The 72,089-nt window shown below is 43.8% G+C and overlaps 2 protein-coding genes and 1 non-coding gene across 3 annotated transcripts in view; all 3 read right to left on the bottom strand.

Annotated features, from left to right (window-relative positions):
• The window catches only part of PLXDC1 (plexin domain containing 1), a 73,138-nt gene extending 47,715 nt beyond the window's left edge, over positions 1-25,423 (bottom strand). The window contains exons 1-2 of the mRNA XM_063138688.1: positions 25,097-25,423; positions 4,114-4,277 (exon numbers count right to left, since the gene is read on the bottom strand). Of these exons, the coding sequence (XP_062994758.1) occupies positions 4,114-4,277; positions 25,097-25,202 (270 nt within the window). The 5' untranslated portion in view covers positions 25,203-25,423. The remainder of the gene's footprint in view (positions 1-4,113; positions 4,278-25,096) is intronic.
• Positions 25,424-32,831: 7,408 nt separating this feature from the next.
• On the bottom strand, positions 32,832-50,004 carry ARL5C (ADP ribosylation factor like GTPase 5C). Its single transcript, XM_063137801.1, has 6 exons — positions 49,933-50,004; positions 43,202-43,262; positions 42,150-42,297; positions 36,377-36,460; positions 34,827-34,978; positions 32,832-33,513 (listed from the first exon to the last, which is right to left on the bottom strand). The coding sequence occupies exons 1-6, from the start codon at positions 49,976-49,978 to the stop codon at positions 33,465-33,467; spliced, it is 540 nt and encodes a 179-aa protein (XP_062993871.1). The 5' UTR covers positions 49,979-50,004; the 3' UTR covers positions 32,832-33,464.
• Positions 50,005-56,141: 6,137 nt separating this feature from the next.
• TRNAC-GCA (transfer RNA cysteine (anticodon GCA)) lies at positions 56,142-56,213 on the bottom strand. The gene has a single exon. It is a non-coding gene; the product is annotated as a tRNA-Cys (tRNA).
• Between the last annotated feature and the right edge of the window lie 15,876 nt (positions 56,214-72,089).

Raw genomic sequence — 72,089 nt, 5'->3', positions numbered from 1 at the left:
GACTCGTACAATAAAATCTGTGTAAATTCCATATGACGATCACAGACAGCCCAGATCCATCCAAACAACGAGGATGTACAAAGCAGAGATCAGAGAGGATACAAAAAGGGAGAGGAGGACAGGGCTGGGCAGCGGGGCCAGTTGGCATGGGCCTACGATTCCGAGGGGGCCTACTCCGAGTCCCCCTGGGAAAAGTTGCTTGATTTTTCTGTTGTTGATGATGAATTTGCCCAAAGAAAAGCACGTAAAGCATTTCTGAATGTGAAGAAGTGATGTCTTATATACATCTTGAATAAAAATGCTTGCCATTACCTTTTTTTTATAAATCGTTCTAGTTCATATGTATTTAGAACTGATTAAAAATACTTAATGAGCAGTTTGAAATGGGACCTACATTTCCCATCTGGCCTGGGCCTACTACCAGCTTTGCCCGGCCCTGGAGGGAGAAGCAGACGTACAAGAGCAGTGCATGAACCAAATTTAGTAATAATAGGCCCCAGTTTTCCACAAAGAAGCTATAATCAGGGCTTTACCAACGCTACACCCATGAGCTTGCAAATGACCCCCATCTTTTGCAGCACATACATCTCCTCCCTTCCTTCCTCGCACTGGGGAGACACCCACTGTTTCTTCAGTCAAAACCACCCATCACTGAATTTTGGAAGGCAGCCGCGTTCCAGTTGGCTGTACCCATTTGGAAGATGCTGGCATGTGGCCTCCCCTGGTGTCTCACACCGCTGTGTCAGCCAAGGCCTCCTGAGCTGCTGCCACTGCCACCTCTTCCAGCATAAATTCTCTCCTTCTACCCTTCTTTTCGCTTCCGATCTGATGAAGTCATAGGATGGTTGATTTTGGTTAAATATTAGGGGAAACACCTTAATTCAGAGAAGAGTACAGCTATGGGGACGAACTGCCCAGGAACACTACAGAATCTTTCCTGGCAGTTTTTAAGGGGAGGGGGGAGAAAGCCAGCAGGCATTCTGTTGTCTTAAAGTATAGCGCACGCGCAAAACACTATCAGGTGTTCTGCTTTGGGGCAGTGTCTCAGGTTAGACTGGAGATCTCGTCTGGGGTTGCCAACTTTTCAAATGTCTTCGGTGGCGGAGTCTTTATCAGCAAATTGAGCTGCAGGACTTAGAAGTTCAATTTGAGGAACACTTTGATCTCCCTGCTATGAATATTCCATGTGCAAATTCCTGTTGATCAAACCACTGTACGCAAAAAAAGAGGCCGAGCTGCAGAGGCTGGCAGAAAAGTTGGCAATCCCTTTCCCTCTCTACAGATGCATGCTGTGTATAGATTTCTACAAAAGGCCCCAAATTTCACTCCCCTCCTCTTTTCAACAAGCAGTACTGTCTTGAAATGAAGTGAGCATCCACAAGTAGACTTCTAAATTCTGCACCACTTGTCCACAGCTGGAGTGCACAAAACTTTGCAGCTATAGCTGCTGGCACCACACCGATAAAGTGTGCAATGCATTTTTCCTCTCTATTGATTTTAATTCATTAAAATTCACTCCCCCTTTCATCTAGACGCAGCTCACGCTCAGATTCCAACGCGCATAGACAATGTGCCATTGATCTGCACCAGTGACAGAATTCTCCCCTACAAACACCTTCTTAGGCTGTCCACTTCCCACACGCTTCATGACACATTATATCACCCTTCCAGCAACTGGTTCGGTCAGAGATCTTCCCCATTCCTAGACATGACCTCGTCTTCTTTCATGACGGAATTTCTGACCCTCTTCAGATGACACGCTAAGCCATAATTAGGCTGCTAACCCTTTTGCAGCAAATAGTTAATGAGTATAGCCACCATGGTTAGGAATAGCTCACACAACACGCTACGTCATGGTTCACAAAACATGCTAAGCCATAATGTTTATGTCAAAATGCTTAGTGTGTTGTCTAAAGCAGATCTCTCTCTTTTTTTAAAGCTTACTTTGTGCCATTACTCCTGTGCCCCATTCACCATAGGCACCTGATTTATGGGAATTTCTATATAGTCCGTTTTATTTTCAGGGAGGGGGAGAATTTAAATCCCAAATTGCAAGTCATAGAGAGGAAGCGAATTTTTATTAGAACACAAGCAAAGACTCAGGCCAAATTACATGAGACACTGGAGAAATCTGATTTGATCTTCTCTCTCTCTCATTCACTATTTCTTATTAAATACATTTTAAATTGATTTTTAAAATTATTTTTTTCAGAGGGGGAAAAAGGAACAAGAACAGCAATATACTAAACCCTCAATTTATAGCAACATTTCCTCTTCATTATATCAACAAAAAGAGGTTACCAATCATTATAATTTGTTGACTGTTCCAAAATTATTTAAACTACTTCCATTGTTGCTCAGTCTTAGCCCAAGACCTCTCTCCCTGATTAGCTCTGATAATCCTGGTTAATGTATTTAAAACTGCATAATCCCATAATTTAATGTACCACTCTCTAATTCGTGGCATTTGATTAGATTCCCAGTGCTTTACATATATTACCCTAGCTACAACATGTGATAAAGTAGTATTTCCTTATCCTTGCTCATCAACCCTTAAAAAGATTTTTTGTTAATAAAAAAAATCTTAGGGTCAAGAGGTAACTTTCCCCCCAGAATTTCTCTCAGTTTTTAATTCTTTCCATCCATCAGTTTTCAGTAAGAGGGCAAATGGCACCTTCAGGAGGGGGTTATTGGCATGAAGAAAATGGCATTGGAGGAAAGGGTTAAAATCCATTTATTTCAGCAACGCTCACCCTGCTCTTCAGCATCCTCTGGGCAGCTAACGACATCCAAAACTTCTCACAACAACCCTGCAAGGTAGGTTTGGCAGAGTGATGGTGACTAGCCTAAAGTGAGCTTTTTGGCTATGCAAGGACTTGAATTCAGATTTGCCTGATCCTAGTCTACTGCTTTACATCCTGCTGGCTTCCTCCTCTAGCACCACAGTCCCAATTAAATCACCTTCCCCTGAGTGGCGGTTTATTTTTAACTTTTAAAAATAAAACCCTCCAATATTTAGTCTACTTTGTCCCTTAGGTGTGCAAGAACAGAGGTCACTGCAAAATGATACGAAATGAAATGTGACAGAAATCCTGATCTGGACGCAACCTTATTCTGGAAAAGAGGGTGTTTGGCATAATTTACTTAGAAAGTGAAAAACGTGGCCTTGTAGAGCTACCAGTTAGGGGGAAATATAGGGAAAATTCAGGGCCAATCAGTGGTGCAGTGAAATAATTTTAGACTCTAGATTGAATGGCCTTATGGGGCCTCTGTTTTTAGCTGGAAATATGTATTACTTTGCTTACTTCCAAACAAGGTAAGCTAGTCCTGCTGCATTTGGGGGCCCGCTTGCTCATTTTATTTATTGCATTTATATCTCACCGTTTTTCCTCCATAAGGCAGCGTAAATAATCCTCTAAGGTGGGGTACATAATCCTCCTCCTCTCCATGTTATCCTCACAACAACAACCCTGTGAGGTGTGAGATTCTGTACTGGCCCAAAGTCACCCAGGGAGCTTCATGGTCAAATGGGGACTAGAACCTGGATCTCCCAACTCCCAGACCAACACTCTAACCACTACACCACACAGGTTCTTTGCTGAACGGGGCCCTAGACCTCTGCCCCAAAGTCTTACCCTGACAGCACAGCACCAATACAGACTGGCCTGCACGTACTTATCTCAGCAGCTGCCTCTCTCAGCTTTTTCTACAAACACTCCCTCATGCATTGTTTAGCACTGCGGCGCCAAACGTAAGGCCACGGGACATTCTTGTACATGTGGGGGTTAAGAAGCATGCCCTTTGCTAGTGAAAAAGAGCAGTCCTCTTTTTCCTGCTGTTGTGCTGCTGCCTCCATCTCCTTGCCGCTGAGCAATGAGTAAAGAAAAGACGGAGAGGCAGAGTACTGCTAGCTGGGGGGGTGCAGAAAGAGGGGAAGTGATACCACTCTGTGGGTCAGAACTGTCGGGGGGGGGGGGGGGCTGCCAGTTGCCGCCCCGTCCTACATAATCGGCATGTAGCTTTAGAAAGAAAGAAATGCTTACTTGAGTCAGATAGCTTTCTGTCCAATCACAACATTCTGAGGTTGTGAAATGTTTATTCTGTGAAACTCACCACAATCTGTGTTTCATTGTCTGTCAAAGTGTCAATAGTCAAGCTCCTTCCACCAAGATCCTGGCTGATTCGGGTCTTTTTGTCTTCTGGTGAAGTTTCCCGTGTCTTTCGCTCCCAGGACTGAGCTTCTACGCCTACCAGCGATGCATGGCCCTGGGCCCAACCTGTCGGGAAAAAATTAAAACTAGGAAATGTTTTCCTACTATAGGAAAGCCCTCTTAGGCGATTGATCTTGTGTTATGCTGTTTCTTCATTTCTTTTTCTTTGCTTTTTAAATAAAAAGCATTATTTATTTTATTTATGTGTTTAATTAATTTCTATTCCACCTTTCTGACAAAAAAGTGGCTCTAAAGGTGGCCAACGATAAAATCCAGATTAACACAATCTTAATTAAGACATATCATCGAAAGAAATACATTAAAAATACAATGAAAGACACAAGAATAAAGAAAAAAACATCATCAAGAAATTAAAAACCTCTTTAGCAACAGACAGGTCTGCCAGCCACAGGGGGCCAACCTAGACTCCCTTGGCAGGGAGTTCCAGAGCCTAGGAGCGGCCACCGAGAAGGCCCTCTCTGATATTCATAATAAGTGTGTCTCTGATGGTGGTGATACTGAGAGAAGGGCCTCTCATGAAGGTCTTAAAATCTGGGCAGGGTTGTAGAGCAGAAGATTTCAGGCAGTCTGGCCTCAAACTGTATAGGGCTTCAGAGGTCACAACCATAGGGTGACCAACTGTCAGGATTTCCCCGGATTTGTCCTGGTTTTTGTTCTTTCCATGGTGTCAGGGGGGATTTTCTATAATTTTCAATAATGTCCTGGAATGACACACCTTCCCCTTTAAGGCTCCCATTAGCATGGCAGGAGGGAATGACATGCTTTCTTGAGGCACATCATTCCCCCACCCCGAGCTCCAATTGAGGTCTTAAAGGGGAAAGTGGGTCATTCGTGGACATTATAGAAAAGGCCCCAACTGGAGTGGATGGTGGTGGTGCAGAATGAAATCCTTTCCCCTCCTCCACTCCAGTCGGGTTCTTTAAGGTGGCGGGGGAATAACGTACTTTCTGCAGGACTCAGAAAGCTGCTTCCACACACACACACTAGGTGTCCTCTTTTTTGGTTTCCCAAATATGGTCACCCTACACAACCAGCACTTTGAATTGTACCCGGAAACAGACCAAAATAAGGAATATGAGTGAGTCTAATCCTGTGGACCGTTCAGGGCTGCTTAACTCTGGCTACCTCTTGCTTTGGCTCCAGGGAGCGGGGTGGGGGGGGGTGGGAGTGTTAACAAAGATAATTCCCAATATTTTCACATTTCAGAGGCGAGTGCCAATTCTTATCTAGCTATAAGAGCACCATCCACACACAAGAGAGGAGTTATCTGGCTTGGAGGAGCCCAAGGTTTGCAGAACCATAAACAAATCTTTAGAGAAAAAATCCCAAAGTCTCCCAAACAGCCCAATGTGGTTGCGGACTGCAGACAGAGGTTGGGGAGGGGGAGGAATGAAAGTCACATGGGAGAGGGAATGGGATGGATGAAATGGAGTGTTGTGGAGGAGGACTTGGCTGACTGGCTGGCTGGATCAGTGCGGCAGTTGTCACTTGTCCTCTTCTAGCCCTCCTGTAATGCCAGGGTTGGAATTATTTACTTGAATGCAGCATCAAGCGATACACAAAAGATTTCAGCACATTCTCCTGTGGAGCAGGGGTTGGGTTTGAGGGCTGGGTACAAAATACAGGTAAGTTTAGAAAAGGGAGAACAAGTTCATAACCTTTACGGGGTGGGACAGACATCGTCAACCCTGGCTCCCTGGCAAACATAGGCAACAAAGATGTATATTTGCCATTTATACACATTAACCTCAAATGGCCATTTGTAAAATGCTTTCTAAAGTTGTTAATTAATGGGAAGCACAGCTTTCCCCTCTCCTCTGCTTCACTGTGGTGCTTCGCTTAGGCAATTCCATCTCAGGTTCAGTGGCTCATCTGTAAAATGAGAGTAGTAGCGGCCTACCTAAGTAGGTTACTGGGGAGGCAAACCCAATCAAGACTATGAAGTGATTTGCAAGTGTAACAAAATAATAATAAGTCATTGTAAAGCACATTGTTTACTAAATGTGCTGCATAGATAATTCATGACAAAAGCAATAATTTCCAAGATGAGGTTTTCTTGGTACAGAATTTCGACTAGTCCAATTGGCACGATACACACACACACAGATTCACAGAGTGATAAATTTGAGCCTGAAAGTAGTTTGTAGTGCCAAGACTGATTCCTAGAATATGCAAAACAATAAATAAGGCAGGCAATAAACGACTCTGAGCAAGTTCAACGACCTTTTCTCACCCCAACAGCTGCCCCCCCCACATCTGTGACAAAGCAGCTAGTCAGAAAGTCTGATGCACAAGCAAGTTTGAGTCCTGGCCCCTCCCTCCTTTTAGAAGTGCTGTACCACAAACCCCATCATCCCCAATGCTGTGTTGGCTGGGAATGATGGGGTTTGGAGTATAATACATCTGGAAAGCATCAGGTTGGGGAAGGCTGTATTTCAAGAGTGGGCAACTTTGGCGGGTCCAGGAGAGATTTCCCAACCCCCACCCCAGTTCCCATGGGTGCCACACTGCTTCAACCACACCACCACCATTTGGCACTGCAGCAGTAAACAAAAAACGGGGGGAAAAAACCAAAAATGGTGCTTGGCTGCTGACAGCAACAGAAGCTGAAAAGTGGCAAATTTAGCTTCAAAACAATGGCCCCATTCAGACAACACGCTAAACCATGCTGCTTAAAACCACAAAATGGTTAATGGAATGCATGCATTCTGTTAACCATTTTGTGGTTAAGCAGCATGGTTTAGCGTGTTGTCTGAACGGGGCCAATCCCCTTCTAAGCCTCGGTTGCAGTTTGCTGCCAAAATTCAGCAGCAAAGTACGGTTTATTTTGGTGGGGGGCACACTAGATGTTGTATTTGATCTATTAATAGGGACAGAACTGTCTACATTGAATTGGAGTTCAGTCTTTTCTTCTCTTCTCTCTCCACCTTCTGGAAAAGGCAGGATCCAAACAAGGAAAGAATAGGCATAGGGAAAGTGTCAAACAAGATAGCCACTTGGGCATCACCAAAGAAGAAGGCACTGGTCTGCATGAAATGTGCTCCTGTTAATTTGTAGGCATAGGTGCAAATTTAGAAATAATGACTATCATATAAATGGAAATAAGAACATACAAAGTGTGATGCTAGATCAGAACAAGGGTCTATCTAGCCCAGCACTCTGTTCACACAGTGGCCAACCAGCTATCAACTGGGACCCCACAAGCAGGACACAAGTGCAACAGCACCCTGCTGCTCTGGTGTACATAGCTGTACTGCCTCTAATACTGGAGGAAGCACGGAGCCATCAGGACTAATTGCCATTGATAGCCTTCTCCTCCAGGAATTTGTCTAACCTTTTCAAACCATCCAAATTGGGGGCCATCACTACATCTTGCGGTAATGAATTCCATAGTTTGACTATGCGCTGGGCAAAGGAGTACTTCCTTTTATCTGTCCTATATTTCCTACCAATCAACTTCAGGGGATGACCCCACTGGGTTCTAGTATTATTAGAGAGGGAGAAAAATGTCTCCCTATCCAATATATCTCACCATCGTGGGGTGACCTGTGTGCCTTACTCAGTCTGCTGTCCATGTGTTGTTGAAGGCAACTTCAAAGCTCTGCTCTCCATTCTGATGGGTCTTTAGCTTTAAAATGGATTTGGACTGGAGAGCCCTTCAAATGGAAGACTGTCCTCTGTAAATTAGGCAATAGCCACCCTAGCAACAGCGGGCTAAATTCCATACAGGATGTCGCACTGCCGTCCTTGTTTGCTCACTCTCTACCCTGTCCATGTATTGGGGAGAGTTGAAACTCATGAATGACAATGAGATAATAATCCCTAAGAGAGCCAGGTTAGTGCTTAGCACGTCAGGCTATAAGCATGGGGCTTTTATTGCGCGCTCACGATTGGCCCCTCATAGAAGTTTGCGGGTCCTTTACATGACATTGTCAACCTCCAGAGCTTCTCCCGCACTTTTTGAGCTTTATCCCACTTTTTAAAATATCAGTGATAAGCTGAAATAAAAGTTAATGGAGCATATCGGCAGTGTGTAATGCCAGCATTGCGCTATAATACAACCACTAGACAGCACTGTTTCATTGAACATATAGAGAATTGCCGCGAAAAGAAGTTTTCAGTTCAAATCCCATATCTGCCTTCTAAAGAAGCCCATCATAAACCCACAAAGAAATGGGAAGAAGAAAGCCCTGGTGAGGATGCAAAATTTCAGTCTCATGTGACGAACATCTAGGACCAGAGAGACCTGGGGTCAAATCTTCATTCAGCCATGAAACACACTGGTGACCTTAGGCCAGTCATACTCTCTTAGCCTAGTCTACTTCACAGGATTGTTGTGATAAAAAGAGGGGGAGAGTTCTATTGTCAGCCATACTGCACTCTTTGGAGAAAAGGTTTTTCTTTTTAAGTTATAAATAAATTCTTGTGCGCTCACTTAAAATGTCATGCGCGCACCACCTGTTTCATCTTTGTGCCGAACGGATTCCTGTGGTGCTCTGATTTGAATCAGGAAGTTCAACTGCCTTGCTCCAAATTCAACCTTATCTTGCCACTGGAAATAAGGAACAAACCACAGTCACACAACCACAACATATTATTCAGGGCTTCTTTTCTGGAAACGCTTCTTCCGATATAAGGAAGGCCGTGGCATACATCTCTATAATTCCTAGCCCTGCTTCCCCCACAAAAAAACTACATTTAGCCTGTGGCTTGCAGGAGTGTCCTGGGAATCCAGATGTTTTCCACTGATGTAGTATGGCAAAGTCTGATACAGTAGCGGTGATGGGAGAGGGCCCTGGAAAAGAGGGCTCTTTCTTTCTTTCTTTCTTTCTTTCTTTCTTTCTTTCTTTCTTTCTTTCATGGAGGAAAAATAGACAGCCATGATGGAAGGTAACCAACATTTGTAGACCAGGATTGGAGTGGGTTTACTGGTCTTAAAAAGCACAGGATGCCTGAATCGATGCTGGATTTTACCAGGCCAATAAATCTAAAAAAGAACCTAAAGTGCCTAAATGTTCGAGTTTCACAGTGCTCTAATTCACGTGCAGATTTCCAAAACAACATACAGTGAATACGTTTTCATGTACAAATGATGTTCGATTGCACAATTTGACGTAAACTCCGTGAGTTTGAGAGCAAAGAAGTAGGAAAGTTTAAACAGGGATTATGGTAATTGGATTACATATTGTTGGTCTCACTTGAGCATCATGTGACACATATAACTCCAATTCTCCCCACACACACACACACAACTGCAAAAGTAAATCAGAAGAAGAGAGTCCTGTAAATAAATAAAAAATGCTTCCAGTATTTAGAACATTAGTATCATAACATTTTCTATTTATTTTTTTACTTTTATGGCCTGCCCTGGATCCAGGGAGCTTAGAGCAATTTATATGATTCTGCACATATGCACACACCAGTGGAGGCTGGTGGCTCCGACGTCAGTTGGGGCAGTGAATCCACTCAAGGTTTCAGTCAGAACTCTAAAGAAGCTATCCATGGTGCTTCAGTGCCCCACTGACATTGTAGCCACACACACACCTTTATCCCCCTCTGCCCCCCACAACCCTAAGAGACAGTTAACTGGCCCATGGACACCTAGTAAGTTCCACCTTACTGGAAATTTGAACACGAGTGTCTCTAACCTTTGACTAAGATGCTCTAACCACTACACCACATGCGTTAGGCTTTTTGACATTTGATATTCTCAAAGAAGTAGATGAAGATGGTGATTGAGTTTGGAACAGGGCTGGGTTAATCATGATGTGAAGAACACTACAGAATCAGTGTCAAAATTCAGGCCTGCCTGGGCTCCCAATGTGGTCCTCCAGGGCTCCCTAGTGAGTCATATCCCCTTCTCCTGGCCCCACCCCCTTTGCCCTGATTGCTGATTTCCCAGCTTTCCTGCCCCCCCAACCTGGAGCAGCTGCCGGGACTTCCCTTCCCTTGCGTCTCCTTCCCTGAGAGCTGAGCTGCGATTTAAAGGTTCGTAAATTAAGGGAAATGGCTATTTACAGCCACCATAGTATGCAAACATAGAGCTATTAAAAAAGAGAGAGCCCCTGTGATCTTACCTTTAAATTGCGGCTCAGCTCCCCCGTGGCGGCGACAGGTGACTGGGGAGGGTGGTGAATCTGACCTCACAGCCAGCCTTGTTCCGGATTTCCCTATTGGGCGGTGTGGGGGTGAGGGGAGTGGCCCAGCATCACCCCAAATTGGCCTGAGCTGCCCCAAGGCTTCAGTACTAATCTGCTTCATTCTCAGGGTGACTTGGGCCGACTCGGTACTACCTCAGATTCGGGCCAAGGCGGTGCACAGCCCTATAAAATATGATGGTATTTTTGCTCCTTTTCCTTTAACCACTTTGTCTTTGTGTATTTAAGTAATTTGGTTTTCTGTTTTAAACAAAGGAAATGATGGCTGAAAATAGAAGGAAGAAAAAAAAACATGGAGAAGCTTCGGAAATGTTTTCTAGAACCATGAGAACTAGAAACTTGCTTTTAAAAAAACACACACGCTAAAAAAAATAAAAAATGCCAAGGCCTGAAATTCTCTGGGTGACAAAATTCTGTGCCACAAAGCTGGTTCAACTTTTGTATTGTGGACAAATCTGACTTGCACTCTTTTTTAAAAACTCACACTCAAAACCAAAACTTGTTATCAGCTCCCCTACTCCCCAAAATACAAAACACAGCCCAATAATCCTTAGCGCCTGCACTGTAGTATACACTTATCTGGAAGTAAGTCCCATTGAATTCAGTGGGACTTATGATTGAGTAGACGTGCATAGGTTTGCACTGTTAATTGCCAACTTGGTCAGCAACAGCAAGACTGGGCATTTACTGGGGCTCATAGACTGTTGAGGACCCCATTGTCAATCCCTACCTCCATCTTCCCTACTGGTGCACATACTGTGGGCTAATATGATTTCCCATGCACAATAGAAGTACTGTATGGTACACAGTAAATAGTTAAACTATGGGATTTCCTACCACAAGATGGCGTGATGGCTATCAATGGCTACTAATCTTGATAGCTATATACTACCTCCACTATCGGAGGCAGTTGCTGGGGAACATGGGAGGGAGGGTGCTGTTGAACTCATGTCCCACTTTTGAGGCCCCTTGAGCAGCTGGTTGGCCAATGAGTGAACAGAATGCTGGACCAGATGGTCTGATCCAGCACGGCTCTTCTTCCGTTCTTACAAATATATAAAATGAAAAGTTTTACCTGGAAGTAATTTTGCCTAGGCACCTGCTTCCTCAAAATTTGAGATGCTTTGAGATGGAATGTCATAAGGCAGTGATGAGGAAAAACACTTTGTACGTGATTTATTACTAATTTCAGGAAAATTATACTCTGCCCTACCAATTTATAAACCACCCTGGAGGGGTGGCACAGAAATTTCATTCATATATATATGAATGAATAATATATTCTTGTCTTACTTTTTTCACATCTCAGCAGCAAGCTAACTGCCCAAGATTCTTGCAAAAGCCTGGTCTTATACTATTTTGGAGATTTCATGTAATACGAATGAGTGGAACAAAGGGGAAAATGTCAGGAGGAAAACTCTTCAAAGTAGGAGGGAGAGAGAGGAGTCTTAACATCGGGAGAGTTGGCAGTTCAGCCTGGTCAGAGGAAAGCTAGACACTATTGTAGGGTGTCCGTGAGTCCTATTTTAGAAAGGACCGCCCTCAGTTTGAATTCTCTACTTGAAGCTCTTTCCACTCCGGGTCTGGGTTACAGATAAAGATCCATGAGAAAGAAGAGCAGCCAAAGACCTTGAAGTTGCTAGTGAACATCTGGACAGCAGGTTGAAGAGGAAGGGACATGCATCACCCGGCCAAAGTCTTCTCCGCTATGGTGAGATGTATTGTATTTCTAGTGAAATTATATTAATTCTTTCTCAATGTGCATCTATACCTATGAATTAGGACATGAAAATTTATTGCAAATCTGTGCCTTCTTTTATCCTTTTTTTGCATGTGTGTGTGTGCCGATGCATTTCTTCCTTTCTTGGAGATGCATAAATGGCCACCCTAGCATTATACAACCATGCTCCCAAGCAAGGCACCATAAACCCCTGGGTATCTGTTGCTTAACCTGCTGGGGCAATTAGATCCTGCCTTCCTCTCTTTCTCTTCCCATGCTACATCTAGCGAAAGTCAGCAAAACCATTGGGTAACAACAACAGTAACAAGAGAAAGAACAACAGCAAGGCACAGAAGGGACATTCCTGAGGGAGGATGTTTTGCCTCACACGTTAGATTTCTAAAAGAAAAAGACTAGAATCAGTGGAAGCTGGTGGCTCCATTTCATTGGGGATGTGAATCCATTCTGGGTTTTAGTCAGAACCAGCCAGAACTCTAAAGGAGCTATCTAAGGCCTTTGGCCCATTTTAGAGATAGGGGTCAGCACTTTGGATATCTTCTTTAGAGTTCTGACTGGAACCCAGAATGGATTCACAGCCCATTGAAATCAGAGCCACCAGCCTCCAGTGACTGGTCTATTTCACTTTAATATTCTCATCCTAAACATATCTTCTCTGAAGTAAGTCCTATGGACTTTGATAGGCTAGAGTTAGCAAGTGCAATGGTGCGGCCAGGTAATTTTAAATCCTGGACTTAATGACTTTGGCCCCGTTCAGAAGACACCTTAAACCACGGCTTTAGCCACAGTGATATGCCTTGGTCACTGTGGTTACAGCTGTGGTTTAAGGTGTCTTCTGAACACAGCCCGGCTTTCTGGCTTAACCACCATAGTTAAAGCCATGGTTTAAGGTGTCTTCTGAACAGGGCCTTTATGGCTGGAGGGACAGAGCTTTAGTTGGGCTTGGGCATTACTTCAGTTGTGAAGCACCCAACAGACACTTCTCAGCTCCCCACCCTGCCATCCCATCCTTCATAACTGGTCCTACACTCCTGACATGTTAGAGAAAAAACAAATAAATACCTGTTTGCCAACACTGTTCAGAACACACACATATACACAAACACGCCCACAAACTTTGAGCATGTGCAGTTTTGCATTTTAAACTCACTTAAATCCTAGCACTACCATAACTACAGGAATAAAATGGAATCTGCTTCTGCTGCTCTGATCCTGCTTAATCTCCTTGAGAATAAGCATCCTGGCGCTGCATAGAATTGCACTTCTGCTGCGATTCATTGCTTGCTGCTTGCAGGGATTGGGGAAACATTGGGCATGACAATCCTGTATGTATTACATGTTTCTTTTATTCAAAGTGAGAGGAGAGATGTGGGTCAGAGGCAGGCACACTTCTCCCATAACGCCTACTTAAGCCCTCAGCTGCCCTCCCTCCGTCTGTCCCTTGTGCGTGGACTATCCAAGGAGAGACGGCCATTTGGTTTAGTCATTCGCTACGGTCTGGCTACTTTCCCTGCCATTTCCTGGCGTGAAAAGATTAAGCTGAGACACTTCCTGAAACAGGCAACAACTACCGAAAGGGCTGTGAGACTCCTTCCTGCTGACCATGCATTGCTGACTTTTCCTGTTTACACAATTTTCCAGCTGAGACTGGGTTGGAGGTGAAGGATCTGGGCTAGTTTGGAATGTTTTCAAATGGCTTTGGGCATGCACATTATATTTGCCCTAGATAAGATGTTCAGGCCTCACTAAGGAGTAGACAGATGGGAATATTAAAACTGTCGGAATACTAGACCTGGAGCCACATATAATCTGAGAAACCCAGATTATTAGAAACGAGAAAACGAGAGTCCAGCACACTTCTCCCTCGAACTGAAGAAACTCAAGGTGTGCCCCAAAATGGCCAAACTGTTCCCACAGTGGCTAGAAAGCTGTAGTTTGGTACCATAACCATTTAAACAAAATCTAAAGCGCTCTCTCTCAAAACGTGTGTATCCCTAAATGGTTCAAGTGTATCCCCAAATGGTTAATCAAGTTTCCCATGTAAGCACTGAAATCTACCCTATGTGTAGTCCAAAACAACCAGAACATAAGAAAAGTCTGAAGGGGAATTTTTTCATATATTTTACATCTTCCCTCAAAATGGCGGGCACTAATTGTACTTCTAAAATCGTTACGTTGCTCCCACACTAAGGTGAAATCTGATACAAACATAGCCCGATGTACTCTGATTACTAAAACAGTCAAAAAGGGTGGACGTGTATATTTCTCCCTCAAAACAGCGGGCTCAAAGAGTGTCCCCCCCTCAAATGGCCAAGGTATTTCTAGAAAGCTGAAGTTTGAAAGATACATAACTCAAGACACCCTGATTACTAGAAAAATCTAAGAGGGAGGCATTTGTGTGTCTCTGCTTCAATATGGAGAGCATGAAGGGTATACTATAAAATAGATAAGCACTTATATGTCACCTAACAGATCTACATTTGGTACAAGTACAGCCAGGACAGTTTGAGTACTATAAAAGGCTTTAAAATGGGACATTTTAACATCTAATGTTCAAAAGTGAAGTAAAGTGAAATTTACTCAGACAGGACAGAATAAACAAAACCTCCCAAGGAGTGGAATGTTGGGTTGCCAACATTAGATCTGTTTCTCTTTCACACTCTTAAATGAGTCTTGCGAAAAAATTCCAATAGCAGCTAGTAGGAACGTGTGTTTAGGCTTGCAAAATCGCACACTATTAGACATGGCTTGTGAGACCTTCCAAGCCTTTAGTGGTGAGCATCTTGAATGTTCACAAACTATCCAACTTCTGAAAGGAATGGTCAAGCAATGGGATGTTGAGAGATCAGTGCAGCTGCTGTGAAGGACATGAAAGCTTAGACTAGTTGTGAGAAATCTTCTCAGGTTTATTTTTGAGGGCATACCACTGGAAACCTCGCTGTAATGATTTACCAAGAAGAAGATTCAGCTTGGTGCAGGCCAAAATAACTGGAAGTCAGAATGGGTTAAGGTTTCCCAAGGCTCTGTAGATCCAGAGGCAGGGTGGCCGCGTGGCCTGTTTTAAAGAGCACAGTCCTTTATCTGAAAAGCTGCCAGAGGCCAATCCTCTATTTGAAGGAGTCCTCTAGCGTATTCCTCTATTTAAACCAATTCTGGTTTAAAGCTAAAGATCAATAAGAATTGCTCCAGATCAGCAGTTAGCACCTGAGCAGCAGACTCAATAGGCAAGCACACAGGTCACTGTCACAGGTTTCCACACTACAGTGAGATTACTGTATTTTTTCTTAAAATTATAATTATTTCTCAATTTGCATATATACATATAAATTAGTGTATGTACATTTTATGCAATTTTTTGTCCTCTTTTGTGGGTGATACATTTCCTCCTAAACATCTGGTTGGCCACTGTGAGAATGCTAGACTAAAGGAGCCTTTGTTCTGATCTAGCAAGGCTCTTCTGATTTTCTTACTCATGTAAACGGACGTGTAAATCAACCACGACACATCCAAAAATAAATGTAAAAGCAATAACCTTCATTAATACATCCAGATTAGTCTTGAACCCAGCAAAGCGTGTTTCTCTGACAACCATCCCATGGGGCAGACATTTACACTTCTAATAGTTAAAAACCTTAAAATGTGTGAAATGATTCATCCTGCTTGCGTGTTTCGGAGATAATGTGGGACCAGTAGAGGTTGGTGGCTGTGAATCTATTCAGAGTTTCAGCCAGAACCAGCCAAACTCTAAAGGAGCAATCCAAGGTGGTGGATTGGGTAGCTGCTTTAGAGTTCTGGCTGGTTCTGACTGGAAAATGGAATGGATTCATAGCCCCACCAAGATCAGAGCCACCAGCCTGCACTGGTTGAGACCGTCCATAAACTGATCCAAAACTTCTGTATGTCACCTTTCCCCATCCTGATGCCCTCCAAATGTGTCAGACTACACTCCATCATCCCCAGCCTGCATGGCCTATGACTCTGGTGCCTGGAAATGATGGGTGTTGTAGTCTAACCTATCAGGAGAGTACTAGGTTGGGGAAGACTGTCCATAAGCTAGTTCCCTAAAACTTTCCTGGGGTACATCAATGACATCATCATAGTCAGAACCTACAGGAAGGAGCTCTTGGGCAAATTCCATCAGGGGTTCAAACACTTCCAGCCCACCACGCACGTAAAGCCTGGAGCAGTCCATGCAAGTGGCTTCTATCATAGTAGGGTGACCATATGAAAAGGAGGACAGAGCTCCTGTATCTTTAACAGTTGTATTGAAAAGGGAATTTCTGCAGGTGTCATTTGTATATATGGAGAACCTGGTGAAATTTCCTCTTCATCACACCCGTTAAAGCTGCAGGTGCCCTGCCTTCTTTTAAATCTGGTCACTCTAGTATAGCTCTTGCAGCTTTAACTGTGGTGATGAAGAGAGAATTTCACAGGTTCTCCATATATACAAATGACACTTGCAGAAATTCCCTTTTCAATACAACTGTTAAAGATACAAGAGCCCTGTCCTCCTTTTCATATGGTCACCCTACTTCTATCTGAAGTTAGTCTAGCTGAAGTCCTATGGGCCTACTCTAAGTACGACTAACATTGCCTACAATTCAGGGCACTACAGTGAAATAGTGGGATGGACATACCAACGTCACCTTCTGTTGAAACCCCTCTGACTGTTACACATATCTGCTCACTTCCATCCCATTTAGATGGTAGCTTTCCATTTTTAAGAATAATTTAAGAATAATGGAAAAAGTTATCTCACGTTGATTGGTATTAGCATTGGGTTTTATTAAACAGAATGCTCTTAACAAAGATACTTTGCATTTGTAGAGCACATTCAAGTGTTCAAAGCACTTTACATATATTTTCTATTTGCAATCTGTACAACAACCGTGTAAGCCAAGCCAATAGCAGCCCCGTTCAGAAAATACGCTAAACCATGCTGCTTAACCACAAAATGGTTCCGTTAACCATTTTGTGATTAAGCAGCATGGTTTAGCATGTTGTCTGAACGGGGCCAATGTGACTGAGACTGGTATGCCTATGGCCTCCAACAGGGTTCATGGCAAAGGTGAGAATTATGGAAGTCATATACTGTATCCTATTTTACAGGGGACAATCCTCTATCTGAAAGGCTGTCAGAGGACTGCCCTTTATCCCAAGGCCTTCTCTATTTGGACTCAAAAGAGTTGTCCAATCCAAGTCTGGTTTAAAGATAAAGAACCCTAAGAAGGGAGAGCTTCAGGGGCCTTGAATTTGCCCACCAATAGTTCGCTTCTTGGCAGCAGGCTGAGCAGGTACACAGGTCACCTGTCACCGTCTTCCCCACTATGAGATGTTACAATATTTCTTCTAAATTTGCATGTGTGCCTATATATTAGCGCCTGCAATTATAATGCAAATCTGTATCTTTTGCCCTTTTTTGGTGATTTCCCGCTTTTTGAGCGATGAGTAAGTGGCCACCTTAGGTGAGTTTCGAACCAGAGTTTTCCTGATTCATAGCTCAGTCTCTTAGCAACTACACTAAACCAACTCTCTGTTGGCTGTGTAACAGAGGCCTGATTGTATATAAAGTTACCTATTGTCTTGATTTTGATTTTACATTTTTCTCGGTCTTTTGTAATAGCTAATGCTTAAAACAATAAAAACTGAGCCAAATTACTTCCAGCTACCTCTAGGAGTACATAACATTGTCTACAGCCAAGTGCTACAATTGGATTGCATTTGTACTAGTTGCTTTGAGTTCGACTCAACTCCAGCGTCCAGCGTCTTAAAACTCCAGCGTCCATTCATTAAATGGAGAAAAGAAACAGATTGATGAAGGAGTTCTCTACTTACAACAGGAGAGGCCCAAAAGACAAAGTGACAGAACGCTGCCTGCGACCCAGGGCCGACCCAAGACAAATTGCCACTTGAGACAAATGTTATTTCAACACTGGCAATAGGAAAATGTCTTCTGTCACACTGAAGGCAGCAGGCTACTTTAAGGTGTGCAGGACAGGCTGTCCTCCAAGAGAGAGGAATGACCAGGGGGCTTGGGAGAATGGCTGGAGGCTTGCCAGCACTGCTCCCCAGCACATGCTGCCTGAGACACTCATTTCACTTTGCCTAATGGTAGGGCCAGTCCTGCTGCGGTCACCGACTGCTCCCAGACCAAAGTGCTCCAACATTATCATTCAGGGCCAGCCCTATCGTTGGGCAAAATGCTGCCATTGCTTCAGGCAGCAGATGCTGGGAAACTGCAGACAGGTGTTCGAGAACAGAGCTGTGGGCCAGGCGGCCTTCCCAACACCACCTAAGCCACGCATGGAGGATGCTGTCCCATCATCAGTGTTGAAGAAAAATTCAGCTGCTAGTTCAGTCAGCTTTCGTACATGTGGAAGGAGGCACTATCTTGTTCTTTGAGCTTTTCTACACGAGACATTTATTGTGCACTCATGATTCCCTGCTCACGGTTGTTTACAGGTTCTTCCGCTTCCATTTTTTAAGAGCACTTCCCCGTTTTTGTTTTCGTTAGACATTATTTCTGAAAGCAAAAAATAAATTCCTACTTGTGTATTTGTGATATTCTGCTATAGCATAGTGCCACCTAAAGGTTATGTGGCAGAAAAGCAGGAAAGGAAATGCTCTTTGTGTAGAGCTTCGATCTCAATTTTGCGATGAATTTAGGGTGACCATATGAAAAGGAGGACCGGGCTCCTGTATCTTTAAAATTTGTATAGAAAAAGGAATTTCAGCAGGTGTCATTTGTCTGCATGCATCACCTGGTGAAATTCCCTCTTCGTCACAACAGTTAAAGCTGCAGCAGCCTTGCCCTCTTTTGTATCTGGTCATGCTAGGCAGGGCTCCTGCAGCTTTAACTGTTGTGCTGAAGAGGGAATTTCACCAGGTGCTGCATGCATTCCAATTGACACCTCCTGAAATTCCCTTTGCTATTCAACTGTTAAAGATGCAGGAGCCCTGTCCTCCTTTCCATATGGTCACCACAGATTGAATCTCACCGCTCCTGCTCTGAAAACAGTCCTGAAGCTGTGTTCCCCTTGCTCCCCTTCCACTATACCACTGTGTTAAGGAACGTAAGAAGAGCCCTGCAGCTGCTGCATTAGACCAAGGCTCCATCTAGTCTAGCAACTGATTCCCAACAGTGACCACCCAGATGTTTCTGGGACACCCATAAACAGGGTGTGATGACAATTGCCCCCCTCTGCGGTTTGTCCTCCATCCCTCCTCCCCACAAACTGGTATTCAGAAGAATACTATTTCTGAACCATGCGGCTCCATTAGCTGTACTTTCTGATTGTTTTTTAATTGCATTAGAATGCTGCACCAACCATAAAAACCAAAAAAAGCTGAAGAATAAACCAGCGGGTCAAACAGAAGAAATACAGAAGAAAGCAAAAAATTGTTCTCTGCTCCCCCAGAGGGCAGAACTACATCCACCAGCGGGTAGGTTATGGGTGAACATTAGGAGAAACGTTTTGACGGTAGGACCTAGTGGGGTGGGCGGACTCTCCTGCACTGGATCTTTTCAAGCAGAGGCTGGAAAGCAGGGCTTGAGTCAAGAGTAAGGATGGTCTGACACCTGCTGAGGGTGTACATGCAGAAGGGGCTGCTGGCAAGAGCCCGCTGGAGCTCCGCTTTACCCGTGCAACCTGCTTGTTCCTCTGCCTCTTGCTCCGGCCCAGATAGGAGGAACAGATGCCACATTGCCTACTTGCTCACTGGCTGACTGCTTGTCAAGCAAGCAAATGGTAGCAATGAGGATGAGGATGAGGAGGGATAGCAGGAGGTGACAATGGCAGTGAGGGAGGGGGCTCCATTGAGGATATTTTGCCAAAGCGCCCTCAAAAACCTGGGCAGGATCTACACTACTGCTTTAAAATGGTTTATAACAGTAGTGACAACTGTTGGGGCCCAAGACACACGCCACAGACAGTTTTCAAACTGTCATATCCTGCTTGGTGTAGATCTGGCCCTGAAGCCACCACTGCTAGACAGCCATCTGCTAGGGATGCTCTAGATTTGGATTTCTTTTTTATTTATTAATTAATTACATTTCTATATCGCCCAATAGCCGGAGCTCTCTGGGCGGTTCACAAAAATTAAAAACAAAGTATAAAACAACAGTATAAAAACCATAATATAAAATACAATATAAAAGCTCAACCAGATAAAAACAGCAGCAATGCAAAATTACGAATTTAAAACGCCAAGTTAAAATTTATTTATAGACTGTTAAAATGCTGGGAGAATAAAAAGGTCTTCACCTGGCGTCTAAAAGCATATAACATAGGTGCCAAGCAAGCTTCCTTAGGGAGCTCATTCCACAACCGGGGTGCCACAGCAGAGAAGGCCCTCCTCCTGGTAGCCACCTGCCTCACTTCCTTTGGCAGGGGCTCGCGGAGAAGGACCCCTGAGGATGACCTTAGGGTCCGGGCAGGTACATATGGGAGGAGGCATTCCTTAAGCAAGAGGGCTGGACTGGATGACCGACAAGACCCCTTCCAACTCTACAATTCCATGATCATCCATTGCTACACCTGTCCTCCATAATCCCATTTTAAAGCCATCTAAGCCCAGAGTTGTGTCAATACACTTTGTGGCAGCGAATTCACACTTGCCATGTGCACAACAGATACATACATACATACATACATACATACATAGTTAAGCTCTGTCTGGATGTTTATCTGATTCCCTTATTATTATTTTAAAAAAAACACCACTCCATTTTTAAAAGCTGAGCAATTGTTCCTGGAGGGGTGCATTTGTGATGTGACAAGCTCCCAGCCAATCAATGCAGAGCACAGCCAGATTTCTGCCCTAAATATGCAGAACCAATTGGTTTCTCCCTAGCTTGATCCTGTGGAAGAAGAGACTATATATGAACACAGCAGCTCCACAACTCAAGGTCTAACCTCACTGCCCTACATATGTTCCAAGGGTAGTAGCATTGCAAAGTTACTACAAGTGGAGTTCTGCAGTGGATTTTAACATGTTTGTTTATTTGCAATATTTATATACCGCTCCCCATTCAAAATTTCCGAGCGGTGTACAAGATAAAATACACACAAAAAACAAAAAACCTTAAAATAGATTTTTAAAAGCAAAATGAAAGGTCAACTGTGAACCGTGGCTGGTCATTAAGGAAAGGCTTCCTCAAACCTCGTCATCTTTCTGCACATTCTATTATCTTTAATCCACTTTTTATTCCATTGTTCTAATTGACCATATTCTAGCCAAGATAGCTTCTTCTCCTTTAACAAATTTTCCATATCTTCTCTTGTTTTAATATCTCTTACCCAATCCTTTAATTTTATTTTATTTTTCTCTTTTAATATTTTACATAATCTACCCTTTAGATCCTCTGGGAAATTCTTTAACATTATTATCGGTGCTAAGGGAGAGTTGCTCGGAAGCAGCTTCCCTTTAAATTTACTCCAAATTTCCCATTGAGTCCTCAGGAGTGGATTATCTATACTTCCAACCCACTTTCTTCCTCCATCTTTAAAAAAAACATTCTCCAGATTCATCTCTACCTTACTTATGATTTTTTCTTCCATCCAATATAAATCTCCTACTCCCATAATTGCTTCTACAACATGTCTTAATCTATTTGCTACGTAGTATAATTTTATGTTTGGGAGACCCATTCCCCCCTTTTTTTGGCTTAGGTACCAATTATTTTTATTCACTCTTGCTCTCTTTTCTCCATTACAATATTTATTAATAATATTTTGCCAACTTTTTATCTCGGTTTCTGATATTTTTATAGGTAACATCCTAAATACAAAATTAATTTTAGCTAATATCTTCATTTTTATCAAAGCTATTCTCCCAAACCAAGATAAATTTAATCTTTTATATTTTTCCAATTTCTCTAGTACCTCCTTCTTTAACCTCGTTAAATTTTCCCTTTCTAAATTCTCTAGATTTTTTGTAATTTTAATTCCCAAATATTTAATCTCGTTCTTAACTTTCAATTCCATTCCCTTAAATTCCCAATCCTTTTCTTCCTTCTTAGTATAGTTAAACAACATCATCTCTGATTTAGACCAATTTATTTTTAACCCTGTAATTTCCTCAAATTCCCTCAACTGATATTTAATTCTTTCTAATTTTTTTAATGGATTCTTAATGGTCAATAAAGTATCATCCGCAAACATGTTTAGCTTTATTTCCCTTACCTCTCCAATTCCTTCTAATTCTTTATCCTCCCTTAGTGCCTTCGCCAAAACTTCCATAACCATTACAAAAAGGACCGGCGAGAGCGGACATCCTTGTCTTGTTCCTCTGGCTAGTCGTATCTTTTCAGTAAGTCCGTCATTTACCACCACTACCGCCGTATTTTGGGAATATAGCTGTTCTATTACATTTTTAAATTTATTTCCAAATCCCAATTTATCTATAATACTCTTTAGTGCCTGCCAGCTCACACAATCAAAAGCTTTAAAAATATCTAATGCCATAATACCTGCCTTAATATTTGCTTTTTTTATTACATTTATTACATTTAAAACTCTACCCACTAAATTATGCATATGTCTTCCTACCACAAACCCACATTGATCTGCTCCTATATATTCTGCCAAAAATTTATTTAGTCGTTTGGCCATAATAGATGTAAAAATTTTAGCATCCTGATTTATTAAAGAAATAGGTCTATAAGAATCGGGATTAGTCAAATCTTTATCTGGTTTTGGGATCAGAATTATCACTGAATGTTCCCATGATTCGGGTATCTTCTCTCCTGATAATATCCTATTATAAAGTTCCATTAATTTTGGAACTAAACAATCTTTGAAGACCTTATGACGAGGTTTGAAGAATTAGTAGTAAGTAAGGAGAAAGGAAAAGGAAGTAGTATAGTTTCAAAAGGATTAATGAGTGAAATATATAAAATATTGTTAGAGAAGGAGTTTAGAGAGAATACAGAGAAAATGATTTGGGAATCAGATTTGAAGATACAAATAGGGCGACAGAGCTGGGAGGGACTATGGAAACAAAGAGTGTTGAGAAGTTTATCAGTAAGAATAAAGGAGAATTATTTTAAAATTTTATGGAGGTGGTACCTAACCCCGGTTAGATTGAATAAGATAAGTGATCAACATTCAGCAAATTGTTGGAGAGGATGTGGGGAAAAAGGAACGTATTTACATATGTGGTGGCAATGCAAATATGTACAAAGATTATGGAAGATGGTGTTTTCAGAAATTGAAGAAATAGTGGGAATGAAAATAGAACAAACACCAAAAATAGCATTGCTGTCACTATTTGAAGATATAAAGTGTGGAAAAGGAACTATAGAGCTGATATCGAGTTTGTTGGTTGCAGCACGATTGATGATAGCTAGGAACTGGAAGATCCAAGGGGAATATTCTATTGAGGAATGGTATAAAGTAGTATGGGACATAGCCATTAATGATAAACTGACATGCAATATTAAGTGGAGAAAAGGCGTAACTAAAATAAATGAGTTCGAAGGAATCTGGAAACAGTTCCTAGTGTTTGTGTTTACTAAGGGAAGTGGGAAACCACCAGCAGAAGAAATGATTAGATTTTGGACTCAAGAATGATCCCGAGGTGGGGGGTGCACATTTATGTTAAGAATGAAGATGTTGTAGTGTGATAAGGCATATGTAATAGTTTTTGATATTTGTACTCAACAATTATTCAATATGTATGCAGCAGATATTTGATGTATTTTTTTTTCTTATTGTGTTAGTTTCAGTTATATTTTGGAAATGTTTATCTATGTTTATAAAAAAAATAATAATAAAAAAAAAAGGAAAGGCTTCCTGGAACAATGACATTTTCAGGAGGTGCTGAAAGGAATACAAAGTTGGTGCCTGCCTGACCTCCAGAGGCAGGGAATTCCACAGGAGGGGGGCCACCACACCGAAGGCTCTTCCCCTGGTGGACTCCAATCGGAGGATGGATCTAGGTGGAACCACCAGGAGCAGGCCCTCGGATGACCTCAGTGACCGGGCAGGTTGGTAGGGGAGAAGGCGCTCTCCCAGGTATCCTGGTCCCAAGTTGTTTAGGGCTTTGTACACAAGTACAAGAACCTTAAACCTGGCCCGGTAGCGAAAAGGCAGCCAGTGCAGTTCCCTCAGCAGAGGAGTTACATGCTGGAAAGGGGCAGCTCCAGACAACATCTTGTGAATACTTCAACACTTGTCCACTGTGCAATCCATCATAACCAGAAGGGCTGAGGGTAAATCTCGGCAAAATTGGTTGAACTTTGGAAGTCAGGAATTGGACTTGCGTTCACAAAGCCATTTCAAAACTGCCACAAGCACATAAACACTTGGCCGTGTACCGTACCGCAAGGACCCAACTCAAGGCCATGTGCGCAACCAGACATTTGTTTATAGTTAGCACCATATGTCCAGAATTATCTCGCCTAGCCAGGACCAAGTGCACACACACTCAGAGGCACACTAGCACAGGCAACCACCTACAAAGAGACCCACGCTGCTGTGAGCACCAACGTTTGAACGCCCGCTATGCATTTGTTCATGAATGAGGAGCTTTGTGCAGGAATACATCCGGCTTTTCTGACATGCACTTACCTGTGCTGTGCCGGACCCATGTCCAATTAATTTGGATACACTTGCGTATGCATTGAGAAGGATGCGCCCTTCCACGGCCACCTGACACTGTCCCATACATCGGGCTCATATACATTGTTGACCCATCTGCACCTCCTGCCCGCGGCTGATGGCATTTGATCCCTCCCTGCACTTCAGAGCCATGCCTTATGCACCTTCACCCATGCATTCCCTGTCACAGTCACCTCCCTTTCATGCTTGCGCTTCCAATACCCTCTTTCGCACCCAGCACCGCTAGCACCTAGCGCTGCTTTTCTGCCAGACCCATCCAGTTCCCACTTTGCACACTCCCGTCGCACGGAGGTGGCGGGGAAGGCGGGGGGGGGGAGAGGTGCCATCGGAAGACGCGAATGGTACCTGCTTGGTGTCGGTCCTTTGCTGAGCCCACAGCCTCCTCCTGCAGCAGGCAGAACAGGACAAGAACTCCCCACGAAACCTTCAGCGATTCTGGGTGCAAACCCATCCCTCTGAGGCGCCACCTTTCCTTGACACTAACTTTACGCCGTGCCTCCCTAGCAGTTTCACCCGCTCTGGCAGCTCCCGGAGTCCCCTCTCAGCAGTTGCTCCCAGTCTGGCGGCAGGGGATGCGCGAATCCCGCAAGATCCCTAGCCTCTGGCGGAATTTGACTAGCAGAAAATTCAGCATCTGGGGGCTGCTGCTGCTGCAGCTGCAGCAGGCGACTGTCAAAGCTCAGCTGAGCAGGGTTTGGATGGGGGGGGAGTGGAGAGAGAAGCAAGCAAGGAGGGAGGGGGGAGGAGGGAGGGAGGGGGGGAGAGAAGCAAGGTGAAGCGCCTGCCCTCTGGTGGCCACATGGGGACATACGTAAATGGACAGCAAATGTGCAACCTGTTCCAGGAGGACCGAATGCCAAAAAAAAAGTCTTCAGGCATTTTCACACGTTAGAGCTTACGAATCAATTTCTGTTGAAGTCAGCCTGTAACGTTAATGCAAAATCGACACAGGCTGGAATATGCAATTGGTTTCTGCTCCACCGTCTCCCAGGTGATAAGAACTGCCCCACGTGACACAACAACAACAACAATAATAATAATAACAACGTAATATTTATTTATTCGTTACCCGCCTCTCCCTCTGGATCGAGGCAGGGTACAACGCAAATAAAAACACCATAAAATACATACAACTAATTCAAACGTTTAAACCTAATAGGAAAGGGTGGTAAAGCACATGCTGTGCATTGCACCCAGGTTCAGTCCCCAACATCTCTATATAGGGCTGGAAAAACTCCTGCCTGAAACCCTAGAATTTTTGTGAACCGCCCAGAGAGCTTCAGCTATCGGGCAGTATAAAAATGTAATAAATAAAAATAATAAATAGATTCAGTATAAGACAGCTTCCTATGTTCCTAATTAATGGGAGAGAGCATTCAAATCTACATTTGTTTGGTGTCATATGTGAATGTAACGTTCTGGCTGGACGGAGCACCTTAATGAAGGCTAGGCCTGGAGCAACTGAACGACAAAGTGGCCAGGACTAGCACTTAAGCTTTAAACTAATAATAACAACAACAACAACAAACCATGTAACAGGAGGATGTAAAATTCTGGCAGGGGTGGACTATATGGACAGACACAATACAGCTGCAAAAATAATTCACCAACAACTGGCCATCCAATTCAACCTTATCAAACAATCTACACCATACTGTACATCCCAACCCGAAACAATCTTGGAAAATGCAGATCATAAAATATACTGTGACAGAACAATTCATACTGACAAAACAATACCTTGCAACCGACCAGACAGAACGGTCATAGACAAAAAAAGAAAAACACACATACCTCATCAACATAGCAATACCGAATGACAAAAAGGAAGTTGAAAAGGACGCAGAAAAGAGAGAAAAATATACACCACTGCCCATGGAAGTCAAAACCATGAACCAGAAAAGAGGAGAGGAGATGATGATGATTGTGGGGAAAGAATTCTTTAGACAGTTGGGTACAAAAGACCAGGTCTGGCCAAAACCACTTTTACTCCCTGAGCCAAAGGACAAGATGGCACCTCTCCCCACTTGCTAAAGTTGCCTGGAGAGGCAGTGGAACCTTACTTCAACAGGACAGCAGCCTCCCCATAACTGAAGGAAGCAGGTTAGCTTAGGGCAAGGGCAGGCAAGTTTTTTGGGCCTGTGGGCACATTTGGCAACTTGTCCTGGGCACCATCACAAAATGGCTGCCATGGGAGATATGGCAAAGGACAGCCTGTCCACAAGACTGAATACAAGGCAGAGGTGGGATCTGAGCCCAAACACACCAAACAACACCTTTGAACATACAGTTTTCAATTCCAACAAAACCTATTTCACAGTGATCCCAGCTGCCAGTAACAAAATCTGTCTTTTTTAAAAAAAAGTGGGAGGAGCATGGTAGCTTAGTGGGAACCAAGAAAAGTGTCTGGGCAGGGGCCCATTGGTGCCCATGGACACAGCGTTGTGTGGCACACATGACTCTGTCCATCAACACTTTGTAACTGCTCCCTCCCACTCAGCAGCTGCCTTGTTCTGCCTAATGGTAGGGCCAACTCCTTAAAATTAACAAGGTGTTAAAAAATTGGACTTTTCATTCCTGCAAGACTTGTGCGTTGGCTGTGTGACTCAGTCTAGACCCTCTTTTTTTTTCCCTTCCCAAGACTCATGGTGAAACTTTTTCACTTCCTTGAACTGTGAGTTATTTCTGGCCATGCTGATAATACACAATAAGGAAGGGTGTTTTGTTTAAATAACACCATTAGTTAGTCCATATTTATCCTGACTTGGTTTTCAGTTAGGGTGGGGTTTTCTTATATCCCCTGCGGTCTGCAGAGGAATGGATACAATAAGTAGAATTTCCCCCTAGATATTTTCCCCCTAGCAAGCAGAAATACTATAGCTAAAGTCTCCCCATCATTACGTCGTCATACAAGGAAAATCTATGTCTGCTGGATTTCTGCCTACCAGACAGTTGTTAAAAGGACAGGAGCCTTGTCAAAAAAAATGATGAAGTCAAAACACATTGTGTTCCCTCTCTTTCTTTCTCTGTATAGAATAATAATGAAATGAGGAAGAAAAATACACGGTCTTTGCACTTAGGACTGCAGGGCAAAGGCCAAATTCCACTAGAGAAGTTTTAGGGGCCAAATTGTAGAGGCCCTTGAGAGCCAATGATTATGCCAAAGGGGGAGGAAAGGGAAAAGCGTCAAGGCCAAAAAACACCACAAAAATACCAGCATGTTGTAGCATAAAGCTCTTACTGCCAGTAACTAAGCCTTCAGAGAGGCATTTTAACCTTTTAGAACGGACGGGGGGGACGGGACGACACTTCACAAAAGCTGGTGGTTAAGGGCAAGATGGAGGGTGTAGTATCTATCCCTATCCCACTTCTGACACCATGTAGTATCCCTCAGGCATAGGGACCATATGGGTGAGCTTACCTGCTCAGCCTGCCACTTGCCCCTAGACTACCAGGCAATAACTTCAGAGTCTTTTCCTTGCTGGAAAAGACTCTGAAGTCTAGGAGGTTTTATTACTAAAACCTCCTAGAACAGTGACACTCCAAAACCCTGTAGCAAGGCCCACACCACCAAGTGGCTGAAACAGAGGCCCTTGCCCAGGCCTTCAATGAGGACCTGGAGACTAGCAGCTACAGGCCTCTTAAAGGTATATACATCCACATATCACAGAGGGTACATGTGGCGTTACACCCCACAAGTCAATTCCAAATGTATGTCTGCAGTTTGTAAGTCTGTGATTTGTAGAATGTTGGCCTGAGTGGGCGGAGTTAAAATGTAGTGCTCTCTGTATTTATGGTACTTAAGTTCTGGGAAATTTGAGAGTCAGTGTAGTGAGTGGTGTCTTTAGAGTGTGGTGTGCACGTAGTGGAAGTATATTAATCAATACTGATAATAAAGAAAGTTCAAGAGTGATTGTGTGAGAAAAAGGAAAGCGCGAATGTGAATGAGTGACCGGATTGTATGAAAGGTTTCAAAAAGGTTTTTAAATGTTGTTATTTGAAACAAAGCTTATGAACTTTTAAAAATAAATTTTAATTGTTTTGTTTTTAAAACTACCACAAAAATCCCACGTGTCTGTTTGGCATTTATCATCTTAAGTTTACACATTTAACACCCACTCTGACAATCATTCACCTTAGCAGATATAACTCACAGCGCATTATTATATATATTAAAATCCATTCTCCATTTTAAACCCTTTTCTCCACATAGTTTGGAGGAAGATGGGTTTCATCCCTTGCCTCAGGCGTATCAAGCGGTGGTGCTTGGCTTGAGCAGGGAGTAGCCTCGGCCGGGTCTGTTGTTCAGAGCCTGTGTCGCCCCATAAGAAGTGGTGGCAGACATGAGGTCTGGTGTTCAGAGCCTGTGTCATGGCAGTACACATGGTCTTCTGTGGAAATGCAAGGGCAGATTTGGATCTGGGGAACTTTAGTTCAGCACGTCTGAACTTTCCCCCATAGTATTTCTGTCAGACTGGTAGCTGAGGCCTACCAGAAAAAGTTGTCAGCCCTTGGGCCTGATGAGGATTTGTTTAGTGTGTTGGGGTCAGTGGAGGCTGGTGGCTCCAATGTCAGCGGTGTGTGTGTGAATCCGCTCTGAGTTTCAGTCAGAACCGGTCACCAACATCAGAACCGGTCACCGCCCCACTGGCATCGGAGCCTCCAACATCCATTGGTTGGGGTTCAGCCTCCACTTTTGCTTTGTACTCATTTTTTACACAAGCTTTTTGCCCTTTGTGGCAAGCCACTGCTCCCATGACAGCCATTTTGTGGTGGTGCTGAAGACAGTTTCTCAAATGTGCCTACAGGCCCCAAAATGTTGCCTACCTGTCGTAGACCAACACATTGGTTAAGGCATATTAAATGCATTAACCTTTAAGGTGCCAGAGCCCTCTTTGTTGCTTCTGCTGCAACAGACTAACACAGCTCCGTCTCTGGAAGACGTTTCTATGTGTGCAGAAGTATCTTGTTCACCAACTGAAATGCTCTGCGATGCAATTAGTCATGCTGTGGGGATGGTTTTGGCGAGTGATCCTTGCAAAGGAGAGGGAGGAACCCTATGTACATTTGAGGATGGAGCTGAGAGAGTACAGCCGTTAATTCTGTAATTAAAATAAAAGCTAAAGCACAACTGCTTTCAGAGAAGCTGCACCCTCTTGTCTCATAATCCCGAATGTATAGGACAAGCTGCAGTTTGGCACTGCTTTTATACACGTACATAGGCCTCTTGCACATAAGCTTGTCTAAAAGCCGAAGACAATGGCCCAGCCTCTATATATACACATCCCGTCAAATGAGGCATACAGAAGAAGCTGCTGCAGCTCAATTTGCCATCAATCCCTGTGTTATCTACTACGCTTACTGGCAGCAGCTGTCCGACGGAGGGCTTTCCACAGCTCCTGCCGCCTGATCCCTTGTAACTGGAGAGGCTACAGATTGAACCGGGGTCTCTATGGAAGCAAAGTATGTGCTCCCTGCCACCAAGTTAGGGCCCATCCTTTTAGAGCAGTAGAATGGACCATACCACTTCAGACTGCAGGTAGAGGTATCACACCTACATTAACACTCTGCAAGTACTAGTAGAAAACTAGCACGGCAGAGAGTTGGCTAAATATCCTTGCCCCTGATGGATTAGGGGAGCATTCAGAAGTGGCACCTTCTGACTTCAATGGTGCCAGATTCTTCCAAGAGTGTAGATCAAATCGCAGCCCCAGAAAACACCAAAGCACTTAATTATTTTTTCGTTTTAAAATCAGCCTTCTCCAACCTGATGCTCCCCAGATCGATTAGACGACAGCTCCCATTATTACCAGTAAGCATGGCTGGGGATGATAGGAGTTGTGATCCAACCCTGGTTGGGGAAGGCTGAGTACTGAAAATTAGTCCTGGAGCCGAGTCATGCTGCATCTTAAACCTCTGACGTAAGACATCTGAACCATTCCTCTATTCTTTCGCAAGGTCTCTAGCTCTGCAAGCGTCCCTCAGCCGGTGGAGCACATTATACCAAGAGCCTCCTGTCAACTCAAAAATTACTTCTTAGTTGTAGTACACCAGTCAAATCTGCAAAAGGAACAAGGCAGGGCAGTTGAAAGGGTGAATGTTGGTTTCCACACATTGTTACTTATAGCTCAAAATAACCTGCCAGATATTGGTCCTGGGGTAAAAGCTTTGAGCCGCCTGTTTTGTAAGTTTTTACAAACCTTCACCTTTTCCCAGAGCGCTTGAGTCCGCCTTCCCAATAGGGTGCTCTCTCGATGTGTAGCACTACTACCACCATAATCCCCAGCCAGCATTGGTGGCCATGATGGCTGGGGATGGTGGGAGTTGTAGCCCAACACATCCAGAGGGAAGGTTGATTCATTCTCTGATCACATATGGCTGAGAGGGGAATGTGTGATTAATTTATAATGAGCAGGGGATATAACAGAAAAGTTCTTTTGCACAATGCAAAGCTGACATAATTCCATAAGTGGAATTCTTATGGAAAGCCCATAGTGCTGCTGGGCCCTTTTGGATTCTTATTAGTCCAGTTCTAAGATTCGCTGCACCAGCCCCAAGTGTGTGCTTCCCATGGAGATTAGCAGCCACGGAACCACGGCACCCCACCATCCAGGATGCCGGGGCAGGAACAGCAGTGGTGTTTTCTCTGCGGCTGCTGAAATTCAGATGCAAAGGGTTGGGACCTTGAGAAGTTATTTGCCTTAACGGCAGAGCAGGAAACCTAGTTGCTAACACCAGGCAACTTTTGTTTGTAGGACGATCTGGTAGCAAATGACAAGGCACACTATTGTGCAAAATAAATGATGCATTTAATAAGGAAACATTTTAATTAAAAAAAGTCCAAACAGACCATGCTTGGAATTATTTTTAAAAATCCCCCACAATGGGATACCATTTAGACATGGAGGAAGGAAACCATTTTCTGTTCAAACACAGCAGAGTCTTCTCATTATGAAGCGTTCATCCCTGTAACTTTATAAAGTATCTGAGAGCCTACAAAAAGTAGATATCACTCCTATGTTGGAGAAAAAGAGGGACTACATCACCTCTTGTCCTATCCCTTGGTATACATGTGCTGCAGCATGAGGTGGTCACATGGTGAGGTGCTAGAATGGACTGCTGTACTTCACAGCATATGTGGGGATCACATTTTTGAATGCTCTTCTACACTGACCCTGTTCGGATGACACACTATGGCATGGTGGTTAAGCATTTTGAGCTAAACATTATGGTTTAGCTTGTCGTGTGAACCATTCCTAACCATTGCAGCTACATAACCACAATTTAAACACTCACTAACCATTTACTACAAAAGAGCTAGCGGCCAAACCATGGCTTCGTGGGTTGTCTGAACAAGCCCATTAAGAACTCCATGCAAATAGAAAGCCAGCATAGCTGGCATAGGAATGCTCTCTCTCGGGGGCTTGTTTTCTGCTTGCGGGGAGATGCTTCCTTCTTGTTGTAGTAAGACAACATTTGAACATTCCCTCATCTGTAGCCCGAAGTTGTACAGTCTATTTCATCATTTCATTCTGCCACATGTATAGGTAGACCCATAGGGTCAAACTAGACATAATACAAAACAAAAAATACACACGTCAAGTTAAGCCATTTTTGTGTGTGCAGGGAGCACAACATCATGTCTAGTTTGGTCCTCAGCCTATATGGCTTGCAAATGGGTGCAGCACACTTCCAGGGCCAAAAACTAATGCAGACGATCACAGTCAGGTTGCGATTACAACTCAGGTCTCCGTTGTTCCAAATTCCCCTGATGTTTGCACCAAGTTCTAAAAGTATATTTTCAAAAGAAAGGGGAGAAAAACATGGTATAAGGGACAGAACTTTTCCCCCCTATGGAGGAGATTCCAGCGCTCTCACAGGAACTGTTTTTCTTGAACACCACAACTTCCTACAGATTTCATGTCCAAGACTTGCCTTGACATGTGAAGAGGAATCCTCCAAAAACAGCAGCTGAGATTACTCTTTCCTGATATTAGCAAGGCAAACACTAAAAAAAAGTCAGGACTCTACCCAATTTGGGATTGGAAGGGAAGCACCAAAGGGCAACTCAGCACCCAGATTATTCTCTTGTAGACTATTTATAAAGCAATCAGAACAATTCCTCGGAGAACAAGAAGAATCCCACATTGGCTGCAGAAGTCTCTTGAGGCATCTTCTCAACTTGGAAAGAAGCTCAGGCATGTCAGAGGCCAGAGCGAAAAGTCAAGGCACACTGCACCACACTGGTTTTTGATCACAAAATGAAAAGGCAACGCATGGTCTTTTTAGGGATGGAAGGCTGAAAACACTGTTTGTTTTCCTGTTCAGTAGCTTTTTCATGACTTTTTTTAAATGTTCACAAGGCTGACACTTTAAAGTCATGTTGTGCTGTTCTCTCAGGAAAGATGCAAAGCCTGCTCCCCTCTGCAGCTTTTGCTGTCCTATATAATGGTGTGATGCCTGTTCTCCTTCCTGTATCACAAAGATTTGGTCCAAGAAGTATCTTCCCATCCTTTCCCTCCGCAGGCACAATTTCACTATCATCTTCTATAATAGTCCATGTTCTGAGAAATGTATAAAATCAGGTTCTGATGGCTTCAGAAAGAAGAAATCCCATCAATATCCAATAGGTCCTGAGAGTTTTGCAAAGTGGAAATAAATACACACGAGGTTTTTCTTCTTCTCTCCTTCCCTACAGTAACTTTGGCTGATGTCACTTTGCTGGAACTCGAGAAATCATCCATTCTAAACCAGCTGGAAGGCTGTAGGGAGTCGAGATGGAGGGTTAGTACTGGAAAATACCCAGCATGTGCAACTCCTGGTAACTAAAACACATTGACCCCATTCAGACAACACTCTAAACCATGCTGCTTAACCACAAAATGGTTAATGGAATGCATTAAGGTTAAAGCATTCAACTAACCATTTTGTGGTTAAGCAGCATAGTTTAGCGTGTTGTCTGAATGGGGCCATTATCTCCTCCATCATCCAAGGAAGAGTGCCCAAGTGCCCCATCTCCCCCCCCCCCCCACTCCTTAATTCTAAGCTCGGATTGAGCAAGAAGAAGAGTGAAGCCACATTCATCAGAAACAAAGTTTGGTTAGCGGGGCCCAACATTTTAAATTAGAAAATAGTAGGGTTACTGCTCGTTTAAAGAAATCGTAAATTGTATGGGTCTGAGTTGATTAGTTAACTAATCTGCACAAATGTTCGTATGAGAAAAAAAATTCAAATGGACAAAGTATACGTTGTTTATATGATGCATACATGCATTAAATAGCCATCACACTCACACACACAAATAAATAAATATAGGGCCTGCTTCTGAAGTTAATACTCACCCTCTAGAGTTTTTAGAATTTTATTAACATTTTAGTTTAAAAAATTGGCTGAGGTGTATTAATCAGGTGCAATATGGCTGATTCATTAATTCAGCCATAAAAGATAGCAAGCTCCGATTTGCGCCAAGTGCCACAGCTCAAAGCCTGTCAGAAGCTCAAAGGGACACAGGCAGTTGCTTTACACAGAGTTGGACCCTCTGGTCCATCTAGCTCAGGATTGTTCTACTCCACGGGTATCAAACTTCTTTCAGCCCAAGGGCCAAATTCAATTCTAGAGAAACTCTTGGGGTCCACATTCCAGGGGTGGGCAGGACCAAGGCAGAAATAGGAGGGGCCATCTGAGAAACCCTGGGAGACCAGTTTGGAATCCCTGGCAGGCCAGATTTGGCCCATGGGCCTGAGGTTCAACACCCACGCTGTACCCTGACTGCCAGTGGCTCTCCAGCAGAAGGCATTTCCCATCATTTGCCACATGTCTGTTTAACTGGAGATGCCAGCGACAGAACGATACTTTCTGAATGCAAAGCATGTGCTCTACAACTGAGCCACAGTCCTTCCCTGTGGAAGTAACCTGATATTTTCTATTACAAGCTTCTTGATACTTTATCAGACTTGTCATTTTCAATTTTAAGCTCAACAGTTTTGATTCATTTCAAGTGGCAAGGGGTTCCACAGATAAAGAACCTCAACTGTTTCTCAGCCTCATACTGGAGACCTGAATTTGCCATACTCACCCCTCTCCTGTGAGTGCACAACATCCTTGAATATGCCACGGATGGTCTTTGATGGAGCTCAGGGTGAGGAAGTTTGAGATCTCAGAGGTAGACATGGAATTTTTGACATCTTGCTTGTTGGCAAATATTAACACAGCTGCATTACGCAGGTCCTGCAGGGAAGAAGACGAGAGTTCGTTGCTTTTTTCCAGCCTCCATCGGCATCCTGACCAGACTCCTACTCACATAAAACCATAGGAATGACCCATTAAACCAATACTTCAAAGATCACATCCCAATATAGGAATCCCTCAATAAAACGCTTAGCATTTGTGGAAGAGAAACAGTGTAGATCCCTCTTAGAATGCTATAAAATAATTTGCAATAAATGACACTTATGTACTGTGTACACCTGCCTTTGCTATATTCATCAGGCCACGGAATCTTCACTGTTGTCAATATTCTGTTGATTACGATTTACTCCTGAGCAGTTAGAATGTTGGCAAACATTCCCTGATATCACAGCAGCTCAGCCAATGGGAGGTGGCTTACGGCGCATGCCTGCCAGTTTTTAAACTTACACATATAAAAGGAGACTAGTAGGTGAAAATACATTAAAAATGTAAGATTCTTTTTTAAAGGAATAGCGACATGAGGAATCTGGTGGGATGGTGATTGAAAGTGCCTTCTCCCCAGGCCTTAGTATTTTACGTTCATAGGCACAAGTTGTTGCCTACAGCATCATGTACATTGATGGTGCTATATAAATAAATAAATAATAATAATAATAATAATAATAATAATAATAATAATTGTTCTGCAGAGGGCTGATAGGTAAATGCAACAAGCGTCTTCATGCCATTTTTGTCTCTTTTGGTATGCAGTTTGTGATCAGAGCATCCTGGTCTACAAATGCAGCAGGATGAGGTGGTAGGATGGACTGTACTATGTAAATACTTCCTGCGAAGAAAAGAGATCTAACAGGGAGAAAGCAGAGTACAGAATGTGCTGGAGCCTAAGCTAGTTTGCTACTTGCAGAAAGATGCTTTCATAGGACAGCATTCAAAAATGAGATTCCGCTCCCCTTCTTCCCACCCCAGTCTGGAAGGCACAGTCGATTTTACTGCCTCAGGACTCTGCCGTCTCGCCTGCCTTGTGTAGACCAGGCCCTAAGGCAGCATTAGTCAGACAAATCAAATACTGTAGAATCACTATAAAATACAACGTGGAAAATGACCTCACAGCAGAATCCAAGGTTTCCCACAATTCTGGATGTCAGAGAAATTTGAAATGGATTCAAATGAGTTCAGATTTTTATGAATCTGACCTGTGGCTTCCAGAGCAGACCGGCTTTTTCCGAGACACCCAGATTCTGCGGACTTGCTTTGCACTTTTGGGGGGGGGGGGATTTGCGCTAATTCATATTAGCATTAATGCGCAAATGTGCACTTGTTAATGCAAATTAGTGTTAATTCATACAACCCCTGAAACACAGCCGGAGTGGATTTCACAAAACCCATACATCCTTACCAGCAACGCATCTCTCTGTATGCTGTGGTGGGCAGACTCACCTCATGAGCTAGCATCTTGTACAGCTCCTCTTTTGTCACTGTCAGCCTCTCGCGGTCCGTGCTATCGATCACAAGAATGACAAACTAGAGGGAAGCAGAAAGCACCAAAACTATGAGCCACCAAAACAGCAGAGGCCAAAGCTAAGAAGATTGAATTAAAACATCCTTCTCCCTTGCTGATAGCAGCCAAATTATTAATAGCCAGATGCTGGAAAAACCCAACCGGATTGAAGATACAAAAATGGTACAATATAGTATGAGAACTTGCATTATCAAAAAAACTAACACAAAAAATGAGTGTCGAGGGGGCAGGAAAAAGGGGGAACTTTCACTACTGATTGGTGGGACTTCATTACATATACAAATCAAGATGATGCAACAATACAAGTCCCAACTGCCTTTCAAAGTTTGAAGTTTCAATGAAAAAGAAAAGTATATTGGTAGCAAATTGCACTTACCTGTATGAGCTCAAAATTATTATTTTTAGTTTGTATATTTCTGTATCTTTCTTGCTGAAGTTGAAGAACATCATAATGAAATGTTTTATAACGTGCATGGTTTGGTATATTTACCCATGAAGTTGTGTTAAAATTGTTTGTAAAATTGTTTTAATATCGAAAATCAATAAAAAAAGAATTTTTTTAAAAAAAACATCATTCCCTTGACATACTAACAGTAAATCTCGGTTCTCGGCACCATCTGAACTCAAGAGGGAAGTGTCAGAGGGGCTGGGGGAACCCCAAGCTTTGCAGAAGTGCAATACATTCTAGGAAAATCCCCTAAGAAATGCCCAATGAGAAATGAGCATACTCAGCGCACACAGAATGTTGATTGATAGCCAGAAGAGAGAGAACAGAAAACTGAAAGGGAAGCAGAATGAAGTGGCTGGTATCCTGAACAGCAGCACTCTATGCTACAACGATTTGTCACCGTGTTAAATCTAAGCTAGACTAAGTTAATGCTATAAGTCAAGCCTATCAGGAAGCTCTTCCTAATAACCATCGATGTTTGAAGGGTATCTGTGGTCCCTCATGGACCATGGGAAGATACTCTGCACATGCTTGATGACTCTGAGTTTCTATATTAAGGGGAAATCAAGTTGCTTATCCAGGACTTGTGCTTCTTACTTTTGGGCACGATTGTTATAGGCTGCATTACATGGGAAGAGAGGGGCAACCATGTCATTTGAATTGAGTTGAATTGAGCACATCCTTTGTTCATGTGAATAAGACAGCACCATTTTGTGGTGGAATATCCCACTTTTTTCAGGATGTTACTGCTTTAAAAATGGGTCTTTTCATGGCAGATACCAAAAACAGGTTCTGCTGCAAAGGCTAAACCCATACTGCATCAGGACAATAATTCACCCAGCTTGGAGTTTTGCCCCGTAACAGATGTCCCAAAGATGTCTGTAAGCTCATGGCCAACCTCCACCTCCATTTAGAATGCAGCAAGGTTCTTCATTTGAAAGTAGGTGTAACACAGTGCCTAAAGCAAGGGTAAGCAGAAAGTAGATCTCCTGCTGTGTGGGACTTCAACTCCCAGAAGAACCTGCTGGCATGGCCAACGGTCAGGCATTGTAGGAGTTGAAGACATCTAGAGATTTATTTTTGGTCCACCCCTGGCCTAAGGGACTGAGGCCTTGTCTACACATACAGCAGAATAGGATGGTGGAGGAGTCTGGGGAGAAATACACAGTTCATATTCCAGTATATCATACTTGAATGCCCCTCACCCTGCAAGCAAAAAGCCAGCACAAAAAACAACTACTTATTCTTGTTTTCTAATTTTCTATGTGTAGGGAGAAGGCTGGTTTTTCTTGTTTGGGTTTTTACACAGACGAACATTCAATACCAGAATCCATTGCTTGCAGTCTATAATGGAATGGTGCCGAGCCATGGCTTAAGATTTCACGTGTGCAGGAGGTGAAAATCCCACCCACCCCACCTCCACAATTTCAGGGGGTGAAATTATTCACAACATTCAGGGGTTAGGCTTCCTGGAGAGTAACAATGGCATTTAAACTTTGTTCTGCAGTAAGCAAGAGAAGTCCTCTTGGCAGCTGCTGTTTCTCCCCCCACCCCACCGCTAGATCAGTTACCTAGGGAATCAGTGACCTAGGGAGGTTGTGGGCTCTCCCACACTAGAGGCATTCAAGAGGCAACTGGACAACCATCTGTCAGGGATGCTTTAAGGTGGATTCCTGCATTGAGCAGGGGGTTGGACTCAATGGCCTTGTAGGCCCCTTCCAACTCTGCTATTCTATGATCATAAGTTATCGTTGCTCCAGGTGGTTTTGTGGCAGTGGTAAAACAAGGTTTAAAAAGAAAGAAAGAAAAAAGGCCACAGCTGCTGCTATTACTCAATACACCCCTTCCCGATTTATGAATAATTCCACCCCCTGAGAATAAAAACCTAAATCCACCTCCCCACATCCACTTTGCCACCTGGAAATACGGGGCTTTTTTTACTCATCCCGTTCTATTTTATCACCCCATTTTCCTGCAACAACAACAACAACAACAACAACAATAATAATAATAAATGTATTTCTTATGTACCTCTCCCTCTGGATCGAGGCGGGGAACAATATTAAATACAAAAATGCCATAAAATGCATAAGACTGATTAAAAGCATATATTCATCTGGGTAGGCCTGCCGGAAGAGATAAGTCTTTATGGCTTTCTTAAACTCAGAAAGACTATTAAGTCGACGAATCTCTCCCAGCAGGCCATTCCACAAACTGGGAGTGGCAGAAGAAAAGGTCCTCTGGGTAACAGTTGTCTAGACCAGGCTTGAGCAGGGAATCAAGAACCCCTACCGCTGCCACCCCCAATCTGACTTCCACTTTTGCCTTTGCCAGCCAAGACAAATTTTCCGGACATCCCCATCATCCATATGGGGAGAATATATGCTCACCCATTTTACAGGACCGTTGTACAGACAGTAAGATTGAGTATTATGTGGAGTTCTTTGAACGCTTGAAATGGTGATACAAATTGCCCCTTATAGGCAATGATAATCTTGAAAAACATGTAATGCCTGACAAAACCACAAAAAGCCATGTAGGTGTTTTTGTGGGATGGGGATGGGGGGACGGGGTAGAAGGGAGATGCATGATCAGGCTTCAGTGTTCTACAAAGCTTCTTGTCCTGCCCCATGGCTAGCAGTAACAGAATAAAATTATGCAAAATACCTACCCATACACTATGCTCAACATCTAAGGTCCTCCTCCAAGTGCCTACTCCGAGGGAAGCTTAGAGGATGGCAACAAGGGAGAGGGCCTTCTCAGTGGTGGCCCCCCAATTATGGCATGATCTCCCCGATGAGGCTCGCCTGGCACCAACATTGTTTATCTTTTCAGTGCCTGGTTAAGACTTTTCTCTCTTCTCAGGCAGTTAACAACATATGCTGAATTTTTAATTGACCCCAGAATAGTTGTGTTAAATCAATATTGTTTTTATTCTTTTGATGGTTTTACATTTTCGTATATCTGTTTTTAATGTTCATTGTTTTTAACTTTTGTAAACCGCCCAGAGAGCTTCGGCTATGGAGCGGTATATAAATGTAATAAAATAAATAAATAAATAAAATACACAAACATAATTACAACTTCTGAATTTATACAGGCTATGGAACTTCAGCTGTTTCAGCACAGACTTTGCATTCCGGGGTGGGGGAGTAATTCTAGCCCTCTTTCATAAGTAATACATAATCCATGTGGAATTTTTAAGAAGGGATTCTAAATTCAAGGGATGAAGTTTATATTGGGTAGCTGGAGTGACTTGCTTTGCTTTGTCGATTTGCTGCCTGGGCAAAAAATGACAGACACACACACACACACAAGGTGGGGAGAAAAAGAGGGGGGGAACACATTCCATATTTAGAAATGTCAAGAATGTGATCCTGGCAGACAAAAGGACTTGTCTCAACTTGGCTTTGTTCTGCCAAAGCAGATGAAGGGCTGTGATGCAGACGGGACTCAAGACGGGCCTCTCCCAAGAAAATATTATTTCTTTTTTAGTCTCGTTCAAAATTAGTTGGGACAAAAGGCTAGCAAAGCATTGCTAAGTAAGGTTTTTTGGAGGGTGTTGGGGCGGATATGACAATGCGCTGTAAATATGCCAGAGGGTGTGAAATGATAGAACACAGCTATTTAGGTTTGAGACAACTGTGAATCCCATTATAGGGACATCAGAAGCCCCCTTATGCCAAGCCAAACCATTGGTCTGTCTAGGGCAGTAATGTCTAAACCAGGGGTGGGGAACACGCGGCCCTCCAGGGCTGTTTGCGCGGTCCCCACATGTTCCTCTGTCACTGCCTAAACTGGCACCCTGGAGTAGAAGGTTCTTACCTGCCATGGTGGGATCCTGATGCTGCAGGGGGGAAAGGAAGCGCGAGGAGTCATCCCTGCACACCCTCTTTCCCTGTAGAACTGGGCTCCTGCCAGCCTGCCAAGCAGCTGTTTTGGGGCTGGCAGGAGCTTGATGCTGCAGGGGAAAAGGGTATGTGGAGATGACTCCTCGTGTTTTCACTTCCTCTCAAGAATTGTTGTGATGAGCTGGAGTTAAAGCCTTAATCCATTGCAACAATCTTCACCTAGCAATACTACTCAATATAGCTGAGATGGGGGGCAGGAGGTTAACTTCCCCTCCACTCCAGCGATGTGCAGTAGGATTGAGGGGAGTGGGCGTGATGCTTGGTATGTACACATCTGGGCACCAACCCAACACCCAATGCAGCCCCCAACCCAGTGGTAGTGGCTCAGACCTGGTCTATATTGACAGGTAGCAGCTCTCCAGGGCTTCAGACAGGCCATGAGTATTTTTCTATCCACCCCATGATCATAGAATCATAGAATAGTAGAGTTGGAAGGGGCCTATAAGGCCATTGAGTCCAACCCCCTGCTCAATGAAGGAATCCACCCTAAAGCTTACCTGACAGGTGGTTATCCAGCTGCCTCTTGAATGCCTCTAGTGTGGGAGAGCCCACAACCTCCCTAGGTAACTGGTTCGTCGTACTGCTCTAACAGTCAGGAAGTTTTTCCTGATGTCCAGCTGGGTTGTCCACACAGAGTTCTCCATTCTTGAGACTAAATGCTACAATTAAAGGCAGAATAGTGGGTGGCTTGGGGCCGTACTCCAATACCTCTCCCATATTTAAGTCCAGGATCTCTCATGATTATTGGGCTAGTGACCCTGGGAGAGCTTTTCCAGCCTTCCCTCAGTGCATGCGGCATGCCTTGGCTCACTCTCTTAAAGTCATCTCATAGTCTCTTCTTTGCAGGCCTCTTTTCTCTAACGGTCCTACATTCAGCTGGTATCATCCCAAACTGGATTGAATAGGCTGATATGTAGATTGGGGAGGTAGTGCTGGTTGCATCAATAACATTAACATAAGAAGAGCCCTGCTGGATCAGACCAAGGGTCCATCTAGACCAACATTCTGTTCACACAATGGCCAGCTAGCTGTTGACCAAGAACCCACAAGCAGGTAGTGGGGTGGGAAGATTAGTGGTTTCATGGAGCAGAGGGTTCCAGAAGACAACATCCGCTGGACGTTTCCTACTTAGTGATTCCACAATGCCTATTTTACTTCCTTTTAGTTCAGCCTTTCCTAATCTGGTGTCCTCCAGAGGTTTGGGACTACAACTTCTATCATTCCTGGCCATTCACCATACTAGCTAGGGCTTAGAGGAGTTGAAGTCCAAAATATCTGGAGGGCACCAGGTTAGGGAAGGCTGTTCTGGTTACTTGAATCCACCCAACTCACCTCTGTGTTGGAATAGTACGTGTTCCAGGTAGACCTTAGGGTTTCCTGCCCACCAATATCCCACATCAGGAAGTGGGTCTTGCGCAGAGTGATTTCTTCCACATTGCTGCCGATCGTAGGAGACGTGTGCACGACCTCATTCATTAAGCTGGTGGAAGACCAGACCAGTAAGCTGCTGGACAGCCCTCAGTAGCTTCCCAACCCTCACCCACAAAATAAGATGGGTTCACGAGACATGTAGGCCTCCTTCCCCACCCCTTATCCACAATCTGAAGCATCTTGGAAACACTGGGGAAATTTACAGCCAGGATAGGCAGCCTCCAGCCCTCCTAGGGGCCAACGCTCAGGAAATTGCTGCCATGGGTGGCTTGGCCATTTCTAAAATGGATCTTACAGTGGGGATGGCAAAACTCGCTTTCTAGAAGGCAAAGAGGTAAAACTAAAAGTAAAATAGGAAAGGAAAGGAACCTCTCGTGCAAGCACTGAGTCATTACTGACTCTTGGAGGGACGCCAGCTTTCACTGACGTTTTCTTAGCAGGGTGGTTTGCCGTTGCCTTCCCCGGCCGTTATTACCTTTCCCCCAGCTAACTGGGTACTCATTTTACCAACCTCAGGAGGATGGAAGGCTGAGTCGACCCGAGCCGGCTGCCTGAGAACCAGCTTCCGCTGGGATCGAACTCAGGACGTGGGGAGAGTTTCAGCTGCAGAAACTGCTGCTTTACCGCTCTGCGCCACACGAGGCTAACTCGCCCAAAAACTTACATGCAAGGCCGATGTGGCGCATGAGCTCCACAATGATATAACTGTCCTTCTGAACCCAAATAGAGGGCATCATTTCACTTTGTAGCATGTTAACATCCCAGTTTAATTACAAAAAAATCTTAATCAAATAAAAATGAAGAGGGGCAGGGAGCCTGGCCTATGCCAAGAGAAGTGTCCAAGGGCAGCGCACTGGAGAAACCTGCCCCCTCATGCAACAGCCCACTTGACCAGTAGATTGAATATAAACAGAAATCTGATGGAGTGGAGAGAAAGAGAGGAAGATACTCACAACTGGTAGAGAATGGTGGTTTTCCCAGCATTGTCCAAGCCAATAATTATAACTTTATGTTCTGCAGGGGAACAAAACACAACAGACATTCAGAGTTGGTTTTACCGCATAACTAGGAAAGATGCAGTTAGGTTTTCATTAACCCTTTTATACATTGAACTGTTATTGCAGCTGTACAAATAAAGGAAAATAACACCGAAGGGTAAAATAAATAAACTCTTGACCCAAGCCACCAAGCAATCTCATGGCTGAAAAGACACCACCTTACTGTATGCCACTATTCCCATCTAAGTATGCCAGCCTAGCATCATTAGACTTTTGCTTCCTCTGACTTTAGGGGACTTTTTGGGGTGCCCCACCAGTAAGGAATGTAGCAGAGCACAGCAGCAACTGTCTCCTCTGCTAATTGACATCCACCCCACATCATGCCCCCAAAGTTGACAGTCATGCTTATTCAAAACTACCAATAATCTTGCCAGTCTGAGACATTCCAGTCAGGTTTCTACATTTTATCCACAAGACTAAAAGTCTTGACGTTTTAGTTTCATCCTTCCTCTCCAAGGAGATCCCTTCTGCGTTTTATCCTCACAACAACCCTGTAAGGTAGTTTAGGCTGAGAAAATGCGACCGGCGAGTGTCATCCAGGGCATTTCATGGCTAACCTGGGATTTGAACTGGGGGGGGTCTTATTGATCCCAGTCTGCCCCATTAACCACTTCACTAGACTGGTTCTCAGCTACCCTGCCATGAACTTGTTCTCCAAAATCCTCTCAAGTAGCTGATCTCACCCACCAGTCCTGACTGCCTTTTTGTTGAACCAAAGGTCACCAGTACCCCACCACCTTTGGCTGCAAACACTGGTAAATTACAGAATCCACGTTCCCCAGATCCTCCTGACACCTGAGCAGAGAAAGGATACATGACTCAAACCCTCCTTTGCCCCTGGCTGGGACAACAGCAGCAGTAAGAAGAAACTTATTACCTTCAAGCACATTCCCTCACCCACACTCTCACTTGAGACCACCACCATGTTGCCTAAGGGAAGGCTGCACTGAACAATCCTGAATTCTTATGGTACTTATATACTTGAATGCAAATATATGAGGACCTTGCAATTCTCCCTATATATGCCTACCTGCGATTTGGGAACTGTTGGAAGGAGCCCTCCTCTGCATCCCACCCACATGAGACACACTCTGGCCCCGTTCAGACAACATGCTAAACCATGCTGCTTAACCACAAAACGGTTAACGGAATGCATTAAGGTTAAGCATTCCATTAACCATTTTGTTAAGCAGCATGGTTTAGTGAGTCATCTGAACGGGGGCCACTTTGGTGGGACGTGGGAGAGGGCTTTCTCTGTAGTGGCACCCCACTTGTGGAATACCCTCCCCTTGGAGGCCCGACTGGCACAGACACTGGCTTCATTTCGGCGCCAAGTAAATCATGGCTTTTTATCAAAGTTTTGTTTTATTGCTTTAAAAAAAAATCCACCAGTTTTAATTTGTTAATGATTTAATACGTTTTTAGCTGTGCAAATTATTTTTGGTTATATTGTTCTGATTTTATTTGTACACCGCCCTAAGATCTCAGTGATAATAGGGTGAGATACAAATGTTTTAATAAATAAACTCTTGCAACAATCTTTAATTGTCATACACATATGTGAATTTTCACTTGATTGGCAACACCTGCTACTCTTCACTGGCCAGTCTAGAAAGACAACATATGTCCTTGATCCAGTCTTGTCCCAAATTCTGCTTCCTCCCACGTCAATGTGTCCCTTTCCAAGTCAGGCCTAGGGACACCACATAGCATCCATGTGCATCCTTGAATTCCCCCCCTTCATTAAATACTCCCTTCCAGAGTTCAGCACTGAGCAGCCACCATTTTAATTTCCCATGATGCACCGCATAGCATTGCTCCAGGGCATTGTGGGAAATTTAAATCACAACTGCCTGCCATCCTTGTTATTATGTGTCCCTTGAATGATCAAGAATTCCAAGCTCAGAGAGGTGTCATTTAAGCTACAACTCAGAAGAAAAAGTTTTATATTTTTGTCTCCCCAACCGGTTTGGAATGCAAAAGATGCCTAAAGCAAGAGAAAGTTTGGCACAAATCATATATCGCCTTTACATTTCTTTCTATCCTATGGAGTGGGGGTGGAGAGAGAAACAAATGGAATTTCATTCTCCTGTGTCTCCAGCCCTTGGGCACTTTTAACCAAATCTGTAACAAAGTACACAGAAAAAACCAGGACCAAAAACAAACAAGTTGTACCTGGTTATGGGAGAGGTACAACTCCTATGACTAATTCCTTTTCTCCCCCTTCTCAAGTGAGGCACTGGTTATTTTAATTCAGGCAAACTTTCAGGGAAAGTTTTGTTTAAAATTGCAAGCTGTACATCACTAACCCCCTTTTCTACGGCGAGGCTAAAAATTCCATATATGGTCCGATCAGGTATTAAGAATAACTTTTTCTGTTGGCAAAGAGCCCTATTTTAAAAGATCAGCTGCTTTTTTTCAGTTAAGAAAGAGGTTGGCAGCTTCATCAGATAAAAGTTAAATCGTGGAGAAGGAAGGAAGTTCTACACAAATGTAAAGAAACAACACAATGGAAGAATTTATTTTCGCCAGAGACCAATCCCAAGGCCTGTCTTGAATTATAGCCTGCATTAGCTCAAACTCCAAATACGGACCCCGAGTGTACACATACACAGGCTGTATTCATGCATCCCCCTTACCAAGGGTATGCAACCTAGTGTCCTCCAGATGTCTGGGACTACAACTCCCAAAAGCCCCTGTCAACATGGGCAATGATCAAGGATTATGGGAGTTTTAGTCCAAAACGTGTGTGTGTGTGTGTATCAGGTTGGCTACCTTTGCACTTAACTTTTGTCACATTGTCCAGACCAACAAACTGTGATTAAAAGTATGGTTAGTTTAAATTTTAAAACAAGCCAACTTCAAACTGAAGTTTATGAAGCTAGCTTGTTTGAACTAGCCCTAGTGAACGTTAGCTACAGTTCAGGTCCAGGCAATACAGCAAGCTGTGGTTAACCAAAAACTCCTGAACTACTACTATTGGACACATGGGTCAGGAGTGTGCAGGTCCCAGGCTCACTGTTCCTTATTCCCGCTTGTGCGTTAAACCATGATTTGGAATGACAGGTGAAAGCAGCAAAAATGTACTTTGGTTTATTTGCAGGCACACATGCTCACTTTCATACATTTTATGCAGACCTAGCCATTTATTTTACATCATATATTTGAGAGCTCACAGATTTAATATTTTGTTTAAGTTCTTCACATACTGATACATTCCCAAATGTTTATGGACTCACTTGTAAGTCAGTGCTTCAAAGAACAAATGTGCATACACATCAGCCTTGAGCCAGAGAACCATAGCAATGGCAAAGGACTGCATGCATCCCACTGAGCCTCATGTGCCTAATGCACATGCTGGGGACACATGCGGATTCACACACATAGCCCATTTGCTGGATGCAGTCTGGTACCCTCTTCCATGCTTTTTATATAAAAATGTAATAAATAAATAAATAAATAATGCAGCAGGTTTTTGCACACCCAGTATGGCAAATCCACCTTGTCTTTAGGTGCTGGCTGCATTCACTGCATCAGAGCTATTGTGTGTTCAAACAAATACACCCACACTGTGTATGCATGGAAGCATGACTGCGAATGAGGTATGCCTGTATGGGGGATGTTGAAACCTCCTATTTCAGCCCAAGGGCGAAATTAAATTCTGGAGCAGCTCTCTGGGGCCATATTCCAGTGGTGGACAGGGGTGAGGGCAAGGCTAAAATACTGGCATATTTTAACTTAAAGCTCTTACTGCCAGAGAAGCACTTCAACCTTTTGGAATGGGGAAAAAACTACACAAGACCCGGAAAATCACCCTACGATGGGCAGTTGTGGGGGCAAGTGTGGAGTCAGAGGAAGGTGTGTGGCCTTCTGGGGAATCCTCAACAGCCAGATTGAGAGCCCAGGTAGGTCAGATTTCACCTGAGATCCCAGGGTTCAATGCCCCTGCAGCATAATTTGCAAGTACATATATGCGGATTCATATATGTGCATGTTTGTGGGCCTCTGCCTGTCTCAAAACAAAAATCTACGACCAAGAAAGGCTCTTCTAACAGATACCTTCACAAGTGTTTTTGAGTGTGAAAGAACGTAGGTGTCTAAAAGTTTATTTCGAAGAGCAAATATAAACTTGCAAGAGATGCAGTAAAACAGGAGCCTCTCACACCAGGTCTCTACCGCTTCAGCCCACTATGACTCTAAACAGAAGTTGTTGTTTTTCATTTAGATAAGACAAAAGACCACATTACCATGAAAGACAGTTTGAAGTAAGGATGGAAAACACGCTTATCACCAAACACCTGCTTGAGCAAACAACCTCGGTGTATTACACAGCCTCCCTGCTACCCAGCCAAAACTCTGAGTCTCTCACACTTGCAATGGGTGGGAGGGTCTCAGACTAAAGGCACTCAACATTCCTAAAGGAAATGCATTTGTCCAGACCCAGTTGCCGTTTGCTTCACTGCCAGTCTTGATTTAAATGGAAAGGACAGCAGAGATAAGCATTTACAGATCTGCCGCCTAACAAATGGCTTTAGGTCAGTAGAGAGCACCTGCTTGACACGCAGAAGGCCCCAGGTTTGATCCCTGGCATCTCTAGGTAGGGCAGGAAAACCGCCTACCTGCCTGGAGAGCGGAAGCCAGCCAATCAGCAAAAGAAAGGACCAATGGCATAAAAAGCAGCTTTCTCTGTTTAAATTTAGCTGTCAGGACAACTTATGCTCCCCCACTCATCCCTGCTTTTGTTTTGGTCTTCAACTAACTTGCCCCCATCTGTTACTGCTTCTACCCCCACCTCACCCCCATGCATATCAGACGCACACACACAGAATTCTCCTCCAACCAGCCCTCTAATGTAATTCCCAAATTGCAAAATGCTCCCCCTTCAGTGCTCAGATTGGCTTCCCCTCTCTCAGCTTTTCAGAAAGGGGTTAAGACAGATCTCTTTCATTTGGCCTTTTAAACTGTGAACAGTGGTTTTAACATTCTTTTAATTGCTTTTATGCACCCTTGTCTTTATTTGAATTGTCGTACAGCACCTTGGTGACATTTGTGGAAAGGCAGCATACAAATATTATAAACTAACTAATTACAGATATTCAGGGACTATCTTTTGTCCTTATCAGACAGCGTTAAAAGCATTAAAATAACCAATGACAACAATTTATTAACAAGTGTGCTATACATGCATGAGGTGCTGTTCAGACGGGCCCTATACTCTGCCCTCTAAAGTCCTCGAGGGAACACAGGAAGATTAAATGTGCAAAATGCTTTACAGAAGTACTATATTACAGGAACTATAATATAAATTACCAACTGCAAAATCCATAGCTCCCATATTTACTGTGGGAGCTTTCAAGATCAGTCACTTGTCTCCCCATCTAATTGCATGTACACAAGACATTCTATCGCCACATATGCCCACATATACACAATTCTATCACCACATATGCCCACATATACATATCTCCCCACATATACACAATTCAAGCATCGCACACAGTGTCAGTTCTCACTCACAAGCTGTGCTGCACATGCTGAATACCCACACAAAAGCCATTCCTTCCACACCAGCCAATGATTCTGGTGTGTTGAAAAGGTCAGAGCTCCCCTTGCCCCAGATTTCACCCTCCCGTATGGCATTACATTCCTTGAAAGGAGAGGAAGGGGAGAAAGAAAGGGGGGAGGGAGAGACAGAGAAAGTACAAACAATATGAAAAGTACAAGAAGTTAGGAAGAATATGGGGAGTGAAGGAGAGGAGAAAAGTTACCAAAGAAAGGAAAAATCCAAAGAGGACCAGGATAAACCTAAAAAGAAGAATAAATGGGAGAAATGGGCAAAAGAAATGAAGTGAAAAGTAATACAGAAAAAGGGGGAACTGAGGACAAAAAATACAAAGGGGGGAATGCAAAACAAAAGAGAACGAAAGGCAAAGAAAAAAAAAGTTCGGGAAGAAATGAGGACTGAAGGGGAGGAGAAAAGTCACCAAGAAAAGAAAAACAAACAAACCCAAACAGAATAAAGGGCAATAAATAGGCAAAAGAAACGGAGTGAAAGCGAATACAAGGGGGCGGGGGAGGGAAAAGAAATGAGGACTTTAGAAAATCGTGAGTGGGGGGGGGACAGAAGGAGACTAGAAAAAGATGGAGGAAGGGAAGAAAGAAACGTGAAAGACTAAAAGAAATATTACAAAGATGAAAGGCTGCGAACCAGAAGCAACAAGACAGAAATGAACGAGCACAATCGAGGGGAAAGTGAAGGAGAAACTAGAGGCGTCAAGAAAGGAGGGAATGGAAGCAAAAGGGAAAGAGGCCAGGGAAGACAGGGACGAGAAGTCGACTCTAAGGATGAATGCGAAGAGAAAAGAGTGCAAAGTCAAGAAATACAGGGGGGGGGGGGGCGGAGCGGAAGGAGAGAAAGTGGAGCATAAAGGGTGGGTGCGTGGGGAATGCTGCAAAGTTAAAGAAAAAGAACACCCGAAACGGTGGCAGGGGAGGAAAGAGAAGATGGAAGAGAAGGGGGAACACAGAGAGAAAAGGCAGGGGAACGAGGCGAGAAGACGGGGGGAAGAAAGAAGGCGAAAATTAAGCCAGGGGTGAGAGATAGGACTAGTGCAGAGGTGCCCTACCGCGGCTTCCGAAAACGCTCAGGAGTTTAGCAAATAGCTGCCCCATCACGAGCCCCGCAGCCTTTTAAAAAACAACAACCACATCTCCCCCGCCGGGCTTTATAACCTCCGCTAGTGACGCGTCAGAAGCCAGGCCCGCCCCTCTCGCTAAGCTCCGCCCCGTTTGTGGGGAAAACTTTGGCGACGCGGGAGGGATCCCCTTTCGTTACTTCAGAAGCAGCCGCGGCGGCGGCAGAAAACAAACACCATTGAGGAAGCCATCAAGAGGGAGGGCCGGGCCAGGCAGGGCTAATGCCAGACTATTTTGCGCCCTAGGCAAGGCGAGCTACTTGCACCGCCACCCCCAAAAATGGCTAACTTCGGTTTTTAGGAACAGATGTTTTGTAGAAAAAAATAAAAAGCACAAACTTTGAACTTATTATGTTTTTTTCTTAAATCAGCTAATTTGTATAAAACTGTGACCCTTAACGGTCAGTACTGTGCCCTAGGCGGCTGCCTAGTTGGCCTAATGATACCGCCGGCCCTGCCTGGCCACAGTGAGAACAGAGTGCTGGACTAGATGGACCCTTGATCTGATCTAGTAGGGCTCTTCTTCTGCTTTTATAAGAACTGGGGGTGGAAGGGTCATTACAGTCCTATGCAAGTTTAGACAGAAAAAAGGTCTACAATTCCCAGCTTTCCCCAGACAGCCATTTTTTCTCTCTAAACATACACAGGATTGTGCTCCAAATATGGAATTTGTTACCACAAGATTAAGGGGTTCATCAGACAAGGATTTTATCGCACGTTCACTACTGCCCACTCATGTTTTTCCCTGCGTCCTTTAAACACCGCCTCCTGCTTCCCGTGCGCTTCCCACTCCTCCTTGCCTTTTTTCATCACAAAATGGACCCATTTTAATCTGACTTTTTTTAGGGGGGGAATGCAATGTGCTGCCATTTCCTGCTGTGTGTAGGAAAACCGTCGTGATAAAAATGGCCCCTGAATGGGCCATGTGGTCTGTTTACTTCCTCTTTCTTCTCCAGGAAGAAAGAGGAAATAATGTGGGGCAGGAGTGGGGGCAGAGAAGAGATGGTAGGGAACCACAATTCTCACACACACACATCTGATGATGCTCGTAGCAATGACAACCGATTTGAATGGCTTTAAAAGGGGGTTGGATACATTCCTGGAGGCTATCAGTGGCTACTAGTCTTGATGATGTGTTACCTCCAATATCAGGGACAATAAACCTATATATACCAGTTGCTGTGGAATATGGACAGTAAGGTGCTGATGCACCTATATCCTGTTTGTGGGTTCCTGGTTGACAGCTGGTTGGCTATTGTGGGAACCAAAGTGCTGGAATAGATGAAGCCTAGGTCTGATCCAGCATGGATCTTCTTATGTTCTTAAATAAATAAAAAGAAAGAAAGCTCTTTGCATTCTACCATCCTTATTGGGAATGGTTCTACAGATGAAGAGTGTTCCAAATTGTACGATTTGGAAGCTATACTTCTATTAATGCAGCCCAAAATAGCATTTCCTTTTTTTGCAGCCATATCACACTGCTGGCTCATATTCAGCTTGTGATCTACAACAATTCCAAGATCCTTCTCACTTGTAGTATTGCTGAGCCAAGTATCCCCCATCTTGTAACTGTGCATTTGGTTTCTTTTTCCTAGGTGTAGAACTTGGCATTTATCCCTTTTAAACGTCATTTAAAAAAAACCAAAAAACTCCCACCATCTTGGACTCGTTACGTTAGGGCCACTTGCCATGGGACCTTACTTATCATAGTTCTGAGTTTATTAAAATCAGCTTTCCTAAAATCCAGAGTTTATGTATGGCTACACTCAGCTTTTGCTTATTCTAAAATTAAGCATTCAAGTATGATGTGGTCACTTTCCCTCAGAGTATTTTTATTTCCCTTTCTAATCCTCTTCCAAGAACTGGGAGGATGGATGAGAAAACTATCTGGGCCCCAAAGTTCTTGAGTTTCCTTCCCAGAGCTTCAAAGTCTGATGTGATTTCTTTGTAGCTCCGCTTGGAAATATCATTTGTTCCCACCTGAATGAGAAGAAAAGGGTATATGTCAGTAGGCTTTATGAGCTTTGGCAACCCTCCAGTCACATCTCTAATCTGTGCTCCAGGGAGACAGTATACCTGGCGAGTCCATGGGTCTTCATGACATACTTGGGTTTCAATCCCACGCAGCAGGGAGTCCCCCACAACGATGACTCTTCTCTTCTTCTTTATTTGCCCATGCTTTTTTTTACTGAACGATGATGATTATGATGATGATGATACTACACAAAGCTAACAACCCAATCCTATGCATGTTTACCCAGAAATAAGTTCCAGAGGGGTAGAAATAAGTACCTTGTTATCTACCATTTTAGGGCCAACACAACAATTACTTTCTGCTTGCTAACAGTTCAAAAAACTGTCAGCAATTTCAAACACCCACCCCTAGAAATCTGGAAGATGACGGTGCAGAAAACGTGATCAAAATCAGACAATGTTTTCTTCCTGTTCTTTGTTGAACAGCACAATATGTCTTTGCAGTAGTCTTATTCTTACAAGACAGGAAGTGGGTAAATATTTCCTCTACTTGGTGATGTGATAGCATCTATCCCACCCCCTCATCCTGTGGAAACCAGAGACCATATGAAAATCATACTTAAAATAAACACCCACCCTTCTTGTTGGTTTACTGCCTGTCACAGTAAACCAACTAGCCATAGTAAATATAGTATAGTTTATACTATATGTGAATTCTTATACTGCATGTGGAACTTCTTTTCTTTAAAAACAACAAAAACCTTCAACAATTTTAGGCATGGTTCAGCCCTAGAACTTCAGCATTCAGGACTCAAATATATGAAATAACATTGCATACGGTGCTTCTGAGCATGAGCAGAGTGCCTTGTAATCAAGCCTGAGGTAACAGATTTGAAAAGGGCTTTGTTTCACCCTACAGTTAAACCCAGGATACAAAGAGACAGCAACAGAGAAGTTGCGGGGAAACACAGAAAAACCAAAGGAAAAGTGTCAGCCTGGTGCTTTAAAATAATAGTCGATTATTATTTGGGGACTACCGACTGCATTGTAAAAACTGATTTTCTTTAGTGGCAAAAGACATTCCTGTATCTTACTTAAACTATGGCCAGATCTACACAAAACAGGATATAACATTTTTAAAACAGATTGAAAACTGCATATGGACGTTTCCTGAGCCCCAATAATTGTCAATACCATTATAAACCGTTTTAAAGTAGTAGTGTAGGTCTTGCCTATGTTTATTTAAACAACTTATATACCACTTGATACCATAAGATCTCTAAGCAGTTTACATAAAAAGAAACATTTTTGTTACACCAGTTACTTTTGCTGCATCAGTTAAAACAACCCACTTCCTTCTTCAAACAAATATTATTTGAGGGTCACGCTAAACTAGTAGACAGAGGGCATGTCTACACCAGCCCTATATCCAGGGATCGTTCCTGTACATCCAAATGCCATACAGGGGATCCCGGGAGCAGGCAGGGATGATCTCTCCATTTTCCTGGGATAACCTTTAGGTGTAGAAAGGGCCAAAGTGTTTTGAGATGAGGATTTTATCTGAAAAGTCCTGCCTCATTTTTGAAAGTTTACCAGGGCCACAGCTAGACCTAAGGTTTATCCTGGGATCATCCAGGGTTCACCCCTGCCTGAGCACTGGATCCCCTGTGTGTCACCTAGGTGAACAGGTTTGACCCCTGGATGATCCAGGGAGAAACCTTAGGTCTAGCTATGGCCCAGGAGGCTCTTCTAGCTGTGACCCCTCATTTCGTTACTTCTTCTTCCACCTTTTTCCTTAACACAGAAAATCCATTAAGGAGAAAAAGAGGGAACAACTGTACTGTGCTTTCTGATTATTAGTGCCAGGAACTCTCTTTATGGAACCATCTATTACGTGGGGAAATTTGTGGTTGGATTTAGGGGTGCAGCTAGGGCTGGATCTCGAGGCCCCTTCAGTCCAGGGACCCCGCAAATAACCATCCAGAGAACAGCAGGTGATGGGGGGCAGTGGCAAAGAGGCCCTGCATCAGCACCTGGGCTGATGTGGGCATACCGAGCCATGAAGGCTGATGCTGCTCACCGCACCACCCTTTCTTATTCTGAAACATTTCAGAGTTAGGGAGCAGTGGGCTGGGCATGTACCTGGTTACAGATGCTCATTTAATTATTTTTACTTTAAAGATATATTGCCCTTTTCTACAACAAAATTATGCTTATCCTCAAGTTAATGTATTTATGATCATGGTAGAAGAAGCAGACTCCATTTTATTGTAGTCATGACAGTGCTAGGATTTCAATTAGTTTAAAATTCACAACTGCACCTGCTCAGGATATTTCTTTTCAAATCAGGCATTTTGTTGATTTTGCTCTAAGGTATCTGGAGCGTAGAACCAGTTGTGAAACATGTGATGACAGGGAGGGGAGAAGGGAAGTGTTAGTTGGGTGCTTCGTAAATGAAGCAATGCCCATGCCCATCTAAATGCCCCCACCCCAAATAATTGTCCAGGATCTAAAATTACCTGGCTGCACCACTGCTCATGCTAACGCTAAGCTTATCGAAGTCAATAGGACTTACTTCAGAGAAGATATGTTTAGGATGAGAGTGATGATATGAAATATACCAGTCTTTCTTTTACAAATCTAACATGTTAGACCAACTTAGGCTGTAGTTCTATGACTTATTTGAGAACAAACCCCAGCCTCATCTACACCAAGCAGGATATTGCACTATGAAAGTGGAATATAAAAGGCAGGAACCACACCAGTCTGGATATAGTGGTATGAAAGTGGAATATGGTATGTGCCAATGGGCCCCAACAGTTGTCAGTGCACTTCAATGCTGCTATAAAGCAGTAGTGTGGCTCCTGCCTTTTATATACCACTTTCATAGTGCAATATCCTGCTTAGTGTAGATGAGTATAAAGCCCCCACCCCGTGTGCAATTAGGTCATTACGTCCAGGGTCTGAAATTATCTGGCTGCACCAGTGACTGGATTTCCCCATGTAATTTCCTTCTCCTAAGAGCAAGGGGCAGGGTGAACCGTCCACCCCATCCCCGGCTGCAAATTGCCTTCTCCCATATCCACAGCTGCTATTAGCTATGTAGGGAAAAACAAGGTGCCTATAGGTCCCCTACCTCCGGCGTGGTTCATAATAGCCAATCCAAATCTTTTTCTAACCTTCCATACCCCATGGTTATTAGGAAAATAAAATTATGCTCCCTAAAATTGTGTGGGGAGATCCATTGGCAGGTATCACATGTACCATTTACATTTAGCTCCGAGTGAATTGCGTAGATATGTCACCATACTAAGTTCCAAAGTAAGATACATAAACACTCCCCTGACACAGAAAATAATTTTATTTTTTGGAATGCATTGGACAATCTGAAAGTGGGGCTGACGATGATGATAATACTATTTTCAAAACTTGGGAGAACCCAGCAGTCTTGATTCGATTACCTTTCCTTCAATTAGTCTGCCAGTTCAAACCCAGTGCATGGAGGGGAAATAACTGTTTGAAAAGCCGCTAAACAGTTAATGAATTTCCAGTTTCACTTTTGCCTACTTTGCTGCCAGTTAATGTTAAGTAAAGGTCCTGTTTAAAGCTTGCAGTTGTCTTCTGTCTCAGGTGTGGTCAGACAACGCTTACTCTGCAAAAATTCTTTCTAATGCAGTTGAAGAAGTTTCCAATAAGTATATCTAGCTTGATCTTCAAATCAAATGTTCTGTACATGAACATTTATATATGAATTTGAGGTATATGTTCTATACCTCAAATTCAGCAAAATAAACTGAGCAGGAAATCCTGTGTGAACCCACTGAGTTTAGAATTGACAGCGATGGGATATATATATGTATGTATGTATGTATATATATATATATATATATATATATATATATATATATATATATATATTCTCTGTGTATATGTCTTTCCATCCCTCCTGTTACCAGTTAAACAGAATTCTATCATTTCTCCCACTCCCAAGATTAAATGGTTGCTATTAGGTAAGCTACATGCACATCTTCTTGCAGCCTCATGCCTATGAAAGAGCTTAGTCTGGTGACATCTGTATGGTATTTACTGCATGACATGTTAATTTTCCTTGTAGATACTAATCATTTTTCTGAGAAATTAAATTTCCAGAGTTAAAAAGGAAAATAAGGGGGCACCTGGATTTGAACCAGGGACCTCTTGATCTGCAGTCAAATGCTCTACCACTGAGCTATACCCCCAGCTGGCCAAAAGGCTTATTTGAAGTAATTTTCTCTGTTTGGAAGGAACACCAATACAGCTTTTAAAGCACACACTATATTAGAAGGCATCTGTGTGGATTAAGGGTGTTACCCTTCTGCTGTGATTAAAGGACTCATAAGAATATCTCTCTCTCTCTCTCTCTCTCTCTGCAAGGAATAGCTGACTACTAAGAAGCAGATGACAAACTATCAATTAAATAAAGAGTTGTATAGTGAAATGGAATTAAAAGTACTTTGCATCTGCTTAAACCTGGATGCTGTAAGTATACCTAAATAAATTATTTCTTGAAATATAGTGGATTTCCAGGGGAATGCAGCATAGAAACTACTGAATCAAACTATTGGTCCATGTAGCCCAGTACTGTTGACACTGACTGGCAGCTGCTCTCTAGGATTTCAGGCAGTTTTTTCAGCCCTACCTGGACATGCTGGGGGTCGAACCTGGGACCTTCTGCATGCAAAACAGATGCTCTCCAACTGAGTCACGGCCCTTCACGGAGGCCCATAAAGCAACCCACTGACCCCCACCCCCAGCTTTATACATGATTGGGGCAAGTCTGCATTGAAAGAAATGGGCACATGGCTGCCACATTTAGTTGGGGGTGGGAAACTTTTCTAGCAAGGGTCTAATCTGTCAGGGCTGTGTGGTGGTGGGCGCAGACCTCAGAGGGGCGCAGTACTGACCTTTAAGGGTCACAGTTTTATACAGATTAGCTGTTTTAAGAAAAAAACATAATAAAAGGAAAATGTAATAGTTCAGAAACTCTTCTTGAACAGCTGAATTGAAGTTGGCAATTTTGGGGTGTGTGTGTGCAAGTAGCTCGCCTTACGTAGGGCACAAAAGTCTGGCACCGTCCTTGGTGGGCAGGGACTAAGTCTGTAGTGGGTGGGGCTTAAGCTAGTGGTGCGCCGGACCAGAGCCAAAAGTGGGTGAGGCTAAACTTCTGTCTCTCTTTGTCTCCCACCCTCTACCCAATGCTACTTTGCCCACTGAGGTGCTGGAGAAGGAGGGCCAGATAGCTTCTGCCACGGATCTGAATGGATCACTTACAGGGGGCTTTTGAAATTAGTCTGGGGGCTGCAGGTTGTCCACCCCTGCTCTAGGTCTGGATCAGCCTTGTCCAACCCGGTGCCTTTCAGCTGAACTACAAGTCCCATGATTCCTTGCCAGCATAGCCATTGGCACTGGAGTCTTGAGAGCTGTAGTCCAAGTCAGCTAGAAAGCACCAGGTTGAGGAAGGCTAGTGATGGCGCACAGATGAGTCCATCAAGCCATTGGGGAAAGACATATCAAAACAAGCACCTTGCTAAGAAGAAATAGGAGGACAGCAGAAGGAGGGCTGTGTAGGAGCTGGAATGTTTGTATAAGGAGCTTTCAAAATTGTGTATGGACGGGTAAGGCTGCAATCCTATGCATACATATTATTATTATTATTATTATTATTATTATTAGTATTAGTATTAGTATTAGTATTATTTACCTGGGAATAACCCCTACAGAATGCTGTGGGTCTTACTTCTGAGTAGACATTGATAGAAATGCCCTGCAGGGCTGTCCATTTTCAACTGTCCCTTCCCCCTTTCGTATGTTTTAATGTGATTTTAGACTGTAAGCCTCTAGGCAGGGTATTGCTGTTTTATTTGTATATTCTGTACAGCACCAAGGACATTGTTGGTGCTATATAAATAAATGAATGAATAAATTAATAATAATAATAATAACTTTGCTCACATCATCAGTGTATCCATTTAAGAATTACTCAAGCCTCCATTTACTTGGTTACACAGCTCAGGTACATTTATTTGCAAACGCTTAAGAGAAAGGGGAGGGCAGAACAGCTCTATGTACAGTGTTATTTACATGGAATATATACAGCTATTTCAAAAACGCTGGGTTTCCGTCTTGCTTAATTCTTTTTGCATCTCCAGTCACTTTTATCTGTCCCGTACTCAAAGGGTACCCTGGAAGAGAGAGGAAGAGAGATTTGTTTTTTAATTGGACTGGTTTTTTTAATTGGAGCAGATTTTCACATCACACAGGATTCTTCAACAGGAAACAATTATTATTATTATTGTTATTGTTATTGTTATTATTATTAAAGTTTTAAAAATATTTCAACTGTAAGTATTCTTGGGGGGCCTATTTAGACCAAAAGGTGACTCATACATTTACAATTAAATAAAAGGAGACTGAGCACATGAAATGGCTAAGCAAGGTTGGAAGTTCACTGTGACTTATCTGAAAATAGGTTCCAGGGTTGAGTCATGGCTCAGTGTAAGCATTAAGTGCAGAACCTCACACCCAGGAGCCAAATCCAGCATACCTTGAGTCTCAGACCAGCCCTCTGGGGTTTCCTTGAGACGGCTATGCCCACTTCCTCTGACTACATCTGTTCCCCCACCCGATCACCAATCATTTGATTTCCCAGCTTTTGCATGCCCGCCCCCATTCTAAAAGGACAAAATTAGGGTGACCATACAAATGACATCTGCTGAATTTCCCTTTTCTATAACGATACAGGAGCCCTGTCCTTCTTTCCATAATGCCTCTCCAAAGGCTTAGTTACTAGCAGTAAGAGATGGCGTTTTTGGTCTCACCCCCTCTTTTTTGCCACACCCCATTTTGCCTTTGGCCCCACCTACCACTGGAATACAGCCCCCAGGAACTTCTCCCAAATAGAATCTGGCCCTTGTGTAAAGCAGTAGAGAAATGAGTACACACCACCCGGGGGGGGGGGGGGGGGAGCAGAAAAAACATGCCCTAACATGAAGGAGCTCATTTGCATATAGTGTTGTGCATGCAACAGTCTCTTGCTGCAGAAGGAGGAGCTGAACTTTGACATGGTTAGTGTTGGAAGTGGTTCCTGGTTTGGGCCTGCTGGATCAACTCTCGTTGCAGTGCACCCCAGTTCCTGTTGCTGCTGAATCAGCTCTCTTTGCAGCGCACCCCAGTTCCTGTTGCTGCCACCTTTTTGTTGTTTATTCGTTCAGTCGCTTCCGACTCTTCGTGACTTCATGGACCAGCCCACGCCAGAGCTTTCTGTCAGCTGTCGCTCCCCCTAGCTCCCCCAAGGTCAAGTCCGTCACCTCCAGAATATCATCCATCCATCTTGCCCTCGGTCGGCCCCTCTTCCTTTTGCCTTCCACTTTCCCTAGCATCAGCCTCTTCTCCAGGGTATCCTGTCTTCTCATTATGTGGCCAAAGTACTTCAGTTTTGCCTTTAATACCATTCTTATTGCATGCCTGGAGGATCCCTATTCATTCACTGTCTCCTGGGGTTGTGAATAAGGCTAAAGGACACAGGCTTCCATCGGCCTACCTAGACCTTGGGAGGGAGATGTGTTAATCAAAAGGTTGTTTTCTATGTTCTATTTCTGTTGCTTGTCAAACTGAATAAATACCAGTACTTATACCTCAGGTGTGTGGGTGAGGTTGCTACTCAGACATCTCTAAATTGGTGTCCCAGGTTTCCTGGGTGGGGGCTTGAGCCTGAGCTAACCTTAAGGGAAAAACAAACAACCCCTAGACATAGAACCCGGCCCTGGGTACCGACCCAAGGGTTACACTTGGGCTAAAAGAGGTTTGACACCCCTGATGTAACCCCTGCCCAGGTATGCATTACTTCCTGGTAGGCCGAGCATACCTGGTGCCCCTCTTATGACAAAGCTTTGCTTAAGGAAGCACACTGGAGGTGAAGGTCCATTTGTTGCTGTCCATCCTTCCCACCCATCCACAATCCACACTGGTACTCACTCTCTGTCAGGCAGCATCCTTTTGCAGACTAGCCCTTCTAGGCAAGGGCACACCTGGTTCACGCTGAATCCAATCCCTCCTTGGGGTATGTAGCATCCTTCATCTAAAAGTAGTCTTTTCTTACAAACCATCTCTCCGTGGAGGCGGGCACAGCATGCGTCAGGAGAGCAGTCTTTATCCTGATGGCAGCGGGCACCTAAAAGGAGCAAGGGGAATAATTTAGAACCCAAATGAATTTAAGCAGGGAAAGGGGATAACTTTGAAATGGAGCACATTTTTCAAACTTTAAACCGATTAATTTGAATGAGGATTTCCTTCCACAAGTAAATTTCAGCAGGTGTTTCAGAACAAAAGTACTCAAGACAATGCCTTTTTTAATGGTGTGCTGCTTTTAATGATGCACTGGTTTTAAACGTTTAGTTGTATGTATTTTATGGTGTTTTTATTTGTGTTGTACCCTGCCTCGATCCAGAGGGAGAGGCGGGTAACAAATAATTTTTTTAAATTAATTATTATTATTATTATTATTTGGGGAGGACTGGCGTGAAGGAATTCTGAATATATATTTTTACAAAGTCAACCTTTAAAGAACAGTGGTGAGAATTTCCCACACACACTCATCAATTTCAATACAAGCTAGAACATTGCAGTTTCTAACTATGTCTATCCCAAATACTTGAAAAATTCTTCACGCCTGAACAGGTTTTACAAACTGGAAGTTTAAGAATTTGAATGAGCACTTCCCTTCCCAGATTAATTTCATCAGCAACTTAACAAATTATATTCCCCAACCCAAAACAGAGACATTTCTCTTCCTCATTATTGTACTTAGGAGCAAGGGGAACATGGAGAACATGGAGTGCTTGTACAAGAAGTTTAAAATAAAGATGAGAAATGAGAAGACAGAGTAGTAGAGCATGAAACCAAGCAGAATTATGATCAAAACATTGAGGAGCAGGATTTGAGATATAGAGGAAAGGCTCATGGTCTGTGATGATAGAGGTTGTAATTACAACATACAAATGATGACATTTACTATTTTTATTGCTTTTATTGTGTTTTAAATTAATTTGTTTTTATAGTTGTTTTAATAAAATTCATTTTAATCTTGGTTGTATTACTGTTAGCCTGCATGACTGCTGTATTTTTGGTGGAGAGGCAGGGTAAAAATGAAAGGGGTAAACAAATCATAATAAATAAATGTGTGCCAACGTGGCACACTTTCTTTCTTCCTGAATTGCAGGGGTGAGTAATTTAGACTTGCCCTACTGGAAACGCACAAACCGTTGTTTCAAGTCCGTCTGCTCCACGCCTTATTTAATTTATTGATTTAAAATATTTCTTGGCCGCCTTTAAGCACAGGAGCCCTCCCAAGGCAGCGTGCAATAATAAAATACATAAAACCAATACAATATGAAAAGAGATAAAAACACAATAAAACAGCAATAAAAAACAAGATCAAAACCAGCAAGGAAAACAGCAGCAGTAATCATATTAGTAGAATAAAATAATATGTTTTCAAGGCCTTCTTAAAAGTCTGTATTGATGGAGCATGGTGGACCCGCAATGGCAACTTATTCCTGAGATGTGGAGCCACTGCAGAGAAGGCCCTCTCATGTGTGGTCACCCACCTGACTGCTCTCAAAGGCAGACAAATGAGCAGGACTTCTCTTTCTGATCTTAAATTGTGGATGGGTTGATATGGGAGAAGGTGGCCCTTCAAGAATTTGGTCTCAAACTGTTTAAGGCTTTAAAAGTCAAAGCCAGCACTTTAAATTGGACTCAGAAACACACTGGTAATCAGTGCAGCTGGCACAGAATAGGCATTATGTGATCAGATTGTCTCACCTCCACCAACACTCAGGCAGCCACATTCTGCACCAGCTGAAGTTTCTGAACTGTCTTCAAAGGCAGCCCCATGTATGGCTCATGACAGTAGTCCAGCCTGGAGGTCATTAGTACATAGATAACATGCCTTACCTTCTTGCCCACCAGGCACAGTTGGGTGACATTTGCCAAACATGCAGCTCAGGCCCTCGGCACAGTGGGCATCCTGACGGCAGAACTCGCCTTCTTGCCAGAGGGTCAGGCAGAGGCCAAAGTGGTGGTCACAGAAGAGCCCTTCAGGGCAACTGGTCTCCGGATTGCACACAGTCTGCTGCAGAGAAAAAGGGGTGATGTTAGTTGATGTATGCTGTTCTAAGTTGATGAATGCTGATGCTACCCTTTAAAACAAGGGTGCAGAAACACAGGCCCAGGGGCCAAATTCAGCCCTCCAGGGTTCTTCAGAGGGCCATGTCTCTTTCCCCTGGCTCCTTTCTATTTTCCCCAACCACCAATCGTTGGTGGTTTTCTGGCTTTTGTGTAGTCCCCCGCCCCAAACCAGGCTGAAATGCCTCTCCTAAGGTTTCGTTACTGGCAGTTAGACCTTTAAGCTGAAATAGGGTAGTATTTTGGTCCCACCCTCTTCTGCCTTCAGCCGTGCCCACTGTTGGAATTCAGCCCCCGAGAGCGTTTCCAACATGGAATTTGGCCCTCGGACTGAAAGAGATTTAACACCCCTGCTTTAAAACCCGCTTGGTTCTCATGTGTGGCACCAGTCCTAGAAGCCCCAGTGGGGGACCCTTGATTTATGACAGCCTTCCCCAACCTGGGGCCTGCCAGATGAATTGGAGTGCAATTCCCATCATTCCCAGTCAGACAGATGGAAGTTGCAGTCCAAGACATCTACAGGGCACCAGGGCTAGGAAAGCTGTTCTAACAAAGAATTTTCAACAGGCTCACATAATCTTCAATACTTTAGGGAAAAGTCAAAGCAGCTTGAAGATGATTTAAATTTTCACTGAAGGTGGGTCCTCTGGGGAGGGAGCGTGCATGCAAACACCCACAAAGCCAAATGCCATCCATACTGACTTCGTACATCAGGCAATCTGGTGCCCTTCAGATGTTCAGGACTACTGCTACCATAATTCCCATTGGGTATGCTGGCAGTGGATGATGGAACCTGTGGTTCAAAACATCTGGAGGGCACTAGATTGCTTACCTTCCTGTCAAAAATGTATGCCAAATCTCCCAAAGAACCGTAGATGCTGTAAGGCTGCTAAAAAGAAATTAGGCCCAGTTATTTGACAAAACAATAGTGCCTAGCTGGGCTTCCCCACTCAGACCATAATAGTCACACAGAAGCTATTGTTACTTACATTTCTTGTCCCTCTTCATTTAAAGAACTCAAGACAGGATACATATCACACACACACACACACACACACACACACACACACACACACACACACACACACACACCACCCTATTATCCTCACAACAACCTTGCAAGGTAGACAGGCTGGAGCTAGCCCAAGGATGCCCCATAGTCTGACACACTAAGGGCACAATACTATGCATATTTTAGTCAGAAAAAAGTCCTAGAACTCCCAGCATTCCCCACCCAACATGGCTGGCTGGGGAATGCCGAGGGTTGTAGGATTTTTTCCTGTCTTAACAAATGTAAGATTGTGCCTTAATGCAGCCTTCCCTAACCCAGGTACCCTGCAGAGGTGTTGGACTACTCTCATCTTGGCCATTCTTACAGGGGATGATGGGATCTATAGTCCAACACCTCTGGAGGGCACCACATTGGGGAAGAATGTCTCTTCTCATATGTGCAAAGTCCCTTATATGCCTATAGGCTCCTGTGTATTCATGATTCTTGCTCTCCACTTTCCTGATTGAAAGGGAGGCCTTCAGTTGGTGAAAATTTATTTATTTATTTATTTATTTATTACATTTTTATACCGCCCAATAGCCGAAGCTCTCTGGGCGGTTCACAAAAATTAAAATCATCATAAAACAACCAACAAGTTAAAAATACAAATACAAAATACAATATAAAAAGCACAACCAGGATAAAACCACGCAGCAAAATTGATATAAGGTTAAAATACAGAGTTAAAACAGTATAATTTAAATTTAAGTTAAAATTAAGTGTTAAAATACTGAGTGAATAAAAAGGTCTTCAGCTGGCGACGAAAGGAGTACAGTGTAGGCGCCAGGCGGACCTCTCTGGGGAGCTCATTCCACAACCGGGGTGCCACAGCGGAGAAAGCCCTCCTCCTAGTAGCCACCTGCCTCACTTCCTTTGGCAGGGGCTCACGGAGAAGGGCCCCTGTAGATGATCTTAAGGTCCGGGTAGGTACATATGGGAGGAGGCGTTCCTTCAAATAACCTGGCCCCAAACTAACCTATTCTCCAAGGACAGGGCAGGATGGATGCCATGCCTGGCATTCGCTTACCGTCAGTTCCAGGCTGGCTGGTTGTCCAGGGTATTTTGGGGACGCCACCTCGTTGTCATTGGGGTGAGGCAGAGAGTACATCCAGGCCCAGATGTGGCTGTGCACTGCAGGCAAGGAGTGGAGCAGGACGGTGAGAAGGCAGAGCTGGCTCTCCATCATGGTGATGACGGTCCTGGTGGAAAGAGTGAGTGAGCGGCAGAGAGAGGGACACCCCCAGAACTCTTTATAGAGCCAGGCCTATCTCAACTCCTGCTGTTTAAGCTGTTTGCCAATCTAATGGGGAGGAGGAGGCAATCAGGGGTTAGAGGCTTAGCATAATGACCAGGACGTCCTGTCCAGGAGAGCAAACGAAACCCCCAGAAGTCTGGCTCCCTGGCGGCAAAGCAATACCCCTCTGTCTGTTTGGCAGACTGCACTGCCAACAATAAATGGGTCAACATGGGAAACAACAGCCCATGAACAGTATGCTGCATGGAGAGATTTTTTTCAAAATACAATCTTTCACAGCATTAGAACTCAGTGTTATCTTGTAAGTTTATTTATTTTAAATATATATGTGCTGCCACTTCCTTCCTTCCTCTCTCTCCCCTTTCCACCTCTCCTTCCTCTTCCTTTTTCTCCTTCTCTTCTTCTTTCTTTCTTTCCTTCCTTCCTTCCTTTTATTTATACTCCACTTCTCAGCCAAGACCCAAGATCATCTCCTAAAGCAGCTTCCTATTAAAATGCATAAAAGACTTTATGACTTTAGCTTTAACTTGGCCTCCCAACACCCTGGCCCCATCCTCTTCTCTCTCCACTCCAACCTATTTTTTGTAACATGTGTTGCCTAGTGAAGAGTTCTGTTGATTTCAAAAGCTTGCACACATTTTTGGTGTTCTTTTGGTTGGCCTAGTAAAGGTATTACCTGGCTAGGAATTTTGGAGTATTAATTCGAGATCTGTTGGTGTGTGCTGTCTCTTCTGACTATTGTCCATGGGTGATCCAGTTCAGGTTTGGGGCTGATCCTCTGAGATTAGGGACAAAGGATTCAGGGCTGGTCAGATAGTGCCCAGGACTTGAGGTGGACCTGCAGATGTCCAGAAGCAGAGTACCCAAATACCCAGATGCAGAGTACCCAAGGCCAGCCAAGTTATTTTGACACCTGAAGCATAAAATCTCACAAGTGCCTCTCCCTGGCAACAAAAATACAACAATAGTCAATAAAATAACTAAGAATTTGCTGTCTTCTCATGATGCCCAAACTTGGCTGCCTGAGGCGGCCACCTCATTCTGCCAGGTGGCAGGGCTGGCCCTATGCCCAGAGCGGCTTATAAGGGTAAAATCAAGGCAAATATAGTCAGATTATACAAGTTGGCAGAAAACTCAAGGTGGGGCAGAGGGAGGGAAGCAATATTTCTTAATCAATGCATGATGGATCGATGCAATTCATCATTACAAGATGCAGCAGCAGTTGCTATCTTAGACAGACTTTTAAAAAGGAATCAGCTCATTCCTAGACATCTATGTCACCATCCGTGTTTAGGCACTGGATATCTCCAGGCACTGGATGCCAGGAGGAAGAAGCATCAGGGGTGATTAATACATCCATCATGCCCTACCTGGCCAGTGCCCAAGATGGAAGGCTGTAGGCCAGATGGATCTTTAGTGTGAACCAGCCGGGCATCCTTATTTTGTTAGCATAAGTCAGGGGTTGGGAACCTAAGAACTTAAGAAGAGCCAAGGTTCCATCTAGTCCAGCACTCTGTTCACACAGTGGCCAATCAGCAGCACATGGGAAACCCACAAGCGGGACATGAGTGCAACAGCACCCTCCCACCCATGTTCCCCAGCAACTAGTGCATACAGGCTTACTGCCTGTGATACTGGAGGTTGCACTTAGCCATCAGGGGGGATCTACACTACTGCTTTAAAGCGCTTTAAAGTGCTTTATAACAGTTTTGACAACTGTTGGGGCCCAGGACACACTGCATATACAGTTTTCAAAACGTTTTCAAAGTGCTTTAAAGCGCTTTAAAAGCAGTTGTGTAGATTCCCCACCCACCCCAGGACTAGTAGCCATTGATAGTCTTCTCCTCCAGGCTGCAGGGGTCAAATCCATCCCACCCAGGAATCCCAATCCAGCCCTCTGCAATTCCACAGATGCTCCTGCTCCTTCCCAGGCCCTATCCTTTCCCCTCCCACCTGCCAATCATTTTGGGGTTCCTTGGGTGTTGTGCAGTTTCCACCTCCATTGTAAAAGCTTGAAATGTCTCTCTTAAGGCTTCGTTATTGGCAGGAAGAGCTTTAAGCTACAATATGCAGCCATTTTCATCATCATCATCATCATCATCATAGAATCATAGAATCATAGAATAGCAGAGTTGGAAGGGGCCTACAAGGCCATCTAGTCCAACCCCCTGCTCAATGCAGGAATCCACCCTAAAGCATCCCTGACAGATTGTTGTCCAGCTGCCTCTTGAATGCCTCTAGTGTGGGAGAGCCCACAACCTCCCTAGGTAACTGATTCTACCGTCGCACTGCTCTAACAGTCAGGAAGTTTTTCCTGATGTCCAGCCGGAATCTGGCTTCCTTTAACTTGAGCCCATTATTCCGTGTCATCAGCATCAGCATCATTGTATCATCCGTGTCATCATTATCATCATTGTATTTTGGCCCCACCCACTACAGGAAGGCAGCCCGAGTGCTTGTCCAAAAATTACATTCAGCCCTCCTGGCTGAAAAAGCTTCTCCACCCTGAACGTAGCTACTTCGCTTCTTGACCTTGTGTATTTTGGACAATGTTTAAAGTAGAGCTGTGTAGAAATGGCCTCTTGAAATTCTCTACTCTATTTGTGGGCAGAGAATTTGGTTGGACAATTTCACTGAATTTCTCCAGGGGGAGGAGAAATTCTTGACAGTTTCTCACAGGAAGGGCTCGCCGTTGGCAGAGGCTGTAGCACAGCTTATTTCTTTTCGTAAGGTTTTTGGCTTGTTATGTTTTTAATGCTGCCACAGCCTCAAGTGTGTTGGCAAGCTGGCCTCCCATTTTGCATCCACCACAATGCTGGTGTGAGGGGGCTAGGCCTAATCTACACCAAGCAGGATATTCCACTCTGAAAGTGGTCTGAAAGAGGTAAATAAAAGGCAGAAGCCACACTACTGCTTTATAGCAGTATTGAAGTGCACTGACAACTATTGGGGCCCATTGACACATTCCATATACTGCTTCCTACCGCTTCCATAGTGCAATATCCTGCTTGGTGTGGCTCCTGCCTTTTATATACCGCTTTCATAGTGCAATATCCTGCTTGGTGTAGATTAGGGCCTAGGTTGTGTTCCAGCTCCAGGGAAGAGGTAGAGCTACTGCTGTCCTCCAATTTCCTGAAAGTTTCCCCCTGCTGCTCCCATGAAAGAAGCTTCCACTGTTCTGCCTCGTTCTCAGGGTGTATTAATTTATTTTTGTGGTATTTTTTACCTTACCTAATCACCCAGGCTACCTCTGAAGAGGCCCTATGGGAGGAATTACCTCATGAAATCTTCCCCTGGGCTTTAATTGAAGTGTGGGAAGCTGAGGAGGCTACAGGCTGCCAGAGAGATGATTGTACAATGAAAGTCAGGGCACTTGGGTGTACTCTTCAGCCACCTCCTATGTAAGGGAAGAACCAGAAATTAAAATCCAGCCCTTTAGAATTTCTTTGAAATATTTTCACCACCAAATTTCTTTTCGAAAACAATTACTTTTCCAGTGGAGGCTGGTGGCTCTGATGACAGTGGGGCAGTGAATCCGCTCCTGGTTTCAGTTATAATCAGTCAGAACTCTAAAGGAATATCCAAGGCATTGAACCTATTTTGGGGATAGGGTTCAGCACCTTGCATAGCTTCTTTAGAGTTCTGGCTGAATCCCTGAGTGAATTCACCGCCCCAGCGACACCAGAGCCACCAGCTTCCATTGGCTGGGACTTAGGGGAATTGCAGTCCAACCCATCTGGAGGGCATCAGCTTGTGGGAAGCTGTCTTAGCCTATTGCTTCATTCCAGTTTATCTGCCTCTTACTCAGAAAGGGTTACCCAAAACTGAACACACAACTCCACGAGAGACCATGTACACTGATGGTGCTATATAAATAAATAATAATAATAATACCTTGCCAGTTACAAAGTAGGCACAGCCCTATGGATATTGAACAGGGCTATGCGCTGAAAGAATTACAGGCACTTCTACTTGACATTTGAAGAAGACAGACTGCACACAGTACAGATGTCAGGAACATCAGCAAACTTCAGTGCATCTGGGGAAAATTTGTGCTGGGGTGTGGTTCCAATTCCTGGCCAATGCAACTGCATTTTTTGTGAAAGGGCCATTGCTGAGTGGCAGAGCACACGTTTCACCATACAAATCCCTAGCATTGCCATTTCAAAAAATCCCGACTAGCAGCACTAGAAAAATGCAGTTTGTGAGATGTTGCAGAGCCACTGCCTGTCAAAGCAAACACTTTATTTTTTATTACATTTATATCCTGCCTCTCCTCCAAGGAGCACAAGGCAGTCTATGTGGTCCACCTCCTCTCCATTTTATCCTCACGACAATGCTGTGAGGTAGGTTAGTCTGAGAGCCAGTAACTGGCTCAGAATCCCCCAGCGGGCTTCATGGCCGAGTGGGGACTAGAACCCAGAACTCCAGAGTCCCAGTCTAACACTCTAACCACTACTTTACACTGCAGGCTAGATAACCTAAAAGTCTCTCATTCTCAGTATATAGTAACTGCATATAGTAAATATTTCTGGAATTCATTTGAGCCAGGGCTTCACTGGCTAAAGGGGCGGGACGGATCTTAACTTTACTTGTAAACTCTGCATACAGGCAATGTTTTGTGTGACAGCAGGATTCACTCCGGCAGGATTTACTGCGCAAAATACAATGGAGAGTGGTCTTGCTCCAGGGAGCAAAAAGGCAGTGGTAGGCAACCTTCAGATGGTTTGGACTACAACTCTCAAAATCCTTGGCCATTAGCCACGTTGGCTGGGGATAATGGATGTTGTGGTCTAAACTATCTGGAGGACACTAGATTGCCTACCACTGTCCCAATGAGTAAGCATGCATGAACTTCCACTCAGGGGAGACTGCTGGTTCTGATTGTGGTGGGACTGTGAATCTATTCTGGGTGTTCCTGCTGGTTCTGACTAAAACCCAAAATGGATTCACAGCCTCACTGAAATTGGAGCCACCAGACTCCACTGGGTGTCCCAAACGCACACCTCCAGTTCTTTATTTGTAATTGTCATCAGGGCCATCACACATTCACATTTATTGCTCAAGAAGTGATTTGTTTTGACTGGAGAGGGCGGTTGTTGATTTTGAAGGGGGCATTCCCCTGATCATGCAGATGTATGATATGAGATAGTCCAAAGTTTATTTTGGGGTGCAGGGCCATAGAAACTTTAAATCCTTATTTGGTTTACTGATTGAGCTCTGTTTCAAACTTTTCCGCAAATAAGGAAGTGGGAACTGAGAACTAGCAGCCAACTTCAGCATCATGTTGCAATCCAGTATTTCGCTCCTAGGGAAATTGAAAGAAAATATTGGGTTGGATCACGCTGGATCAACTGTGCTAGCGGAAGTGGACATCCGTGCCCCCGCCTTCCCATGACAGCCCCTCTACCCTGCTGAAAATGCTACACAGAGAGTCAAAAGTCCCTGCTGAATGCAGTGAGCTGTGGTTTGGGGAGAGGGGGATCCCCTGCCATCAGGCGGAGGGCCGTTCTGCGAGTGGAGCCCTTCTTCTCTCAGAAGGCATGTCTTGGATCAAAGCAACAGGCGATTTTTTTATATTGGTAGCTATTGCCTTGTACTTTTTCTTGAATCTATTTTACACAGAGGAGCTGGACTTAAATGAATAGACAACAGACAATGCAATGCTGTACATGTCTACTCAAAAGTAAGGGGACTTACTGCCAGGAAAGTATGTGTTTAGGATCTTCTTTTAAAGAGTAGCTTTCAAACGCTGTTCCATTGAAGCTTCTCAGGGGTTCTTCAATGAGAAGAGCAGTAGGAACATACAAAAGGGGTCACGCCTCTGGTCCACCAAGCTCAGTATTGTCCAAACCAGTCTCCCCCAACCTGTCACCCTCCAGATGGGGTTGACTACAGCTCCCGTTATCCCCATCCAGTTGGTCATGCTGTTTGGGGATGATGGGGAATCTAACCACACACATCCGGAGGACATGAAGCTGGTGAAGAGTTCTCTAGGGTTGCTGATTGGAGTCTTTCAAATCCAGTCCTAACTGGAGATGTTAGGGATTGAACCCAGGGCCTTTTGCCGGCAAAGCACCTGCAATACTACTTGAGCATTGGCCCTTTTGGAAGGTGTGGTCCTCCTTCCCCTTGGCGCCTGGGGTTATCTGGGAACTGGATGCAGGACCTTGTGCATGTAGAGTGAGAATCATGAACAAACCTAAGCATGAGCAGACAAACTTCCCTGAAAAGAACATAAGAAGAGCCATCTAGTCTGCGGCCGACAAACTGCTCAGGGGAAAGCCACAAGCAGGACCGGAGTGTAACAACACCCTCCAACCCATGTTCCCCAGCAACTGGTGTGTATAGGCATAGTGTCTCTGAAACTGGAAGTAGAATATAGCCACCAGGGCTAGTAGCTGTTGATAGCCTAAGGGAGTCATCAGCTGTGCATTTTATTGCATGCTCCTTGCTGGGCACTCACGGATTTTAATTAATTAACGGAAATGTAATTAATATATATTATTGTGACCGAACTACTATAATACTCTGTTTTATATTGTACCTGGTGGTGTCTATTGTTGATGTTGATGATGTTGGCTAAAACCTATTTTGGTTGCATAATAAAGATTTGATTTGTGCCCCCCTCACGACGTTGTCTGCATCCCACCCCTTCTAGCCTTCACGTGACAAAAAAAAAAAAACCCCAGTAAGTCCAACTTATTTTTCGAGACAGAAGTTGCAGCTATCTCTTACTATGTGCAAGAGAAGCAGCGCGATCAAACCGGCCCACTGAAAGAGCCACGTGCACGTTGTTTATGTTGTAATGAGGGACAAACGCGTGGACAGAGAAGTGACGGTAAGGAAACACGACTTTCCCCCTGTGTGATGACAGAGTAAGACCGTTTACCATCCATGCAGATGTTCTCCTTTAATGTACATCGCAGGAGAGTTTGGGTTGTGCTCTAAGCCTCACTCACAGTTCATGTGAGACAACAGTGATACCCAGAGGCAACGTGAACGAAGCATGCAAGCACCGAACCAAATGCCTCTCTAGCATACTGGGGTTACTAGACAGGAAAGTTGAAGCTGGAAGTATGAGTGTAAAAAGTTTGCAAACCACTGTTTTGAAGTGTTGCAAGAGAATATGCACCCATCCTTTCCCATACCCAAGCAAACTTTGTTTAAAACATGAAGAAGCAGCCTTAAGGGCCAGCACTGCTCCAGCCAGCATGACTGGCTGGAGGAATGCTGGTAGTTATAGAACCTTTTTCTGTCTAAACATGGATAGGATTGTGCCCTAAATCAGTTCCAATTTTGCTCCAATTTGAGGTGGGGCATCTGTTTCTTTTTATATACATTATCCAGTAGGTCATGCTTCCCAACCTGAAACCTCCCAGGTGTTCTGGACTACCAGCCCCATCATCCATGGCCTGTAGCCAAAATGTATCCCTTGGGGTAAATTGCCTACCCTTTTATCTTATTGTCTGTTTACTATGCCCACAGTTCTGGGTATCTAATAATCTCTCTCTTTATCTTACCAGTACCTTCTGTGTTTTAGTGCTGTTTCCATTATGCTCTTACTGTTTTTATTGTGTTTTA

Source organism: Elgaria multicarinata, chromosome 11 (genome assembly GCF_023053635.1).
Source record: "Elgaria multicarinata webbii isolate HBS135686 ecotype San Diego chromosome 11, rElgMul1.1.pri, whole genome shotgun sequence".
Lineage (NCBI taxonomy): Eukaryota > Metazoa > Chordata > Lepidosauria > Squamata > Anguidae > Elgaria > Elgaria multicarinata.
Note: the sequence above shows the minus strand (reverse complement) of the source record. Positions and strands in the feature narration are given on the sequence as shown.

Bases quoted from the DNA above. Each gene is read 5' to 3' on its own strand.
- ARL5C (XM_063137801.1), bottom strand. From the start codon at position 49,978: ATGGGGCAGCTATTTGCTAAACTCCTGAGCGTTTTCGGAAGCCGCG. The intron at 36,461-42,149 runs GTGAGTTGGGTG...GCTTCCCTCTAG, and splicing joins CGTACTATTCCAACACAGAG to TTTGTCATTCTTGTGATCGA. The intron at 33,514-34,826 runs GTGAGTATGGCA...GACTCCCTACAG, and splicing joins TGTGCACTCACAGGAGAGGG to CCTTCCAGCTGGTTTAGAAT.